Source organism: Natator depressus, chromosome 11 (assembly GCF_965152275.1).
Source record: "Natator depressus isolate rNatDep1 chromosome 11, rNatDep2.hap1, whole genome shotgun sequence".
Classification (NCBI taxonomy): domain Eukaryota; kingdom Metazoa; phylum Chordata; order Testudines; family Cheloniidae; genus Natator; species Natator depressus.
Genome location: NC_134244.1, coordinates 2691618 through 2760566, shown reverse-complemented (window position 1 = coordinate 2760566; position 68949 = coordinate 2691618). Strand labels below are relative to the sequence as shown.

The 68949-nt window shown below is 57.5% G+C and overlaps 3 protein-coding genes and 1 long non-coding RNA gene across 6 annotated transcripts in view; 1 reads left to right on the top strand and 3 right to left on the bottom strand.

Annotated features, from left to right (window-relative positions):
- Positions 1-5688, bottom strand: part of SLC11A1 (solute carrier family 11 member 1) — a 27690-nt gene extending 22002 nt beyond the window's left edge. The window contains exon 1 of one of the 2 annotated variants that reach the window (XM_074966763.1): positions 5664-5688. In XM_074966763.1, the coding sequence (XP_074822864.1) occupies positions 5664-5673 (10 nt within the window). In that variant the 5' untranslated portion in view covers positions 5674-5688. Of the gene's footprint in view, positions 1-2589; positions 2739-5663 lie in introns of those variants that run through there. The other variant, XM_074966764.1, reaches the window with a different exon arrangement.
- Positions 5689-13926: 8238 nt separating this feature from the next.
- Positions 13927-25864, bottom strand: CATIP (ciliogenesis associated TTC17 interacting protein). Of its 2 annotated transcripts, none has more exons than XM_074966762.1 (10): positions 25750-25864; positions 24750-24902; positions 20454-20654; positions 19380-19435; positions 18442-18528; positions 17563-17730; positions 16444-16568; positions 15420-15496; positions 14622-14710; positions 13927-14139 (listed from the first exon to the last, which is right to left on the bottom strand). In XM_074966762.1, the coding sequence occupies exons 2-10, from the start codon at positions 24829-24831 to the stop codon at positions 13927-13929; spliced, it is 1098 nt and encodes a 365-aa protein (XP_074822863.1). In that variant the 5' UTR covers positions 24832-24902; positions 25750-25864. The 2 variants fall into 2 exon arrangements, with proteins under 2 accessions (XP_074822863.1, XP_074822862.1); XM_074966761.1 differs by lacking the exon at positions 25750-25864 and adding an exon at positions 25307-25350.
- Positions 24090-27711, top strand: LOC141995526 (uncharacterized). The gene is made up of 3 exons (XR_012641344.1): positions 24090-24639; positions 26100-26192; positions 27112-27711. It is a non-coding gene; the product is annotated as an uncharacterized LOC141995526 (long non-coding RNA).
- A 6346-nt stretch (positions 27712-34057) lies between these two features.
- LOC141995718 (putative thioesterase PNKD) lies at positions 34058-68631 on the bottom strand. Its single transcript, XM_074967023.1, has 9 exons — positions 68537-68631; positions 52166-52281; positions 51487-51599; positions 46654-46712; positions 42769-42861; positions 42179-42342; positions 41316-41402; positions 39365-39480; positions 34058-38281 (listed from the first exon to the last, which is right to left on the bottom strand). The coding sequence occupies exons 1-9, from the start codon at positions 68569-68571 to the stop codon at positions 38108-38110; spliced, it is 957 nt and encodes a 318-aa protein (XP_074823124.1). The 5' UTR covers positions 68572-68631; the 3' UTR covers positions 34058-38107.
- Between the last annotated feature and the right edge of the window lie 318 nt (positions 68632-68949).

Below are 68949 nucleotides of genomic sequence, written 5' to 3'. Positions count from 1 at the left end.
GTCGGCAGACAGGATACTGGGCTGGATGGACCTTTGGTCTGACCCAGTCTGGCCGTTCTTATGTTCTTATGCCTTTTACAGTTAGTGCCCGTATGTGCACCGGGTATGTGCACCTGATTTGGAGCAGGGTTACTCCCTGCCACCTCTCCAGATCAGGGACACCTATCCCCAGGGCTGGCAGGGAACGAATAGGGCTGAGAACCCACCCCCGGCTCCTCCTGTGTATTCCTCCCTTTCACCCCCCTCCCCACCCAGCTAGCCCGTCTCCCACCCCTCCTCTGACTGGCAGCCCTATGGGGACCCTGATAGTGCAGAAGGGGGAGGAGCTGCCTGGCTCTGGGTTTCTCTTTAATGGAGCAGAGAGATTCCCGGGGCTACACGGAGTTTGTTAAAATCGGCTTTAAAAGGACCGAATCCATTAATCCCAGAGGAAGGGCCCAGCCGGCCCACATAGGACTTTGGGAATTGTTATTGTTTATATTCCCATAGCATTAAGAGGTCCCAGCCAGGATCACAGCCCACCGTGCTAGGCGCTGTACATGCACATGGCAAGAGACAGTCCCAGCTGAAGAGCTCACAGTAAGAGATAAGACAAAGGAAGGACCATTACTCCCATTTCACAGATGGGGAACGGGGACTCACACTGTTAAGTGATTTGGCTGCCATTACCCATATACAGATGGGCTGAGTAGAATTTTCTTTACAAGGATCTGCAAAGTTCTGGCTTTTCCCCTGCTGCATTCCCATGGGAGCGGGATCCCCTTCTCCCCACCATCGGACTGGGTCTGTTGCCAGGAAGTGGTGGTTATCTGGCAGCCCCCACCAAGATTGAAAGTGCCACCCAGTGTTTTGGGGATACCAGGACAGCGTCTGGTATTTCAAAAGATGTCAAGTTCAAAACTATTTTATTTGAGCATAAGCTTTTGTGAGCTACAGCTCACTTCATCAGATGTAGCTCACGAAAGCTTATGCTCAAATAAATTGGTTAGTCTCTAAGGTGCCACAAGTCCTCCTTTTCTTTTTGCGAATACAGACTAACACGGCTGTTACTCTGAAAAAAGTTCAAAACTGGTCAGAGGAAACAACTCTGTCCAACAAAGGGAATTAGACTGCGGAACTCATTGCCACAAGAAGCAATTGAGGTCAAGAACTTAGCAAGATTTTTTAAAGGGGCTGGATATATGTGTGGCTAACAAGAAGATCCAGAGTGATCATGCTAAGAAAAGCTCTGGGAGGGTTATTAAACCACCCTCTCCAGGTCCTGCACTGGTCTCTTCCTATTAGCCAACATCGGCTATTGCAGGCTTCTAACGCTTTCCTCTGGAGCAGCCAGGGCCGGCCGCTGCCTGAGACAGGATACCGGGCTAGTGGGACGTGGGATAGTCTGGCAACAGTCTGGCAACGTTTGCAATCCTGTGTCTGAAAATTCATCTGTGCATGTTTTAATTAGCCCATTAATCCTTTAAGGCACTCGATGAGTACCCAGATCAGGGCCCTGTGGCATTGGGTGCTGCACAGATGCAGCGTGAGAGCCAGTCTCTGCCCCAAAGAGCTAACAGTCTAAACAGACGGTCTGTCCCGGGGGTAGGAGCGGGGAAGGGACTGATCAGAGCGGTCGGCAGCAAATGGCATATTAGAGCAGCCAGCAGTTGGGCTTGTTTGATTTCCTTCGGGTTTTGTACTAGTTTTGGGTGGGGTGTTGCTGGCGGGGGATCAGGCCTGGATCCTGGAAAGTCTCGTAGAGACTCCAGCGGGGTTTGGTCCAGGCCCACAGTTAACAGAGGGTCAAAGGAAGGAGGAGGGAGCAAAGGAGGCGAGGGGGTGGGAAGCAGGGCAGCTGGAGAGAGGCTGAGGTGAAGATCTAGGGAGGGGATCGGTGCGAACAGCTGCTCAGCAGAGGGGAAGGAAGTTCACTGGTGTTTCCCTTGGAAGGGGAACTGAAGAGAGAAGTTGGTGGCATGCCCTGCCCACACTGTCTGCATCCCTGTCCCTGCAGCTGGCACCGAGCGGGGAGGAGGGATCGAAGGGGAACCGAGAGCAGCGTGCCGGGGCCCCCAGGCCGGTTGGCAGCCAGCGGGTCATGCCAGCAAAGGGAGCCCTTGGCAGGGCTTCCATTCACCCCCACGTCCGATCCCATTTGCCCCATGGCTGGTCCCTGAGCCCCATCCCCCTGGACACCACGTTTCCTGGCTGCCAGGGGCTCCTAGCGGGGGGTGCGGGGGTGATGCTCCGGGCCAGGGGAGGCGGAGAGCCTCTTCGCGGACACGGCCCATGGGTGGGAGTCCGGCCCCCAAACCCCGGGGCCCAGACTGCAGGGAAGGCCCCTGCCCTGGCCCCGAGGGGATGGGCTGCAGGGGATTTCCCCTCGGGCTCTGAAGCCCCGGAGCCCCGGCTGCGCTGGCTCTGGCCTGCCGGGGGCTCTGGGGAGACGGGGAAGCAGCCGAGGAGCGCAGCGCCCAGCCTGGAGCGGGGAGAGCTGGGGGGAAAGGGACCCCAGCGGGCCGGGGGGCAGATGGGGCCTGGAGAATGGTGGGGGGGGGGGTCCGGAGCTGTCCGGCAGGAAGAACCGATGTGGGGGGGGGCGCTCACCTGGCTCCGGGGGCGCCATGTGGGCTGGGGTCCGACGGTCCCGATCCGGGGAAAGCAGCCCCCCGCCGCCCGCCCGGCAGCTCGGCGCCCCTGGCCGGCCGGAGGAGCCGAGGAGGAAGTGCCCCAGGCTGGGAGGGAGCCGAGCTTTGTACCTCTCCCCCCGCCCCCCCCCCCCCCCCCGCCAGCGCTGAGCTCAGGGACGCATCAGCATCGGGAAGTCCGCAAGTGCCTCCCTTTCCCTGGGGGCGGGTCTGGGATCACCCCCCCCCCCCCGGCTCAAACGCGGCGAGGACTGGCCCTTGCTACCGACGAGTGGCCCCCGGACAGTGAGTCGGGGGGGGGGGTCCTCAGCCGCCCCAGCCGGTCAGGTGCCGGGATGGGTCCTAAGGCTCCGGGTTGAGCCGGGGGGAGGGGGCGGCAGGAGGGCAGCTCAGCCGGCCTGTTTAGAAAGAGGGTGGGAGACCTCAGGACTTGAACCCAGGGCCCTTCATCAGCATTAGATACACACACAGGCGCTGTGCATGGGGTGGGACATACACCTAAGAGCCGCCAGACTGGGTCAGACCCAAGGTCCGTCCAGCCCAGTGTCCTGTCTGCCGACAGTGGCCAGGGCCAGGTGCCCCAGAGGGAATGAACCGAACAGGGAATCAGCAAGTGATCCATCCCCTGTCACCATTCCCAGCTTCTGGCAAACAGAGACTCGGGACACCATCCCTGCCCATCCTGGCTAATAGCCACTGATGGACCTGTCCTCCATGAACTTATCTCATTCTTTTTTGAACCCCTGTTATGGTCCTAAAGACAAACCGATTTATCTGAGCATAAGCCTTCATGGGTAAAAACCCCACTTCTTCAGATGCCCCTGAAGAAGTGGGGTTTTTACCCACAAAAGCTTATGCTCAAATCAATCTGTCAGTCTTTAAGGTGCCACCGGACTCCTTGTTGTTTTTGTGGATACAGATTAACATGGCTACCCCCTGATACTTGTTATGGTCTTGGCCTTCACAATGTCCTCTGGCAAGGAGTTCCACAGGTTGATTGTGCGCTGTGTGAAGAAATACTTCCCTTTGTTCCTTTGAAACCTGCTGCCTATTAATTTCATTTGGTGGCCCCTAGTTCTTGTGTTATGAGAAGGATTAAGTGACACTTCCTTATTTACTTTCTCCATATCAGTCATGATTGTATAGACCTCTCTCATATCCCCTCTTAGTCGTCTCTTTTCCAAGCTGAATGTCCCAGACTTTAATCGCTCCTCATACAGAAGCTGTTCCATCCCCCTAATCATTTTGGTTGCCCTTCTCTGCACCTTTCCCAGTTTGGATGTATATCTTTTTTGAGATGGGGTGATCAGAACTGCATGCAGCATTCAGTATTCAAGGTGTGGGAGTACCAGGGATTTAGAGAGTGACATTATGATATTTTCTATTTTATTCTCTATCCCTTTGCTAATGATTCCCAACATCCTGTTCGCTGTTTTGACTGCACATTGAGCAGATGTGTTCACAGATCTAGCCACGATGACTCCAAGATCTCTGTCTTGAGTGGGAACAGCTAATTTAGACCCCATCATTTTGTATGCAGAGTTGGGATTATGCTTTCCAATGTGCATTACTTTGCATTTATCAACAGAGAATTTCATCTGCCGTTTTCTTGCCCAGTCACCCAGTTTTCCCTTTGTAACTTGTCTCAGTCAGCTTTGAACTTGTCTTGAGTAATTTTGTATCATCATAAATTTGTAAAGCTCATGCTCAAATAAATTGGTTAGTCTCTAAGGTGCCACAAGTACTCCTTTTCTTTTTGCGAATACAGACTAACACGGCTGTTACTCTGAAACCTTTGTATCATCTGCAAACTTTGTCACTGCGACCTTGCACTCCATATGATTTCATGAAAATATGCTAATGAGTGTGAATCTAATGTACTTGGAATATGCTTCATGCAGAAGGTCTCTTGTGAGGTATCATTACAAAGCTTGTCATCTACTGAGTGTGGTCATCCTATCTATATGAATGTATCATTCTTGTATCTGAAACTAGGCATATAAAATATAACTCTGAGGTCCTACTGTAGTTATGCAAAGTGTGGGCCATTAATGGTGGTTTAGAATCTTGATGGCTCCCATCAACTAGGACGATTGGCTGTAAATGGCTCTGTTTACCTGCAAGCCTTCCTGTGAGTCAGACCAGGAAGAATGAAGGCTGGGGGGTCCCACAGGACACGTGATCATGTCACCTGGTACTGGAATCCATCTTAAACCTGGTGCTTTTCCATTTAGAAGGAGGGGTGGGGACCCAGAGAGACAAAAGATTCCTGCCTTGTGGCAAAGCCATATAAGTGGGTGGAACAGAACAAAGGGGGAGGCCATCATGAGAAATCCCCTAGCTACCACCTGAGCTGGAACAAGGACTGTACCAGGGGAAAGAATTGGGCCCAGACTAGAAAGGAGTCTAGTCTGTGAAAGAAGCTTATTGGAACATCACTGAGGGTGAGATTTACCTGCATTTAGTTTCCTACTGTATTAGGCTTAGACTTGTGTGTTTTTGTTTTATTTTGCTTGGTAATTTACTTTGTTTTGTCTGTTATTACTTGGAACCACTTAAATCCTACTTTTTACATTTAATAAAATCACTTTTGCTTATTAATTAACCGAGAGTGAGTAATTAATTCCTGGGGGATCAAACAGCTGTGTATATCTCTCTATCAGTGTTATACAGGGTGAGCAATTTATGAGTTTACCCTGTATAAGCTTTATACAGAGTAAAACAGATTTATTTGGGGTTTGGATCCCATTGGGAACTGCGTATCTGGGTGCTAGTGACAGGAGCACTTCTTAAACTGTTTTCAGTTAAGTCTGCAGCCCCCAGACGTGGTTCAGACCTGTGTTTGCAGCAGGCTGGCATGTCTAGCTCACCAAGGCAGAGTTCTGAAGTCCCAGACTGGCAGGGAAAACAGGCTCAGAGGTAATCTCAGCACATCAGGTGGCAGTCCCAAGGGGGTCTCTGTGATCCAACCCATCAGTCACCTGTTAACCCCCTTTTCCAGATCATACAGGAATATGTTGGTATGCTACTTACCAATTTCCATTGTGAAAGACACACACTGAACAGGGCTCATCCGGGGCAGCAGGGAGACAGAAACACACACATGACCATTTTCATCTGTTTCAATTACAGCTCTAAATGTGCCAAAAATCACAAGATGAGACAGCAAAGGTTGAAGACATCACCTGAACTCTGCCCCCCTTGTGCATACACATCACCAAATAGTCCTTAATCACACGATCACAGGTTTCTGCCCTAGAGTTGTTAGGGGAAAGAAAGAATTATATTATCTGAGAAATAGCGTGTGATTTCCTTAGCAAGGACTGTACAGTATTGTAAAGCATATGTGACTGGGGGCAGAGTTAAGGTTATGGGTCCTTTATGTGTCTTTAATGTCCTGATTTGTGTCTGGTTTAATGCATAACAGTAATGTTACATGAACATGTTTGTAGCTTACTTTCGCCCTCCCCCACATACACACAAAATAAATATATAAAAGGGGAAGAAACCCCCAGGGCTTTTAGACTTGACCAGTTCGCAAACTGCTTGAATGTGAGCTTATGAACTCCACACCACAAATTCTCTCCTTCAGCGGAAGCTGCAGGCGCTTCAGAAACATCAAGATTTCTGCTTTGAAATTAGGCCACGTCTACACTACACTGGCACAGCTACAGTGCCGTGGCTAGGCCGGCATAACCCCATAGTGTAGACACAGCCTGCACCTCCCTGAGTGACAGCAGCGAGGTTGACAGGCCCATTCTGCCATCGACCCAGCTGTCTGCATGCCGGGGGTTAGGTCAGCAGAGCTGCGTCATGCAGTGGGGGTGGATTTTGAACACCCCTGGGTCTTGTGTTTATGTCAACCTACATTTGAACAGGAAACAGATCAACAGAGCCAGACATGTACCCAGAAGCCTCCTGCTGCGAGACAAGCCCAAGAAAGAAACCAACAGAACTCCACTGGCCCTCACATACAGTCCTCAGCTAAAACCTCTCCAATGCATCATCAGCGATCTACAACCCATCCTGGACAACGATCCCTCACTTTCACAGGCCTTGGGAGGCAGGCCAGTCCTCGCCTACGACAACCCGCCAACCTGAAGCATATTCTCACCAGCAACAACACACCGCACCATAGTAACGCTAACCCAGGAACCAATCCATGCAACAAACCTCGATGCCAACTCTGCCCACATATCTACACCAGCGAAACCATCACAGGACCTAACCAGATCAGCCACACTGTCACCGGTTCATTCACCTGCACGTCCACCAATGCGATATATGCCATCATGTGCCAGCAATGCCCCTCTGCCACGTACATCGGCCAAACTGGACAGTCCCTACGTAAGAGGATAAATGGACACAGATCAGATGTTAGGAATGGCAATATACAAAAACCTGTAGGAGAACGCTTCAACCTCCCTGGACACGATAGCAGATGTAAAGGTAGCCATCCTGCTGCAAAAAAACTTCAGGACTAGACTTCAAAGAGAAATTTGACACCATCAGCTCAGGATTAAACAGACTGTGACTGGCTCGCCAACTCCAAAAGCAGTTTCTTCTCCCTTGGTGTTCACACCTCCACTGAAAGAACAGGAGGACTTGTGGCACCTTAGAGACTAACCAATTTATTTGACCATAAGCTTTCGTTAGCTACAGCTCACTCCACTGCTAGAAGAGGGCCTCATCCTCCCTGATCGCACTAACTTCGTTATCCCGAGCCTGATTCTTGCCTGCATATTTATACCTGCCTCTGGGAATTTCCACTCCATGCATCCGACGACGTGGGTATTCACCCACGAAAGCTCATGCTCCACTACGTCTGTTAGTCTACAAGGGGCCACAGGACTCTTTGCCGCTTTTACATTTGAACCATAGACCAGGCCTGAGTTTACGGAGAAAGATTTCTGCCCTGAAAACGCCCAGCCCAGTGGGGTGCTGCCCCATGGTGGGCGAGTGTAGATGCTGCTGACAAACAAACAAAGAACAAGGGGCATCTCAGTGTCACTACAGTGGGTGTGACCCGGCGCCTGTGACAGCAGGCGGGGAGCAGGGCTTCTGCTAATTTTTTCATTCTGAAATACAAGCACGACATAGACATGCCAGGGCACGCGCTTCGATCCAACAGCACGGACGAGGCCCCAGTCCTGCGCAGGGATACCCCTGGGCAGCCCCGTCCAGGAGGGCAAAGGTCTGGCCCGGCGTTGAATTTCCCACCTGACCCTGCTCACTTCCCCGTTGATTGCAGTGTTAAAGATCTCCTCACATTTGGGGTAAGTGCTTGGGACCACAGCCTGCCCCTGCATGTTGGACCATAGGCTTGTACCGACTCGATCGCAATTTTTGCCAAGTCTCTCACTCCAGCTCCTATTCTCAGAGCTGCGTCGGGGCCTTTCTGCGGTCACTGCCTTTGATGCAAAGGGAGGTGCGGTGCCGGTCACTCTATTTGTGGCGTGAAGACGCAGAATTATTGCAGTGGAACGGAAGGTGAGGCGCTGGCCCCGGCGGAGTCCCCTGCTTTGTGGGGCCCACCGGGGTGTCTGGTGACGGAACTCGCACGCTTCGCGAGACACAGCACCTGGGCTGGGTGCACAAGGCTTTGCAGACTAACCCAAACCGGCAAGGACCAGCTCCAAAGGACGGAAGGGAGGGGCTGCACCGGTGCAGGGCAGGGTGGGGACTGGCAGTGACGGAGGTGAGGCAGCGTTGGGGGTTTGGCCAGTCAGGATTCCTCAAGCAGAAGAAATGTGAAGGTGCTGAAAGACACAAGGCTCAAGAAGGGCTTTCAAGGCCATGACCGAGGCTGGACTGGGTTGGGGGCAGCGGGTTTCAGGCCTAGTGGATGCATGGGGGAAAGCTGCAGCGAGCAGAGCGGCAGGACACCAGGGGACTGGGGTGGCATTCGGGGCGCACCGCACAGGCTGGGGAGCGGGAGGCGCCGAGGGCTGAGCCGCAGGTGCAAGCAGCCGGTGCAGAGCCTTGGAGCGGTGACAGACTGCAGCTGTGATGACTGGAAAGGGGAGCCTTTCCCGGAGCAGCTGGGTTCAGCCCAACCCTGTGATGCCCTCAGGCGCTCTAGTTCCCTGGCCCGCACTGCCCACTTCACCGGTAAAGCCTTGAATTGAGTCAACTTAAGTCGACGTACAGCCAATGTTGTCATTAAAGCAGGGGTTCGCATGCACACTCTGCTTTCTGCTGGCGGGGCGTGTCCTCACCAGGAGCATGTCCACCCACTGAAGGGGGGCCTTGCGATTATCCCTGATCTACAGGTGGGGAAACTGAGGCACGTGGCAGGGTCATCAGCTGTGAGCCCTGCACCAGGCTGACAGCTCAGGCTGTCAGCCCCAGGGCAGGGGGTGGGGGGCGCCCCAGCTGTGAGCCCCACGCTGGGCTGACAACCAACAGGCGATGTAAGTCACGGTGTCTACCGACACCGCATCGCCCGAGCCACATCGACCTAAGCGCGGCGCCTCTCACGGGGGTGGAGTTTTGAAGTCGATGTCGCGGGTGACTTAGGCTGGCAGGCGCGACGTTGCAGTGTAGACACTGACAGGGTGAGGGTGACGTCGGCTGCCTTACGTCGACCTAACTTCGTAGTGCAGACCAGGCCGAAGTGTCTCCCTGTATCTGGCCTGGGTGAGCAGTCAGGAAAGGCGCCGCAGAGTCCGTCAGCGGCTATGGGGCCTCACCCGGGGCCTGGCCCTGGCCCTGAGACGTGCCGACACCGGCGGGCACTTGGCACCCTTCCGGATCAGGTCTTTACAGCCGCTGTTGCTATTGCTCACTGGATCTAGCCGCCTGGGCCCCCCATCTGTTCCCCCGCTCCTGCCCCCAGCAGTGAAAGAGGCAGCATGACATGGGGGCGAGGGCCAGTTTCCTGCCTAACTGTGTCCCCCTTGTCAGGACTCTGAGCTGCTAATCACTGGCTCTGTGCCCCCCCCCAGCCCTTCCCTGGATTGCACCGTCCTCGGAACAAGGCAGGATTTCTGCCCAGGTGACCTGCTGCCTCTGGCTGACTCGCGGGACGTGGGGACTTATGGAGGGTATGACACACACACCGACTCACCTCACCCATCACCCTGTGCCGGGGCTGGGGCAGGGAACCCCGGCGCCAGGCCTCAGCCAAAAACACCCCCCTCCCACCCAGCCTCGAACGGCTAGAGAGCTTGGGGGCTGCAGAGATGGGAGGGGAACGGGAGGCGGGGGGAGGAGAAATGTGCTGAATTTCCCCCCCCCCCACTACCCAGCCTGCAGGAGGGATCATTCAGGATCTGCTGGGGTGGTGGGTGGGGGCTGCCTCCATGCAGGGTCACAACTGTGGGGAGGGGGGGAGGATGGACCTTCCTGCTGAGTGCGGTGCTACACCCCTCCAAAGGGGCCCCCCCCAGGCTGGCTGCCCAGTGCCAGCGTGGAGAGGCAGAGCTGCTCCTGAGCATGCTTGTCCCCCTGCAGCCGCCAGCTCCAGCGGCTGCTTCTGGTGCAGCGCCCCTCCACGCACCCCACCCGGCAGCATCTCCCAAAGCCCCAGGGTTTGCAGGGATCAGGGACACCAGGGCTGCGTTAATCCTGCTGGGGTGTTGTAAAGGCGCCCTGAGCAAGCTTGTACAGGGCAGGGGGGGTGTCTTCTGCTGGGAATCACCAGCCCAGCTTCCCCCCAGATGCGCAGGCTCTGTGGGGAAGTCTGTGATTGCAACATTTTGCAGTAACCAGGAGCTGCTCGCCCTGGGGGAGCTGGGTTCCTGTCTGGCACTGGTGAATCACCCTCCAGGCATGGAAAGCCAAGGCCAAACAGGGAGAGCGGGCTGGACCCAGCCCATTGCTCTGTCCTCCCTGTACACAGAGAGGAGGTCTGTCCTCTGCTCCAGCCCATGAGAGCCCCACTGGCATTGCAACAGCAGCACGGTCCAGAGGTTAGAGCAGAGGAGCGGGACTCTCAGCTCCAGGGGGGGAGGGATGTGATTCAGGGTCTGGGCTGGGAGTCAGGAGGCCTGGGTTCTATTGCACCCTCTGCCACAGACTTGCAGGGTGACGCAGGACAGGTCAGAATCGTTCTGTGCCTCAGTTTTCCCCCACCCCATGGGAGAATACAACTTACCTTTGTTCCAGTGGCTTGAGAGCTGGGCTGGAAGGGACGGGTATTATGAGACGGGCTCTTGGCCTCCCTCAGGTTATCCAGGCCATGGTGACGGTGCGGGCAGGGGAAGGGGGACACTTACAAAGGCCCGCCGCCCCCTTATCCTCACCCTGTCTCAGACCCTGGGAAGGGGGAGGGGGATTGAGGACCAAAAGGGGCCTGGCCTCGGTAGACTTCTGCACCTGCAATTCTGTGTCCTGCAAAACAGGTAGTGATCAATGGCTCCATGTCTAGTTGGCAGCCGGTGTCAAGTGGAGTGCCCCAGGGGTCGGTCCTGGGGCCGGTTTTGTTCAATATCTTCATAAATGATCTGGAGGACGGTGTGGATTGCACTCTCAGCAAATTTGCGGATGATACTAAACTGGGAGGAGTGGTAGATACTCTGGAGGGCAGAGATAGGATACAGAGGGACCTAGACAAATTGGAGGATTGGGCCAAAAGAAACCTGATGAGGTTCAATAAGGATAAGTGCAGGGTCCTGCACTTAGGACGGAAGAACCCAATGCACCGCTACAGACTAGGGACCGAATGGCTAGGCAGCAGTTCTGCGGAAAAGGACCTAGGGGTTACAGTGGACGAGAAGCTGGATATGAGTCAGCAGTGTGCCCTTGTTGCCAGGAAGGCCAATGGCATTTTGGGATGTATAAGTAGGGGCATTGCCAGCAGATCGAGGGACGTGATCGTTCCCCTCTATTCAACATTGGTGAGGCCTCATCTGGAGTACTGTGTCCAGTTTTGGGCCCCACACTACAAGAAGGATGTGGATAAATTGGAGAGAGTCCAGCGAAGGGCAACAAAAATGATTAGGGGTCTGGAACACATGACTTATGAGGAGAGGCTGAGGGAACTGGGATTGTTTAGTCTGCGGAAGAGAAGAATGAGGGGGGATTTGATAGCTGCTTTCAACTACCTGAGAGGTGGTTCCAGAGAGGATGGTTCTAGACTATTCTCAGAGGTAGAAGATGACAGGACAAGGAGTAATGGTCTCAAGTTGCAGTGGGGGAGGTTTAGGTTGGATATTAGGAAAAACTTTTTCACTAGGAGGGTGGTGAAACACTGGAATGCGTTACCTAGGGAGGTGGTAGAATCTCCTTCCTTGGAAGTTTTTAAGGTCAGGCTTGACAAAGCCCTGGCTGGGATGATTTAATTGGGGATTGGTCCTGCTTTGAGCAGGGGGTTGGACTAGATGACCTCCTGAGGTCCCTTCCAACCCTGATATTCTATGATTCTAAAACCCTGCAGGGGCAGAAGTTTGGGCAGCCCAAGCTCGTGTCAAAGGCAGCAGCCGTCCTTGCATTACAAGAGGAAAGGTCAATTTCCTGATCTTTCTGGGCTGAGTCAACACCAGGCTCCTAACCCGCCCACGCAGCTGGAGTCACAGACCTCTGGCTCCCATCTCCACCTGACTCCCGCAGGCTGGGGGCCAGTCAAGAGAAAGGACCCAGCTGCCCCTGCCTAAAATTGCACAGCACTGCTGACCTGTGGTTTCCCGCCCAGCCTGGCCGTGTGTCATAAAGCCGGGGCGAGGGGACAGGCCAGCCTGCTGATCTCAGGGCCTGTCTCATTCCAATGGATGAATACCGGGCGTTTAATTTCATCTGTTCTTTTACATGTTACCAAACTCCCCTCATGTATCCAGCTCACCTCTGTAAACAGCCTGGGGCGCGGCCCCGCTGGGGAGCACTGCACCCACCAACCCCTGCTTTGGGGGCCTGGCGGACGGCTACCCGCGCTGCACCGGTGCTGCAATGACCAGAAGCAGTGCTGGATGTGGATACGCTCAACGGGCTCCCGTTAGCCAAGGGGCCAGGCCGTAGCAGCGCTGTTGCAAGTTCTCCCCATCACGGCAGCTTAGTCCGAACATGGCAGACCGTGTGTCACGTTATTGACTTGAACTGGGACCGTATAGAACATTGTTGCAACCAAGGTTCTGTAGTGGCACCAAATCTTGTATAAAGGGGGTCAAATGAGGTGTCTCAGACGAGGTTATGGTTGGCTGGTCTGGATGATGCTGTCTATCTGCGTGTATCATTTTTGTAGTTGAAGTTATGAATATTGGCTCTGTACTGTCTGTAGTTCAAACTTGTGCTCTGCTTCTGGGGGACACCCCAGACAAGCTGGTGTCAGCTCTGCCTAGCCTGCTGGGTGGCCCATTAAGGACCATCAGTGACACAACTGACCCATTGAGAGAAGGCAGATACGCCTGGGGATTCAGCCAGGTGTGCAGGGACCTGCCTATGGACAGGACTCTGAGGTGTTTCCAGGCCACGGGATGGGCGGCTTGTCTTTGGGACAAAGAAAGCAGAGACCACACGGCAAGAGACTATACAAAGCTGCTGCAGCTCCTCCATCTTGTCTTCAGTCCTGCTTCTGACCTCTGGAGGGACTTGGCTACACTGAAGCTCTGAACCAAGGACTGAAGGACCCATCCCAGCTGGGGATGTTCTCCAGAGACTGGATTTGAACCTGCCGTTTATTCCATCCCTGCTGCAAGCCTGAACCAAGAACTTGGCCATCACTGGATGTCATTGATTCCATTTCACCCATTCTAGCTCCCGTCTGTATCTTTTCCTTTTATGAATAAACCTTTAGATTTTAGATGCTAAAGGATTGGCAACAGCGTGATTTGTGGGTAAGATCTGACTTGTACATTGACCTGGGTCTGGGGCTTGGTCCTTTGGGATCGAGAGAACCTTTGTTCTTTTACTGGGGTATTGATTTTCATAACCATCTGTCCCCATACCGAGTGGCCCTGGTGGGGATACTGGGAAACCGGAGTGTCTAAGGGAATTGCTTGTGTGACTTGTGGTTAGCCCGGGGGGTAAAACCAAAGTCTTCTCTGTCTGGCTGGTTTGGTTTGCCTTGGTGGGCACAGAAACCCCAGCCCTGGGCTGTGACTGCCCAGCTTGAAGCAGTTTGTCCTGACTTGGCGCTCTCCCTTGGGTCCTGCCAGAACCAGCCTCGTGACACCGTGGTCCAAGGCCGGAGGGTCTGGGGGTTACGCCCCTCCCACGTAATCGACCGGAGGACGTCCTAGACCCATTGGCAGTGACTCCCCCAGCCCCACACTGACTCCTTTTCTGCCCCGGGTTTAATGAACAGAGCTCAACGCTTGGAAGCTGCTACCCGCCGGTTTAATGCCCAGAGGCAGCCGGCCCTTCACACGCGGCCGCGGAAGGGGCTGGGCTTGTCAGAGGCCTGGAAGGCGCTGCCCGGCGGGCGCTGGGTGGCGAACGGGGCGAAGAACTCGGCGGCGAAGGTGAGGACGTCGTCGGGCTTGCGCAGCAGCAGGAGCTGCAGGAAGTCGGCCAGCAGGGCGCGCAGCTCCGGGTGGCGCCGGGCGTAGGAGGCGTGGCCGGCCTGCAGCTCCTCCTGCCAGGGGAAAGAGGCCCCGCCTCCATCAGCCTCGCGCCGGCGGCTTCGGGGTAACGCGCGGGGGGCGGGGGGGCAGGGAGGGAAGCCACAATCTCCAGGCAGACCGGCGATCAGGCAGGCCTGGAGTCCTGCGCCCGGCTCCAGAACTGGCAGGCAGCCGCCCACACAGTGAGCCGACAGTAGGGCCGGGAGACGAGACGCGCAATCCAGCCTCCGGCCGCCCCTCCAAAGCTCCCGGTGCTGGGGCAAACCCTCCGCGGCACCCTCACCCAGCCTGGTTCTGCTTTGACCCCTGCTTCCCCCCACTGTCCCCCGCTCTTCCCTCTCCCCTGCTGCAGCACTCTCAGGTCCCGCCGTTCAAGCATCTCCATTGCAGGGTGGACCAGAGACATCCCCTCGGCCTCCCCCCCCATGCCGGGAGCTGCAGCCTGGGGGCGGCTGGTCCGACCTCAGAACAGCCCCGCGCTCCCCCAACTCACCTTCCTGTCCAGGAACTGGGAATAAAGCTGCACGTCTTCCTCCCAGTCCAGGGACTTCTTCTCGAAGACGGGCCGGGGCTCCGCTTCATCTGGGGAGAGCGGGGAGAGCGGGCAGGTCTCACGACACGGGATTCAGAAAACGGGTTTAGGGCGGGAGCCCAGTGTGTCTCTTGTGCCCAGCAGCACCCGGAGGGGCTAACCCGGCTCTGTCCGTTGTACCAATCCCATGGGCCACCCTAGCTTCGCCGTTATTCCGCACATCCCGCGCCATCTCACGATAGCAGCAGGAAGAGAGCTCAGGCTCAGATCCCCATTGAAATCAGTGGGCGTAAGCAGCCTATCTACCTTTGAGGGTCTGGGCCCCAGAGCCTCCTGCTCCAAGATGTGAGCTCAAGGAGTCCCCATTAGCTGTCAGCAGTATGGGGCCTCTGACACACAGCAGGGTGGTTCCAATTCAACGCCACAGAGGGCAGCAGGGACGCATGCTGGCCAGCTCTCTTAGTGCTGCCACAAGGCCGTTCCTCTGGTGCCTGGGTCAGCGACGGCAGAAGAGGATGACGGTCTGCAATTCCCAACACCATGGGGACATGCCTGTGTCCAACCCTCCGTGACCCCCCGCACGCCCAGTCTGACAGCGCGTCCGCAGCCTGGGGAGGGACTAGCCGCTCCTGGAACCGGATCAGAAGGAGTCTGGTTTAGAGAGCTCCGGCACAGATCCGGGTATCCTTCGTACCATAGGACCCCCTTCCCCAGCCCATGACGCTATCCCCACCTCCGGACCCCCTCTCGGCTCCTTACCTACATCGATGAGAACGGGCAGCTGCTGGAGCAGCATGGTGGCCGGGGACCCAACCTGGACACGACGGGCCAAATGTCTGGGTGATGGAGAGGAGCGGGTGAAGGACCTGGCCATACACTGTTACCTTCCACCTCCCCAGGCCTGGGAGCCCCCGCGCCTGGCGCAGAGACGGGTGCCGTGGATTCGTTATTCCCTCGTACGTGCATGGGCGTGGGCGGGCGCCACCGCTCCGGGGGCAGCTGGAGTTGTGCGGCCAGACGTTTCTCTGCCGTGGGGTCGCCTCCCCGGCCAAGGGGCTGAGTGTGGCTGGCTCCCGGCTGTGCCGACGGACGGGGAGGAAGCGCCAGGACGCATTGCACAGCACGGGGTGCCCTCCGGCTCAGCAGCATGGCAGGGGTGCTCTCCTGGCGTGACCCTTCCCGGGCCATCAGAGCAGGCAAGGGAGGGATGGGCTCGCGCTGCCCTCTAGTGGACAGGCTCCCACGGCCGATGGCAGCCCCATAGCGCACGGAGCTTCCCCTCCTGCTGCGGGGCGACAAGGTCCCGGCTTTGATTGTCATCTGCACAGGCCCGGCAAGGCTGCAGGGGAGCTGGCAGCTGGAGTGGGGCGAGAGGCCCAGGGAACTGCACTGCCCCTAGTGTGGATCCAGGGATGTTTAATAACCAATGTCCTTTGAGAAACAAAGCGGGTGACTGGCTCAGGGGCTGGAGGACAGGATCTGGAACCCCCCACCCGCCCCCATAGACTAAATCTGACCCCATTGCCCTGGGAGATAAGTGGCAGGAAGCAATCCCAACCTCTGGAAACCCCTGGAGCAAGGTTCCCGCCGCCGAGCCCCTGGGAAGGAGGTGCCAGGGTGGCCCAGCATTTGAGGGACACAGGCAGGCTGTTCCCAGGCCCCAGGGAGGGCAGAGGCGGACGGGCCAGGTACTGCCAGCACAGAGCGAGAGCTAAGGAGCGGCCCCGGGAGCGGGAGAGCCGAGCAGGGCTTGGGCGGGTGACGGGCCGCTGGGTTCTCCTACCCGTCGGAGAGGAAGTAGAACTGCCAGGTCATGGGGATGCCCTCGTCCGGGCACACGGCCCTCTCAATCCCAAACACCTCCACCTCCGTCATGCCCACCAGCTGCTTCTGGAAGCCCATGGCAGTCTGCAGAGGGAAAGATGGGTGAGAGAAGCAGGGAGCAGGACAAGCCCTTTTAGCCTTCAGGCTGGATAGTGGCCCCCCCAGCCACCCCACCCCTCAGCTGCTACAGGCCAGGAGATATGGGGGAGGGCATGGAGGGAGGTCACAGATTCATAGATTCCAAGACCAGCTCCTCTGGCTGCGGGGGGCACAGAAAGTGCCCCTCCAAAAGCAGCCAAGTCTTTATTCCTGGGCAGGCCCCTCTTGATTCAGAAATTGTCGGTGACGGATTATCCACCACGATGGCTGGGAAATTGCTCCAGTGGTGAATTCCTCTCACTGCTACAAACGGAGGCCTCATTACCAGTCTGAACGTGTCTGGCGTCAACTTCCTGCCATTGGATCGTCTTGACCTGGCTCTGCCAGCCCGAAGTGCCCATTATAAAATACGGGTTCCCCACGTACATACTTACAGACTGCGCTCATGTCACCCCTTATCCTTCTCTTCCTTAAGCTAAACGGCTGGGGCTCCTTCAGTCCGTCACCACGAGGCGGGTTCTCTAACCCTTTCATCCTTCTTGTGGGTCTTCTCTGCCCCTCTCCAATTTATCCCCAGCCTGCCTGAACGGTGGCCACCAGAACTGGACACAGGATTCCAGCAGCGGCCGCACCAGAGCCCAGTCCAGAGGTGAGAGAACGTCTCTGCTCCTCCTCAGGACTCCTGTTTCTACGGCCCAGGATCGCATTAGCCCTTTAGGCCACAGGGTCATACTGGGAGCTTGTCTTCTGCTGATTACCCACCATGACCCCCAATTCTCCTCCCACTGTCCCCAGGCCCCCTCCCCAGTGGATCTCCCTAAACCCTCCCAGCCTGCACCGCACTGTCTAGGAGCCCCTTCCCCATCAGGGTACAGGATCCCCTAGTCCCTGCCCTCAGGGTGGGGCAACCGCCCGCCCTGGGGCAGACCCTTTCGGGTGCAGCCGTGCCCGGGCGGAGGGCAGCTTCAGCAGCACTCACGTAGGCGGAGGTGCAGACGTGGGCCTCGGTGTCGAAGGCCAGGAAGGTGTCCTGGGGCACAGCCCTGCGCTTGGCCAGCACCCGCAGCACCAGCAAGTTGGCAGCTTCCGAGACGAGGCCTTGCAGGGAGGCGCAGTTGTAGGAGAAGCTCTGGGTCTGGACCTCATGCTGCAGAGAAATGGGGGGGAGGGGACTGACGGGGACCCAGCCTGGCACGTGGGATCCCCAGGACCCAGCATCCCAGGCTGGCTCTGCAACGGGCCTGCACCCCCAGCCGCCGGAACAAGAGGGAGGAAGAAATTCACTGGCAACCACGGGGCCGCAGGGAGGGGGCAGCTCAGCTCCCGAGACCCCAGGCTGGCCCTGCTCGTGACACACGCTGAGCTGCTGCTGGGAGGTGGGGCCCCCTCCTGCTAAGGAACCCCAGGCAGGGAGCCCTAGGATGATCGGGGCCCTGTGCTTTGGGGTTTGCCCCCTATTTCTCCCCACAGAAACCTGCGCCCCTAGTGAGACTTGCCAGCCACACTCCGAGGCTGGGGGCCATGAACCCCCCCCGACTGCTGACTCAGAGCACCCGGGGCAAGACCCTGAGGCTGCCCTGTTAGTGCAGCCAGACCTGCCCCCCACCTCTGCCCCCCATCTCCGCCAGCACCAGCAGCGGGAGCCACGGACGGGCGCAGGCGACGGCGCCCCCTGCTGTTTGGCCATGGGACAGCCGCAGCCCGTGGAACAGGCTTAGCAGGGCTGAGAGCATTTTTCAGGACAAACGGGTGTGTGGGATGGGGAGGGAAGCCCTATATGGAGCTCCCCACCCCAGCGCTCTGCAGGGGGCCAGCCAGGCTTTCAAATCCCTGCAGACACAATCCCCCCCCCCCTCACCTCTCCTTCCTCAATGATTTTCGTGACGACCAGCCTGCCTCCGCGCTTCACTACGTGGGTCTTTCTGTCCAGGGGGTGGTCTCTGAACTGCAAGAGGGAGCAAATACAGCAAAGCGAGGCATGCAGGGCAGGGGTGCAGGACCTGGCAGGGTGTAGGCTGCTATGGCCAGGGGTGTTGGGGACATATCCCCTCTGGGGACAATCCGGCCTCCTGGGGTCTCATCTCATTGTTTCAATAAAGCCTGGATCCAGAGTGGCTCATCTGCTTGTTCCCCACTCAGACACCCAGTGAGAAGGGGACCAACCCTCATGCTTCAGTGCTGCAGGGATCAGGAAGGATGTTTCCATGGGCAGCACTGTATGACTGGCCCGGTGCATCATGGCAGGTTCCACCTTCTGAAGACACAGGTATTGGCCATTGTCCAAGGCATGGTGCCAGGCCATGGAGACCAATGGTTTGATCCAGGAGGGGTGCTGGCAGAGAAGCCGGGGCGATGGCCAAATCCAGGGTGTCTGGGGGCAGGATGGACCGGCGATCTGACCCAGAACAGCAGCGGCCCAGCTGTCTCTCCTGCCAATCATCCGCAGCGCAGGAACCACTGTGAACGCTGCGATTCTGCCCTGAGACAGGACGCTTGCCGCAGGGGCCAGTGACTCCTGGAGGGGCACGGAGCCACCTACCCCATAAAGAAGAGGGAGAGAGAAACACCCCCCGCCGGTGGGTGGAGCACCGGGGCGAGAAGCAGGCAGGATCCAGGTTCTAATTCCAGCTGAACCCCGACTCGCTGGGTAAGTCCCAAGACAGTGCTTCCAGCCCAGAGAGGACAGCTGAGGGGGCCAGGGACCTCTCCGGAGATCTACCTCGGGGAAGGCAAGGCTGCGAAGGAGCCAGATAACAGCGGGTTTATCTTGCCCTCTGCCGGCGACCGGGCAGTTACCTTCACGTATTCATGCTGATGCTGCTCCAGGGTTTCCAGCCGCTTTGATATATAAGCTGATGGAGAGGAAACAAAAACTACGCTCAGCCCAGATCAGCTCCATTCGCCAGAGTTCCCCGCCATCCCGCCCGCTGGCCCAGCCTGGTCCCTCCGGCCTTGACTGCAGGCGCCTTGGAAATGTACCGGGAGCCCAGGGCTTGCCCAGTATTTCAGGGAGTCCCAGCGCCCCGTCTGCCTTCCGCTGCCCAGCCCCTGCCCACGGCTGCCCCCGGGCGGATCCCAGCGGAGAGATGTCCCTATGAGAACAACAGGACCACCAGGGTGGGACTATTTGTCCACGTGCTCCAGCTGGCCGTGGACCTGTTTGCGCCGTTGCCTCTCGGCACCTTCAGCAGCACTCGTGGGAGCCAGTTACATTCAGGCCCAGAACCGCGTGTCCGGATCTCCATGCCACGGACCGGCCCATTTTCACTTCTGGGGACAGTGGAAAAATCCTTGTCGTTCCTTCTTGGCGGCCAATGGAGGGAGTTTCCTGGGATGTCCTAATGGTTGCATGCGCCGTGCTGGAGGGGGCAAGGGCGGGGTCCCCCAGTCCCCTGGCCACAGGCGGGCAGGGGCTGGGAGCGCTGGCAGGTGCAAGACCTCGTCTCGCTCATGAGCGACGCCCGTCGCCTGGTGATCTGCGGGGCGCCAGCCGCGGGTGCAGGGCCCCAGGCCGCAGCGCTGGAAGGAGGTGTGGGCCAGCTGGCGAGGGTCAGGCCTGGAGGTGCCGAGGCTGACAGCGATCCCCAGGAGCGACCCCCCTCTCCTGCCCCCCGCGGGCGCTTACGGCCACTCCTGCCTCTTGCCGGAGCCAGATCGCAGGCACCAATGGGCCAAGGCTGGGCAGCACTTGCATCTCGTCTCGGCACGTGGGGCTGAGAGGATTGGGATGAGGGACCTCACCAGAGCAAGAGGGGCTGGGGAGGAAGGGAGAGAAATCAGGGCCCATCTGGCATCTCGTAAGCCGGTGTCTCCCTGCCCCAGCCCGCTCCCCCTTGCAGACACTGGCTCAGCAGCGCCTCCTAGGCCTACCCGTGATGGAGGAGCCGCAGGGCACTTCGTTGATGGTGCTCTGGCTGGCGGCGCGGACCAGAAAGCAGTCCTCTTCCTGCCCGCCCTGCTCCTCATAGCAGGCCGGCTGCACCGAAACCGAGAACTGCCCGAGCGGCTGGCCGCTCTCCGAGACCATGACCAGCGACTCCGCGAAGAGACAGGGGCTCAACTCCTCCGCGCCTGGGAGACAGGACACGACGCCAGGTCACTGCCACACCCAGACCTCCAGGGGCTCCATCCATTCCTCCCAAAGCCCCCAGTATGGCTAGATGCCCCCTCCCCCCCGACAAAAAGTCAACCCTACTCCTCCCTCCTTCTGCCTGACCAAGGGTCTCAAACATCCATTAGTAAAGCCTCAGAGACCCACAAGGCAGGGTCAGTGTTACGGTGCTATGTAACACATGGGGAAACTGAGGCACAGCAGGAGCCAGGAACTTGCCCTAAAGTCACACAGGAAGGCTGCGGTAGAGCAGAGGGTCTGAATCCCAGTGCCTGCTCTGACCACTAGACCCTGCTCCTCTCAAGAGCCAGGAAGAGAACCCAGGAGTCCTGATTCTCAGTCCTGTCTGTTAGTCACAAGACCACCCATCTCCTAAGCACGCCATGGAGATGGAAGTCTTTCCGGTGCACCCACATTGACAAAGGTGTGTTTGTTGTGGGGTCCTCAGTAAACACATGAAAGGGAGTTCAGAAAAGAGTGAGAGGGGCTGATCAGCGATCTGGAGGGATCAAGCCAGGGGGAGAGATTTAACAAGCTCTGTCTCACTTGGCCAAGGGGTTGTGGGGAAGGGATGGCAAATATCTCAAGGAGTGAGATGGATTCTCTGACATACTCCAAGGGGAAGGCAGTACTGCAGTCAGAATGATCACAGAATCACAGAAATGTAGGACTGGACTGGACGGGCCCTCAAGAGGTCTAGTCCAGTCCCCGGCAATCATGGCAGGACTATCCCTGACAGGTGTGTGTCTAACCTGTTCTTAAAATCCTACAGTGACAGAGATTCCACAACCTCCCTGGGCAATTTGTTCCAGTGCTGCACTCCCCTGACAGTTGGGAAGTTTTTCCTTCAACCGAAACCGCCCTGGCTGCAATTTAAGCCCATTGCTTCTTGTCCTGTCCTCAGAGGTTAAGGAGAACAAGTTTTCTCTACTTTTGATGTACTTGAAAACTCTTCTGTCCCCTCTCAGTCTTCTCTTCTCCAGACTAAACAAACCCAATGTTTTCAATCTTCCTTCATAGCTCATGTTTTCTAGACCAGTGGTCTCCAAACTTGTTGGCTCACGCATCCTCAGGGTGAAGAACGGAAGACTTACCGCAGGCGGGCCGCCGGAGGGGAACACCAGCCGTGGATGTGCAGAGCTGCCGCCGAAGGGAAAAAAACGGTGGAGTGCCATCCGGCGGTGCTCCTGATGCCACGCACCCCCTGGGATCATCTCGTGCACCCCAGTTTGGAGCCCACTGTTCTAGATCTTTTTCTTCTTCTCTGGACTTTCTCCAATTTGTCCACATCTTTCCTGAATGTGGCGCCCAGAACTGGACACACTACTCCAGTTGAGGCCTAATCAGCACGGAGTAGAGCGGAAGAATTACTGCTTGTGTCTTGCTGACAACACTCCTGCTAATACAGCCCAGAACGATGTTTGCTTTTTTTGCAGCAGTTTGACACTGTTGACTCATGTTTAGCTTGTGATCCACCAGGACCCCCAGATCCCTAGGCAGTCATTTCCCATTTTGTATGCGTGCAACTCCTTGTTCCTTCCTGAATGGAGGACTTTGCATTTTTCCTTATTGAATATCATCCTATTGACTTCAGACCGTTTCTCCAGTTTGTCCAGATCATTTTGAATTTTAATCCTATCCTCCAAAGCACTTGCAACCCCTCCCAGCTTGGTATGGTCCGCAAACTATCCAAGTGTACTCTCTGTGCCATTAGCTAAATCATTTATGAAGATGTTGAACAGAATTGGACCCAGAACTGATCCCTGCGGGACCCCACTCGTTATGCCCTTCCAGCTTGACTGTGAACCACTGATAACTACTCTCTGGGAACAGTTTTCCAACCAGTTATGCACCTACCTTAAAGTAGCTCCATCTAGGTTGTATTTCCCTAGTTTGTTTATGAGAAGGTCAGCCTTGCTAAAGTCGAGATATACCACGTGTACCGCTTCCCCCCCATCCACAAGGCTTGTTACCCTGTCAACGAAAGCTATCAGGTTGGTTTGATGCGATTTGTTCTTGACAAATCCATGCTATTACTTATCACCTTATTATCTTCACGGTGATTGTCAATCGATTGGGATGGGGCAGAGCAAAGGGACAGGTAGGCTAGCAGGAAACATTTGCTAACACAGATTTCTGTGAAGGACAACCCTGCCTTGACCCCTGGGGATGGTCCCAACCCAGCCTTCCCCTATCTTTGACATCTACAAAACACGCAGGTGCGAGTGGGCATCCCTCGCTGCAACCGGAGGGAAGTTGGCATTTAGCGAAAGCCACAACAAATGCACCATTGTAATCGAAACCACAGCAACCTCAAGAGATGGGGTATCAGCCACAGCAGCATCTCAGGCAGAAGTGAAACCAGAAGAATACACAGTGGGATGCTGACAACGTGATCAACTCCAGCACCTGCGGCAACTGGAGGAGGGGTCGGGAGTCACGACTCCTGGGTTCCGTTTCTGACTCTTGCTGGGGAGTGTGATGTTGAGGCAAGAGAGGGGGCTCGGAGAACTAGGAGTCCTGGGATCTGTTCTTAGTTCTATCACTGTCTTGCCACCTGACCTCTCTCTCTGCCTCAGTTTACCTCGCCATAAAATTAGATGGCAGTATTCCCCTAACAGAATAGTAATAAAATAATAATCATCTGAGTTTACACAGCAAACTGGAAATAGCTGAGTTTCACAACTAGGGCAAGTTGAAAATTCTTCATGGAAACTGAAAATTCAGCTTTTCACGGAAAGTGCCTGCCTTCCACCTTTTGATTCTTTATCAAAAAACTGAATTCCTGAAAACTGAAATAGTTCCTTTCCTGAGGTGCCTCCTGGGAGTTGTAGTTTGGGAGACTCACGCTCCTATTCTCCTTGATGCACCCCTCCCTGAGAGGGGAGACCATGGGGAACCATGGGAGATGTAGTTTGACCAGAGAGCCCAGACAATAGAGGGGAATAGGAGCGGGACGCATCGGAACTACAATACCCAAGAGACACTGCAGCAGCAGTTCGGATTCCAATTTTTCACCAAAAACTTGACAGATATTTTCCATAGGGAGGGGGAAAAAAACATTTTGTGACCAACCCTCCTCACAATCCCTCGGTGCCAGGGAGAAGTCTCATTACTCCCATTTCACAGATGGGGGAAACCGAGGCACAGCAGGGGGGCGTGATTTGCCCAAGATCACCCAGTAAGTCTCTGGGGCTGGGAACAGAATCCAAGTCTCCTGCCTCCCAAACCCCTCACTCATAGGGCTGTTGAGGGTTAATTATTGCTGGGAAGGGCTCTGCGATCCTCCAACATAAGTACAAAGTACTGTTATTATTCTGCAGAGCACAGTGAGAGGAGCAGCGGGGACTGGGGCGGTGCGGGGGAGTAAAGGCAGGCTGGGGAGCCCAGTAAAGATCCCTTACAGATGGGAGGCCAGATAGGAGACTGACTCTTCAGTGCGTCACCTAATGATCTTTAAAAGAAACGCAGTAACAGTTTCGCTTGTCAGACGGTGACACTCTGGTGCAGCCTGGGACGGTGCGCGCCACAGACAGGCCGCTACCCTTCGTGCCATGGAGTAGCTGCGTTAGCTGTAAATCAGAGGCTGTTCCAGTCCCTGGGCCCAGCCACGAGAGAACGACACGGTCTCACACACACGCTAAGCGCACTGCATGCACCAGACTCCCACGTCACCCCAGAATCACTGACACGGGTGCCAGTAAACAGGCCGGGGCCCGAGACCCCTGGCGCACCAGCACCGGGCAGGTTCTGCCGTCAGATGTTCACGGCCAGACACGGCTCTGCCGGCAAAGTCACACGTCCACATACCCGGCCCCGAGGACGAGCGCCGCGGTGCTCGAAAGCGTGTCTCTTTCACCAACAGCAGCTGGTCCAGCAAACGATACCACCTCCCGCACCCAGCCAGCAGCATACATGGCTCTGCACGGGGCCACAGGGGGCCAGGTGAGCGGCTGGAAACGTGTTCACAGGCTCCCCTCCATCACGGGGGGCGACCGCGGCTGAGCAGCGAACCCCTCACCCCGCCGGATAACGGCGACCCGAGCAGCACCCACCGATGAGCGAGAGGAATTCAGTGGCCCCCTCGCTGGCTGCTAGGACCCTCTGCACCCGCGCTGGCGAGTCGGCGTCACCCATCCCTTGGCGAAGAGCCAGGCGACGCTTTCAAAGTCAGAGGAGTCAGCTCAAAACCCCCACGGCTGGAGGCCCTGTGCGGGAGAACCAGTGAGACCCCTGTGCATGGCCGCAGGGGAATCGCCCCTACCCCTCTGCGCACGGCACCGGGGAGGGACCCCCATCCAGGCCTCCACCCCCTGAGCCCTCCATGCAAGCCCCAGATGGAACCCTCCCCACAACCACCCAGCCCCCCGAGGGAGCACCCCCCCGCCCCATGCGCATGACCCCAGGGGACCCCCTTTTTCATGCAAGCCCCAGATCGGGCCCTTCCCCCAGCCCCACCCCAGGGGAGTGCCCCTAACCCTTCATTCAGGGCTCACAAGGAGCCCGCCCCCAGGGCCACACGCAGAGCCCGGAGTGACCCCGAAACCCCTGGCCAGGGGGAAACCCCACGTGGCTTTGGGAACCTCCCCACCCCCCCACGCGTGGCGCTCGCCTGCAATGTATCCAACGGTCTCCGCAGCAACCGGGCCCGCCCCGCCTCTTAAAGGGACAGGACAGCCAGGAGTGGGTCACGGTCCCGTGGGGGAGGCGGCCCTCCACTCGTGTTCTCGGGGTGGGGTTTGGAGGGGACCCCGCAGTGGGGAGAGGTGCGGTTCGCAGGGCAGGGGGGCTGGGCATGGGCTGCCCCACCCCTGGGGGCTGCGAGCGGGGCTGGCCCAGAGCCTAAGGCAGGGGGCAGCTGGAGAGGGGCTGAGGCTGCGGTGAGGGGCGCTGCAGAGAGCCCTGGGATGGATTTCACAGCTCCCCCGGCAGCCCCCCTCTGTGCCTCGCTGGGGACCCTCTGGGGCGTGCAGTGGGGCAGGGTGTGCACCGTTGATCGGGCCCCCCACCCCCGCCCCCAGCAGCAGCAGCTGCCCCCTCCCTCAGGCATCTCACCTCAGGGGAGTCACCCAGGTCAGACAGGCACAAAACACCCCTCCGCAGCCTCCTGGTTTTCGCTGGGCTCCCATGGCTTACGGAGCCCCCCTCTTCTGTTCACAGGGCGGATCTGGCCGGATTCCCAGCCCGCCTGCGACCTCCGGCCTGGCTTGTGCGTGACACAGTCCTCTGTTAGTGACTGGGATCGCTTTGCATAAACTAATGGGTGTGACATGTGCGTGGTGTGTTCCCTACCCTGTGCTAGTGGGTATCAGAACTGGTCAACTGTGTGTCATATGCCCCCTACTGCTGGCAGCTAAGGGAGATTCTCTTTCAGCTCAGCTGACAGGGGCCTCCTGTGCTTTTAGGGCAGGAGCTCTGTCCTGTGGACACCCACGAAGCTCTGACAGTCCCTGCTGTTCAGAAGAGAACCAGGCAGGCCCAGATACTCACAGACTGAGGTAGCTCAGCAAGGCTCAGCCCCTGCTATCCAGGTGCTATGTCTGGCAGAGCGGGTGGCTAGCCCCAGGGACAGCCCAGCTCTCACCCCAGTAGCCAGGGGCTACTCGATCGTAGGAGACCACCTGGCCATTCCCTCCCTTGTCCCTCGGGTTAGGAGCCCCCTTGTGCTTGCTCAGCAATCCCACTGCATTCCCTGGCGCCCTGCTATTGCGCCCTCCCTGCCACGAGCTCCAGTTCAGCTCACCAGGGATGAGACCTGGGCTCTCCGTGACGGGGGGGGGGGGGCAACCTTCCACCTTGCCGGGCCCCCAGGAACCTCGGGGCTGCCCCCACAACAGAACAGGTCATAGCCACCCTCCCTTCGAATTCTGAGCAGGGAGACCCTGGAGCCTATGGCTCCCAGCAGGCTGTTCCCCCCACTCCCCTGAATCTGCGGCAACAGATACTGGATCTAGCTCAGATGCAGACTGAGCGATCTAAGAGGCTTTTCCCATCATTACCACATAGGATCCCAGGAGGAGGAAGATGAGGTGTCATGCATACAGGGTGAGGTCTCCCCTCTAAGTGCCTCCATGGTTCATTAACCACTCCATGGTGGCCTGTTCTGTTCATTCGCACTGGGCACCAGCCACTGTCGGAAGACAGGATAGGTTGGATGGACCATTAGTCTGCCCCACTATGGTCGTTCTTATGCCAACTCTGCATAGCACCCCGCAGCCCCCCAGATCAGCCCACAGTTCCTTGGTGAATACCCCGTGCCCCTCGGCTTCCCTGACCCATAAACTAGCAGCCAGTCCTAAAATGAGGAACGTGGGAGAACAGCTGGGCTGGGGGGGGGGGGTGAGAAGGGAGATTAAGATGCAGAAGGTTAAATTTCTCCCTCCCTTTATACTGTATTTGGTTGCATTTATTTCACAGGCCCAGAGTGCTCCACTCCTTCCCAGCGCAGATGTCGGCAGAATCGGAGGAGATAACTCAGGGTGTGTTTGCAAAAACTAAGACCTCACTTTGCTCAGGGCTGATGTTGAAGCAGGAGTTGATGTCAATAAAATGATGGGGTCTAAATGAGCTGTTACCACTCGAGAGAGAGATCTTGGAGCCATTGTGGATAGTTCCCTGGAAACATCCACTCCATGTGCAGCAGCCGTCAAAAAAGTGAACAATGTTAGGAATCATTAAAGGGATAGATAAGACCGAAAATATTGTTGCCTCTATATAAATCCATGGTACGCCCACATCTTGAATACTGCGTGCAGGTGTGGTCGCCCCATCTCAAAAAAGAGATATTGGAGTTGGAAAAGGTTCAAAAAAGGGCAACAAAAATGATTAGGGGTATAGAACGACTGCCGTATGAGGAGAGATGAATAAGACTGGGACTTTTCAGCTTGGAATGGAGACGACTAAGGGGAGATATGAAATAGGTCTAAAATCATGACTGGGGTAGAGAAAGTAAATCAGGAAGTGTTATTCACTCCTTCTCATAACACAAGAACTAGGGATCACCAAATGAAATTAATGGGCAGCAGGTCTAAAACAAACAAAAGGAAGTATTTCTTCACACAACGCACAGTCAACCTGTGGAACTCCTTGCCAGAGGATGTTGTTGTCACGGAGTCCCTGTGCGATGCTCTGGAACTGCTCCCCATGAAGCCAGTCAGGACTCTGGGGCAGTCTCCTTTCTGTGAGCAGCCTGTCTGCAGGACACACAGCTCACCCGGCTTCCACCTTCCTGGGTCTGACCTCGGAGCATTCAGCATCCTCTGCCCCTCCGTGCCCTTCCCACAGGGAGTCCGCTCAGGCGGGTCTCCTGGGGAAGCCAGAGGGTCCTGCCCCCCACCTCCGCAGTCAGATGTGACTCTCAGCCAGCCAGTAAAACAGAGGTTTATTAGACGACAGGAACATGGTCTAACACAGAGCTTGTAGGTGCAGAGAACAGGACCCCTCAGCTGGGTCCATTTTGGGGCCAGTGAGCCAGACAACCACGTTTGCACTTCACTCCATGTCCCAGACAGCCCCAAACTGAAACTCCCTCCAGCCCCTCCTCCTCTGGGCTTTCGCCTTTCCCGGGCCAGGAGGGCACCTGATTCCTTTGTTCTCCAACCCTTTAGCTCTCACCTTGCAGGGGGGAAGGGCCCAGGCCATCAGTTGCCAGGAAACAGGGTGTCGGCCATTCTCTGTGTCCAGACCCCTGCACACACCTGCCCTCTAGGGCTCTGCAACGATCATACCCCCTTATCCCACCCCCTAGATACTTAAGAACTGCCTAGGGGAAACTGAGGCACCCCCACACTATTCAGAGGAACCATTAAGAACAGTCCCGCTTCGTCACAGTTGTGAAGGCCAAGACTATAACAGGCTTCAAAAAAGAACTAGATAAGTTCCTGGAGGCTTGATCCATCAATGGCTATTAGCCAGGATGGGCAGGGATGGTGTCCCTAGCCTCTGTTTGCCAGAAGCTGGGAATGGGCGACAGGGGATGGATCACTTGATGATTCCCTGTTCTGTTCACTCCCTCTGGGGCACCTGGCACTGGCCACTGTCGGAAGACAGGATATGGGGCTAGATGGACCATTGGTCTGACCCAGTCTATCCGTTCTTATATTTCTTAGGCCCAGTTATTTGTGGTTCCCAATTCCTTATTCAAAGGCCAAAATCTTTTTAAAAAATTCCAATAAGGCCCTCGGCTTTGACTGGCTCTGTGTGACGAAGCACTTCCAGGGGCTCCTGACTGACACGTCCCTGCCTCCACGACACCATTATCCAGAGACAAGGACCTGCCCCTCCCAACACTGAAGCTTTCATTTCTGGCCCAAACTCCGCTGAGTCTCATACCCCCATTTCTACTGGGCATTTTCTTTGTTAGTAACCCTACAATAGACATGGATAAAGCACCAGGCAGCCAATGTGTTGCCTTGCCATGGCCCAGCTACTTTAAAACAGCCTAATGGTGGCAGAGATGTGTCGGGGGTGGGAACCTGAAAAATATTTTGTCACTTATACTCCACCTCTTTATTCAGCTAGTTAATTAACAAATAATTACTAATTTGATTGAATTTTATAACAATCATGTTCATTTTGGTGAAATTACTACAAATTTAATCTTACATGGAGGACATGAAAAAATAAAAAAGGATTGTTGGCCTCTGAATAAAGAACGGGGACCTGTGGATAAAGCACTGGGACCAGCTTCAGCCCATGGGACACACCAGGGAGACAGAGAGCTGCCTCAGTCATCCTGGCAGAGCCGGTGCTAAAGAGGCTGCAGGGAGAGGGAAGCGTCACAAGGGGGAAGCCGCTCCCCATGAATTGTAGGGAGGGACCCACACAACAGATTCAGAGATTCCAGGCCAGCAGGAATCGTTGGGATCCTCTCGTCTGATCTCCTGCATAGCACAGGCTAGAGACCTGTCCCCAGATCATTCCTTCAGAACTAGGGCATGTTTGAAAAAACATCCCATCTTGATTTTAAAACTGCCAGTGATGGAGAATCTGCCATGCCCCTTAGTGAATTGTTGCGATGGTTAATTACGCTCACTGTTAAAAATTTACACCTTATTTTCAGTCTGAATTTGTCTAGCTTCAACTTCCAGCCATTGGATCGTGTTAGCCAGTGGTTCTTAACCTTTACTGCAGCCTGCACCCCTTTGGTTCTCAAAATATGTTCTCGCCCCCCTTATCAAAAATCGTTGGAAGTAGGCCAGTTCTTTAAACCTAGATATATTTTTTGTTTGTATATTCCAGGAATCATGTATCATGTTAATAAAGACATAGGTCTGATGAACCAAAATAGTTGTACTTACGTGCCTGTACTTAATTTGTTTCAGAGTAACAGCCGTGTTAGTCTGTATTTGCAAAAAGAAAAGGAGGACTTGTGGCACCTTAGAGACTAACCAATTTATTTGAGCATAAGCTTTCGTGAGCTACAGCATCCGATGAAGTGAGCTGTAGCTCACGAAAGCTTATGCTCAAATAAATTGGTTAGTCTCTAAGGTGCCACAAGTCCTCCTTTTCTTTTTACTTAATTTGTGTTTTCAATGATTTACCTTCTAAAAAAATCTGGCCTGTCTCGCACCCCCAGAAAGGGCATCTCACACCCGCAGGGAGTGCGTGCACCCCAGGTTAAGAACCACTGTGTTAGACCTTCCTCTGCTAAATGGGAGAGCCCACTGTCAAATATTTGTTCCCCCTATAGGTACTTTTAGACTGTGATCAAGGCACCCCTTAACCTTCCCTTTGTTCAGCTACACAGATTGGTCCCTTGGAGTCTCTCACTCTAAGGCAGGTTTTCCAGTCCTTTAAATCTATTTCCCCATGTTAAGTATCCTCACACCTTCTTGTCAACTGTCTAAATGGGCCATCTTGATTATCACTACAAAAGTTTTTTTTCTCCTGCTGATAATAGCTCATCTTAATTAATTAGCCTCTTACAGTTTGTATGGCAACTTCCACCTTCTCTGTATGTATATATATATCTTCTTACTATATGTTCCATTCAATGCATCCAATGAAGTGGGCTGTAGCCCACAAAAGCTTATGCTCTAATAAATTTGTTAGTCTCTAATGTGCCAGAAGTCCTCCTGTTCTTTTTGCGGATACAGACTAACACGGCTGCTACTCTGAAACTAGTCCTTTAAATGATTCTCGTGGCTCTTCTCTGACCCCTCTCATATTTATCTACATCCTTCTTGAACTGCGGACCCCAGAATTGGACACAGGATTCCAGCAGCAGTCGCACCAGCGCCAAATCCAGAGGTAAAATTAACTTTTCTCCTACTCGCGCTTCCCAGTTATCCATCCCAGGCTCGCGTTCGGCCTCTTGGCAACAGCATTGCATTGGGAGCTCGTGTTCAGCTGATGATCCACCATGACACCCCCACCCCCCCCAAGTCCTCTTCAGTCTCTGCTTCCCAGGATCGAGCCGCCATCCTGTAGGTCTGGCTGCATCCTTTGTTCCTCAATGGATACGTTGCATCAACCCCGCCCACCAGCCACCTTTCTTCCACTGCACAGTGCTCTAGATCCTTTCAGCCCCCTTACGCCAAGCATGCTCTAGCCCCCTGCAAGGGCCTTACCCTTAGGGAGAATCCACTGGGAGACCTAGACTCCTTCCCCAGCTCGCAGGGCAATGACTCCCCTTTGCAAGAGAGAGAGCCAGTCAGGCGGGGAGCTTAACAGAGGGGAGTTGCTTCTTCAGCACCATTAAAAACAAAACCACATTTCCATGATGCCGCAGCGACGCTGTAAACAGCTGCCCAGAGACGTGAGGGCGACGCTAGAGAGGCCTGGGCTGATCAGTACTGGGATGGGAGACTCCCAGGGGAAATCCCACGGTACATGGCAGCGAATGAGACCTGTGAGTCAGCAGAGGGCGCTCTCCTCCCCACGTCCGTGCCGATTCTAATACCCCAGCCTGGTACCGGGGGGGGAGGGGGGGGATGTGTGGGGCTGAGCAGTGTGCAGACCCCAAGCAGGGCGCTAGGGGGCGCTGTGCTGATGGACATATGCCACTTTTGGCGGAGACGAGCCCAACGCCTCCTCCCCCAAAGGCGCGGCCGGCGGCCAAGTCGATGGTTCGAAGTTTACCCCAGCTGGGGTGATGCCCGGCAGAGCCAATTTGGAGGCCTCTGCCTCCGCTCTTCCCCGAGATCCCCACCTCGCCCAGAGCTCAGGAACAACAGCCTTGCGACTTCCGAGAACCCCCGACACCGGGGAATAGGTGGGTCGGCTGCTGCACCCTCGGCCCCACCCTCACCCCCAAATCCATGCGAGACGCTGCTGTCGAGATCCCCTTTCTCGCTGCTCCCCCTTCTCCATCGCATCAGCGACAACTTGCTGCCTCTCCGAGGCCCTGCCTGACGGTCCCCTGCCGCACCCCTCAGCTACATTACCCTTGTGCTTCTGCTGTGCCAGCCATGCCAGCCTCGAGTGCCCCCTTGTCCTCTTCTCCCATGAGCTCTCCCAAGTGGCCCCTTGTCCACGGCACGAACTCCATCCCCCAAGTCAGACAGCCGCAGCCTTCTCCGCCAAAGCCCCCGAGCCTCACGGTGGCCATGACGCCCCCAGAGCCTTGGCAGCTGGTCCTGGCGAGGCAGGTGATCTCCGCTGTCCAGTCTACGCACCCCTAGTCCCATCCCTCCCATTTCCTCCTTTGCATCATCCCCGTTGTCTGGTCACTACCGAGGCCTGGGCAGGCACATGCTCACATTCGGGCAGGTCTCTACCTGCCGGCGTTTAAACAACAACACAACAAAGGTTGTGCCAAAGGCTGGGTCCCCGACACCGGGTTAACCGGGAGAGGCAGCTCTGTGGGGTCAGATCCGCCGGTTTGGTGGGGATAGGGCCCCCAGACACACTTGGGATTGACGATACGCGCTCCGCAGCTCTGTGCGGGCGGCTAGAGACGGACCCCTGGGAGTGGAGGCAGGAACAGCTAACCCCGTATCTCTAGCCCCCCTGGTTCCTGGCAGGGAGTTGTCTGGACAGGAACCAGGGGCCATTTACCTGGCCAAGTTTCCCTGCTGATGGAATTTCATGCTAGTTAAAGGGGCTGGAAGGCGAAGGTCGCGGGTCCACAGCACAGATCCAGCAAGGCCGGCAGTGGGGACAGTTTCTCTCAGCCCCCGGGGGAGGCCAGTCTGCCTGGCTCAGTCATGGCCCTGGCTCTCTCCACTGAGCAGAGCACTAGCTGCCCACCCCCCAAGTCCCATTGATGCTAACAGGTGCTGCAGGTGCTCACCCCGCCAGAACACAGGCCAAAGGGGCCAGCTGGAGCCCACCCCCCCTTCCAGCCTGGGGGACCAAGGGGCACTGGATGCCACCAAGAATCACCAGCCCAACACAACCATCTCCCTCCCCCCGCCCCCACCCTGTTGCTGGCTGCCCCCAGGGCTTGTGTAGCCGCCTCACCGTCCTGCACAAATCTGCCCTGGCCTGTGGCTCACCTCGGGGCGTTGTGCCCCTCCGCTCCACCCCCGCTGTGATCTGCCAGCTGGAGATCCCTCCCACCTCTCCTCATCCCCTCCCACCCTGCACCCTCAGTCCCTGGGGGTCTGCCCCCCTTACCCTGACATTCCGCCCCGCCCCGCACCAGGGGGAGAGAGAATGCTGAAGACCCCATGCTAACCCCTGCCCTGCAGCCCAGCTGGCTTGGTTAGCTCAGGAAGAAGCCCATCTATTGAGAACATCAATGACAGGCACCGGGAAGGAGTTTTCCCACCGGGCATTGGCAGGGGGCTGCGGGGGTGAAGGATCCCCTTCCCCTGAATATCGGCTCCCTGTAGAGAGACAGCCCATTTCACACACACACACCTGCCTCAGAAAACGAGCCTGGCTTATCCCCAGGGACAGGCCAGAGGCCAGTCAAGGCTAGTGAAGTTGCATGAAGGTTGGGAAGAGCGAGCAGGACATTGCACTACCGACCCCAAGCTGGAAGATGCAGCAACCTGTTGGTTACAGGATCGGAGGGGCAGGGGCCTCGTTAAAGGACCCTGGAGAATGGGCTTTGCCCGTGTTTCTCCTATTTCTCATTCCATCAACGAATGCAGCTTCTGGGGCAGAGGGAGGGAAGCGGGGAGCGGAGTGTAAAGGCTTAACCTCACCTTTTCTCTGTGGAACCCAGGGATCGGCCCCTGCTGCAGGTCACCAGTGAAGCGAATTTGCTGGCCTCAGACTGGGCACACAGGAAAACCAGATGGGATTTGATGGGGATGAAGCCCAGAGGGGTCTAGAAGATACTCTGCATCCCATAGCCTAGCCCAGAGCATGGCTTGAGCCACTCTACAGAATTCGAGAGCGTGGGCTGGAATTCTCTGCTCAGTTCCGAGGCTGGTTCAGTAACCTAGAAAGTGGCTCTTCCTCTGTTCAACTTGATGGGATCATCCCAACAGGGAGTCTGTCCATATGACACCCCCCCCACACACAAACACACACTCCACTTCAGCATGACTGGCAGCCTCACGTCGGGAGGGGCAGATGAGAGTAACGGGGATGCCCCAGGACTGAGTGGGTCTGCGGCCCAGGAGCAAGGCTGTGACCCTAATAGCAGGCGCAGGCTGGGGGCTGGCACTGAGACGCATTGGCACAGCGGTGCTGGGGCGTGTCCCAGGCCGTGCCTGCCTTACGCCAGCGCTATTACTCCCTCGCTGTCATGAGCACAAAGTTCCCTGTGTCTTGACAGGCCAATCGCACTAAACAACAGAAAAACTGAAGGGTTGCTTTACTGGCATTTTTACAATCCACAGCGAACACTGAACACTGAATACAAGAGGCGTCACAATCCCAGCCCATCTCCGAGCGCCGGGAGCAAAGGGGGTCAGCTGAAACCTGCCTCCTGACCTACTCCACACCCGCTGTCTCCAGTGCTGCCTGGCTCAGCTAAGCCTCACAGTTTGGAATCGTTAGTGGCGATCTATTTCCAAGGGTAAGAGAAAGGGAGGGGGGAAAAAAACAGACTGAATAAATCCTGACCTAGTGTATCGTCTCTAACACTGTGCTTCTGCAGCACTGCCCAGCCAACAGGGAGCCCCACAACCACTGTCAGGAGGTAGTTGCCCTATTTCACGGATGGGGAAACTGAGGCACAAAGTGCTGCGACCTGTCCAAGGTCACCCAGCAAGACCTGGGAAAGGAACCCCGCTGTCCTGTCCTCTGGCCACTAGACCACGTTTCCCTCCCCAATGTGGCTGCATTTTTATCAAGAGAGTGTCGATAACAATATAAACCCCAAGAGCAAAGGTAGAGTCACCAGAACGCAATGGAGAAACCCACATCCTGACCCAGCTCCGCTTAGTGCTTACAGAGTGTAGGGCTTTTACGTCTCCAAAACCCTTCACACGGAGTCACGGACTCGTGACTTCCCTGGGAGACTGGGAAGTAGGATCGTGATTTCAGCGGTGGGGAAAACTGAGGTACCGAAGTGGGAAGTGATTAGCCCTACAGGGAATCAATGGTAAAGCCAGGAATAGAACCCAGGAGTCCTGACTCCCAGTCCCCCAACCCCCTCCTCTAACTACTAGACCCCACTCTGCTCCCAGAGCCAGGAATAGAACCCAGAGAATGGGTTGGAAGGGACCTCAGGAGGTCATCCAGTCCAACCTCCTGCTCAAGGATTAAACTCACAACCCTGGGTTTAGCAGGCCAATGCTCGAACCACTGAGCTATCCCTCCTAGCTCTCTGTCCTCCACTCACCTGACTTAGCTCCTCCCCACTTGCAGACAGGGAGAGTGAGCTATTGGTAACATCTGACATTAACGAGAACCTCCAAGCCCCGAAACGTCCTGTCCCCTCACCTGCTGGCGTTGCCCCTCCAGCCCCTACGGTGCGGCTTTTCAAAGTAACCAGGTCAGTTCAATGCACTAAATCCACCTTAAACTCCCCTTTTCCAGCCCCTCTCCAGAGAAACACGCCCTGCAAACAACCAACCTCCATCATGCGCTGCACACTTCAAAGTATGTGTCTGCAAACATTTATCCCCCACTGCAGCCTCCATGGGGACAAAGTTGTTTATAACTAGGCCCTGGGCCTGTCTATCCAAATGCTAAGCGGGGGGTGCTCTTGTGTTCCCTGGATGACGGGTGAATTCACCCCCACTTGTTGAACACCTCTCTCCTAATACAAAACCCTTGTGCATCCTCTTATACATTGTGTTCATTGAAAGTGAAGGGCAGCAAATGTAACCCGGTGCATTTTGCGAAAAAGTATTTCCTTTGATCTATGTAGCCAGTGGAACTCACTGCCACAAGACAGCATCGAGACCAAGAGCTTTACAGGATTCAATACAGGGTCAGACATTTATACGGATAAGAACATCGCAGGTTAGATTCCCTTGGTTCTTTTCTGGCCCTTCCCCTCTGAAGACGTTTGGTTTACTAGATGGATCCCTTTTTGAGGTCCATCATAAACAAGGGGACCATGGAGGCCTGGCCCCACTGAAGCCAATGATAATAGATTCCAACGGGCCCACAATTGCACACTAAGCAAGCATCCACACTAGTTTCCACTCTGGTTGCCCAAGCCCGGTATCCTGTCTCTAACAGTCACCAGGACCAGCTGCTTCAGAACAAGGAAGAACCCCCCCAGTGGACAATTTGGGGACAATGTGCGCTTGAAGGAAGTTTCCCCTAACCCCGGCAGCTTGAGGTTGGCTCATGGCCTGAGAGACCCAGCATTATGCCCCACCCCGTGTAATTGTGGCTGTTCTCAGCCCCAGGAATGGCTGACTCTTGGCCATCCACCCTGCTAAGCTCTTGGTTTCACGGTGATCTCCTGGCAGCAAATTTCACAGGTTAGTTTCCTTACAGGGGTTTTAAAATTCGCTGCCTCTGCAATGGGGCTGGACACCCCTGCATTCTCGTCTTCCGAGAAGGGCAAAGGGGCGCAGTCAGGGGGAGGAAGCAGGCCGGGTCTCATGGCCCTAAATGGATTCACCATCACAAGTTCGATCAAAATGCAAAACCCTCAACGGGCGAGGGTTTGAAGTTTCCCAGGGAACGTTTCACACCCGGCCCTGGTTTAAAGCCACTGGGGCCTGCAGGCTGGGTTCGAATGCAAGGCAGGTCTCTTGCTCCCTCAGCTGGGGCTGCTAAGGAGGCAGGCTGCTCTGCTCCAGGGGTTCGGCGTGGCTCTGAAGGGGCCCTCGTGGGCTCTGAAGGGAGGGGTGTGTTTCTCCCAGTCCCCAACGACCTCCAGAGCAAAGGGGGCAGGCGTAGAACCATCATCAGGCTGGCGAGCTGTGCTATAAACTCACAGGATCCTTGTGCTTGGACTGGGGACCAGAAAATCCTTTACGACGTAACCCCCAAAACACAGACACACTCCACCCCCCTTCCACACACACACACACACACACTCCCCACACCCCAGTTGCATGGAGCAGGTCTTGCTTCAATCGGGGAACAACCGCCACCACCACCAAAGGTAACACACAGACCTGAAGGGAAGCCACCAGCCGGCCGGGGGTGCAGGCCAATGGCACAGCTTCATCCTTGATCCCTGCAAGCACGGCCGCGCCCGTCCCCGTGCTGCAGGGAGAAGGTGGCTGCCAGGAACGTTCAGCGCCGGGGGGGGTGGTTTCCGTCCAGTATCAGAGCTGGAGTCCGTGCAGTGGCGCCCCCGGCTGGTGCTTTTGTCGTGGTTCATCCTGGTCTCTCCCAGCCAGCGGGCGGGGGCGGGCGTGTGCTCACGGAGGAGTCAGCGGGGCCCCAAAAACGGGGCCGGCTGGGACAGGACGCAGAGGAAATAACCGACAGACCAGTCGCGGTGCTGTCCCCGATGCCGCCTTGGGCAGCACTGCTCCCCACACGCTGGGCTGCCCAGCTTGGCTCGGGACTGGGCATTGCGTAAGGGATCTGCATTTCCAACAGGCTGCGAGCCTGCACTGAAGAGACCACGTGCACTTCGCGGGCTAACCCCTGGGCCTGCACTTCCACCAGCCAAAGTCCGGTCCCCCAGAGAAACAAAGTCACAGCCCTGCTCCCTGGAAAAGCTTTCCCAGGCACCCTTGCCAACGCCCCACTCCCGCCCCCTAGCTATTCATCCCCAGCACCCAGCGGCAATCAGAGGTCAGCAGCACGCTGGCACCATGTGGAGTCAGACGCCTCCTGGGGGTGGGTTGGGGACGGGGGTGTCATCCTGGATTTTACCACCTGCCCCCCATTCTTCTGTCCACCGGCAAGGATCCACTTTGTCTGGAGACAAGCCCTCTTGAGACAGCAGGGCGGGGCAGGGTGGGGGGGATGCCAGCTGAACCCGCCTGTATCCACAGGGAGGAGGCGTTCCTGGCTCACGAACCCACCCCATCGCCATGAGGGGGTGAGACCCTTTCCCAGCCAGACACTCCCCACCCCAACAGGGAAGGTCACCCGCCTTCGGGAGGCTGCTCATGGGGCAGAGCCCTCCCGTCGCCCTGCCAGGGGGCTAGTTGGCCTTGTAGACGTCCTTGCGGCACCGCACCTCCTTCAGCACCCGCGCCCGGAAGCTGTCCCAGTCCTCGCCACTCAGCCGCTGCAGCCCCAGGGCCCGGTGCAGCTCCCGGCAGTGGGTCCGCAGGAACGGGTTGTATTCCTTCTCCTCGCCGATGGTGGAGGGGCACTGGGGCGGGGAGAGACGGGGACAGGTCAGCACGCGTACAGCAGACCGCGGCCACCGACGCGCCCCGCGCAGAGCTGCAGCCCGTTGAGACTCCAGATCCCAGCATGAAAGAGGCAACGCACACTGCATGGCATAGTCCCCAGAAGGGGCACCGAGCCTGCAGCCTGTTTGCATCCAAAATCCATAACTTCTCCAGCTCCTTTTACCTAGAGACCGGCTCCTATAAACCAGTTTCAAAGCTATTTCCCTTTACTATTTGGATGGTGGTAACCCCAGCACTCCATTGTGCCAGAGGCTGTATAAACACAAGAGATTACTCAAATGCGGCTGCCTCTGGGGTGGGGTGTGGCAGCCGTATATAACAGCAGCAGCAGCAGCAAGCTCCAGCAGGGTTAGGATGGGAAGCCAAGACAGACCCCAAGTGCAGATGAAACCCTGCGAGGGGAATTTAGGAAGGTGGAATGGAATTACTCGGGGGCCCAGTGCAGAGACTATCTGCCCTTAACGGTGGCCCCAATAGGGCAGGGTCAAGACACATTAATGGGGTACAGGGAGGGTGTTTAGGGGTGCAGAGGGAGTGGACACTGCTGTGGCCTGTGCCCTACGGGTTATGGCTATCCAGCGAGCTGCAGCTGCATGGGGAGCAGCTTGCAGGTGGGGGGCCTTCAGTGAATGAGGCAGGGACCCATGGGGGCAAAGGGACCTGGCCCCTGCTTGCCAAGCATAACCCTTCGAATGCTGGATTTTCCAGGCTGCCGGCCGCATGGTGACAGATTAATATAGTGCAACATACAGCCAACCCCAGACAGCCATTCTCCTGGCCTTGCCCCAGCACCCGATTCCCTTTGGGTTCCTGCGGGGCGGGTGTGAATTCAAACCAGCCTGTGCCCCCTGCCGCCAGGCTAGGAAGCAGCTGGATCCGAGCAGCAGGGGAAGCGGCACCAGCTTCCGGCCAGGTGTTTCCCAGCCCCGGCGCAGGGAGGGGGGGGGGGGGGAAGAGCCAGGAAAGCAGAACCGGGCCCCGCGCGAGGGGCACCTGCACCGGATGCCAAGGCCCGGGCGCACTCCCCCCCCGGCACTCACTGTGCTCCTCTTCTCCAGCCGCTGCTGATTCACCCACTGCAGCTTCTGCTCCAGCACGGGGTTCTCCAGCTCCAGCAGGCTGGCAAACATCAGGCAGTCCAGGGCATATTCGTGTCCTTGGGGAGCAGAGAGGGCAGTGAACGGGGGGGAGGGGGCTGGCCCGGGCTGGGGCTCCGGTTAAGAGCACGGACTGGCGAGCCAAGCACCCAGGAGGGAGCCAGGCAGCCTGGGTTCTAGTCCCGTCTGTGCCGGCCCCTCGCCAGGCTTCTGCCATATGGGACCATCACCTGCTGCCCTCCAGGGGGGCTGGGAGGGGCAGGCAAGGGGCCAGCAGATCGGCTAGAGACGGGTGAGGTGCACGGAGCCAAGGAAACCAGAGCTCTGGACAGAGCAGGAAGGTCAGAAGCAGCTGCGATGCCCCTCAACCCAAGTTCCCTCTATGCTGTGTGGCCGGGCATCTGCCTATTAAGCCCCGCGCAGGGGCTCAGGTCAGCGACAGGGAGAGGCGCCTCTCCCCACCGGCCCCGCCATGGTCCTGCCCCGGACTTGCCACGACCAGGAGAGAGGAGCCCCACCCTGGGCTCGGGCCAGGCCTGCTGGAGCTGGCGTGCCCAGGGGGAGGCACCCCTCCCCCAGCCCCAAGCTGCTGCTGCAAGAGAGAGGGCTGGGGGGAGTCTTCTCTCCCCACCGCAGCCCAGGGCAGCCTGCACCCCACACCCGTCATCCCTGGCCCCACCCCAGAGCCCGCACCCCGGCCTTGAGCCCCCACCCGCACCCCAAACCCCCATCCCAGAGCCTTCACCCTGAGCTGGAGCCCTCACCCCGCGCACCCCAACCCTCTGTCCCAGCCCTGAGCCCCCTCCCACACCCCAAACCCCTCATCCCCAGTCCCACCCCAGAGCCCGCATCCCCCCCCGCACCCCCTCTGTCCCTGCCCTGAGCTCCCTCCCACACCCCAAACCCCTCATCCCCAGGCCCACCTCAGAGCCCGCATCCCCCCCCACACCCCAACCCTCTGCCCCAGCCCTGAGCCCCCTCCCACACCCCAAACCCTTCATCCCCAGTCTCACCCCAGAGCCCGCATCCCCCCTGCAGCCCAACCCTCTGCCCCAGCCCTGAGCCCCCTCCCACACCGCAAACCCCTCATCCCCAGGCCCACCCCAGAGCCCGCATCCCCCCCCTTCACCCCAACCCTCTGCCCCTGCCCTGAGCCCCCTCCCACACCCCAAACCCCTCATCCCCAGTCCCACCCCAGAGCCTGCATCCCAACCCTCTGCCCCAGCCCTGAGCCCCCTCCCACACCCCAAACCCCTCATCCCCAGGCCCACCCCAGAGCCCGCATCTCCCCCGCACCCCAACCCTCTGCCCCTGCCCTGAGCCCCCTCCCACACCCCAAACCCCTCATCCCCAGGCCCACCCCAGAGCCCACATCCCACCCCCACCCTATGCCTTTTGTTATGTGCACTGATACGGAGGTGATGTGTCACATTCACTCCGCACATGGACGTAAGAAACGCGCGGGAACGCTGCCCTCAATCCCACCCAGCAGCAACCCGCCCGGTTCTGCCCCAGCCTCGCCCCCAACCTGCCCCTCGGCCGTGGACGGATACCAGGCTCACGGATGAGACCGCGGCCGTGCTTTGGCGCCAAGTGGGCCCAGGCCCAGGAGCGGGGACTCCTTCCCCTCCTTGCAGGTCTAGGTCAGCGCCGCAGGCGGCCTTGCGCCCCCCTCCCCAGCGCTTTGCTGACGCAGCCGAGCGGGGACCCTCCCCTGGTGTAGCGACCCCTCACCCTCGTCTCCCACAGCGGCCAGGCTGCGCTCCTGCCCCTGCAGCGCGGCCCCTGTGCAGCGGGACACGGAGATCGGGGGATTTCCCCGGCCTCTGCTCCCCCCCTTTCCCTGCCCCACAAACCCCACCCTCGAGCCTGCTGCCTGGCAGGGGGCGCTCACCTGGCCAGAGCAGCGTGTCCTCTGCCAGGTCCGCAGCTGTGTCCAGAGAGGTCAGCATGGTTTCCGGCGTCCCCTCGAATATCCGCCCTGCAAGACCGGGGGGGGGGGGGGGGGGGGACGACCACATGTTACCGGGGAGGGGATCGCGGTCCCCACACACCAGGAGCCCCACGCTCCGCAGGGCTCCGTTCCCTATGGGCGCCGGCCTCCCTGGGTCGCAGGCAAAGGGCCAACCCCCTCCCCCCATGAGGAGCTGTTTCACTTGCCCCTCTCTCACGTGGGGTGTTTACAACCCATGCCCCATGGCAGGGTCTTGCAGCCCCCACCCACCACCATGCCAGCAGTGCCCGAACTGCCACAGGCCGCCCCACCCCCTCTCACACCTTGCTCCGCAAAGCATCTGTGAGCGGCCCCAGCCCCCAGAGGATAATGGACTCACTACTGCTGCTGCGGAGGGGGAGCGCCCCCCGAGATCCAGGGGCAGAGACAGGAGCTTCTAGAGCCAGAGGACCTGAGTTTTGCCCCCGATACTGCCAACGGGGCGCAGACCCCACTGTCCCCAGAGTGACGTGGGGCAGAGGGAGGTCGGGGGAAGGAACCAAAGAGCAACTGAGGGCTGGTTAGTGGGGCTGTTAGTCCCTGACAAAAAACAATGCCCCAGCCCCTCCTTTCCCCCAACACTAAAATGCAGCCCCCTCTGGGGAGGAACAGGGCAGCTTAGGGAAGCCCGACCTCGTGTCAGCCACATCTTGTTCATCATGAAGAGTGAAGGGAGGAAGCAGGTGGGCCCAACCCCCCTCAATGAGCTGTGCCTCCCCCCGCGGGGCAGATACCATAGACAGAACCAAAGGAGCCCAGCTCACCGCAGCCCGAGAGGAAGAGGAGGTCTCCAGAGAAGAGGCAGGCCGGCCCCTCGAAGGGCTTCCCGTCCAGCACGTAGACCATGTGCCCCACGGTGTGCCCCGGGGTGAAGAGAGCCTTGAAGCGCAGCTGTCCCACGGTGACGGTCTCCTTATCCGAGAGGGGGCTGCATGGGGGCAGGACAGGAGGCTGTTAGGGCCCTGGGAGGATGCTCTGCCAGGGAGTGGGAGCCAGATGGATTGCTCTGGACTCTGGGGCCAGGCTGATCCCCTGACTGGGGGATGCCCCCCAGCCCGCCCTGTGGACAGGCCTCAGCCGCGAAGGCTAGGCCAGCAGTGACCATCCATGCACTGGCCGCAGATCGGCCCACACATGACATGAGTTTGGCAGGGCTCAGCCCAGCTCCCAGGGGACGCGTGGCCCTGTCACCATCCTGAGGGGCAGACGCAGGAGAGAAGGCGGTGACGGAGCAGGGCTATGAAGACCGTGCTGCCCGCTCGCCCCGGAGGGTAGGGGAGACCTGGGTTGGAGTCCCAGACCCTGTGGGCGTGCGCCCCCTCCAGTCCCCGGCCAGGGACCCAGCACCGCTTACTTGGTGAGCTCCGGGATGGCATCGCAGGCACTGCCATACACCCTGCAGGAGCCGTAACGCCGTCTCAGCGCCATGTTCCCCCCGCTGTGATCCCTGCACGAGAGAGACTGTCAGCTCCCCCCGCCAGGCGAGCCCCCCACCCCCCCGTGATCCCTGCACGAGAGACTGTCAGCTCCCCCCGCCAGCTGAGCCCCCCGCCCCGCCGTGATCCCTGCACGAGAGACTGTCAGCTCCCCCCACCAGCCGAGCCCCTCCCGTGATCCCTGCACAAGAGACTGTCAGCTCCCCCCACCAGCCGAGTCCCCCCGCCCCCCCTGCATGAGAGACTGTCAGCTCCCCCACCAGCCGAGCCCCCCCGTGATCCCTGCACGAGAGACTGTCAGCTCCCCCGCCAGCCGAGCCCCCCCGCACCCCCATGATCCCCGCACGAGAGACTGTCAGCTCCCCCCGCCAGCCAAGCCCCTTGCCCCCCCCACTGTGATCCCTGCACGAGAGAGACTGTCAGCTCCCCCCGCCAGCCGAGCCCCCCCGCCCCCCCTGCACAAGAGATTGTCAGCTCCCCCACCAGCCGAGCCCCCCCGTGATCCCTGCACGAGAGACTGTCAGCTCCCCCCGCCAGCCGAGCCCCCCGCCCCCCCCCGTGATCCCTGCACGAGAGACTGTCAGCTCCCCCGCCAGCTGAGCCCCCCCACACCCCCATGATCCCCGCACGAGAGACTGTCAGCTCCCCCCGCCAGCCAAGCCCCTTGCCCCCCCCACTGTGATCCCTGCACGAGAGAGACTGTCAGCTCCCCCCGCCAGCCGAGCCCCCCGCCCTTCCCACTGTGATCCCTGCACGAGAGAGACTGTCAGCTCCCCCCGCCAGCCGCCCCCGCCAGCCGAGCCCCCCCCGCCCCCCCCACTGTGATCCCTGCACGAGAGACTGTCAGCTCCCCTGCCAGCCGAGCCCCCCCGCGCCCCCATGATCCCCGCACGAGAGACTGTCAGCTCCCCCCGCCAGCCGAGCCCCCCACCCCCCCCACTGTGATCCCCGCACGAGAGACTGTCAGCTCCCCCCGCCAGTTGAGCCCCCCCGCCCCCCCGTGATCCCTGCACGAGAGACTGTCAGCTCCCCCGCCAGCCGAGCTCCCCCGCGCCCCCATGATCCCTGCACGAGAGACTGTCAGCTCCCCCCGCCAGCCGAGCCCCCCGCCCTTCCCACTGTGATCCCTGCACGAGAGACTGTCAGCTCCCCCCGCCAGCCGAGCCCCCCGCCCTTCCCACTGTGATCCCTGCACGAGAGACTGTCTGCTCCCCCCGCCAGGTGCCCCTCCCCTCAGCCTAGCCCCCACCCCGCTGTGATCCCTGCACGAGAGACACTGTCAGCTCCCCCCACCACCCTGCCTGGAGTCCCCTCCCACACTCTGAACCCCTCATTTCTGGCCCCATCCCAGAACCCGCACCTCCAGCCCAGAGCTTGTACCTCCTCCTACACCCCAATCCCCTGCCCCAGCCTGGAGCCCCCTCCCATACTCCAAACCCCTCAGCTCCACCCCCCAGCCCAGAGCTTCCTCCTGCACCCCTAGCCCCTCATCCCTGGCCCCACCCCAGAGCCCGCACCCCTCTCGCACCCCAACCCACTGCCTCAGCCTGGAGCCCCCTCCTGCAGCCCAAACCCCTCATCCCCCGCCCCACCCCAGATGCTGCACCACCAGCCAGAGCCCTCACTCCCCCGCACCCCAGCCCAGAGCCCCCTCCCACACTCGGAACCCCTCAGCCCCAGCACAGAGCCCCCTCCTGCACCCCAAATCCCTCATCCCTGCCCCCACCCCAGAGCCCTCACCCCACCCGCACCCCAGCCCCCTCATCCAGCCCGGTGGGAAGAGTGAGCAACAGAGAAAGGGGGGGATGGAGTGAATGGCGGCAGGGCCTCGGAGGAGGGGCGGGGCAAGGGGGGTAGTTTTTGTGCCTTCCCTTCCCCTCCCCCACCAGATGCTAAAACCCTCCCTGGCTTCCACTGGCACCCCAACTTTCTCCCACTGCTGACCAACCCCCCCATCCGTGCTACCTGGGGTGCAGACATCTACTCAGGGCCCCCCCACCAGGCACAGGGCCCTGCCCCCCTCCTTTAACAGCCCATCCCTGCTCCAGCATTTCCCCAAGGGGCCGCGGGGAGCCCTTAGTGTCTATCCCCTCCACGTTTCGTATCCCTGCCCCCTCACCGTCACTATCCTGCTGCCCCCCTCCATGCATGCAGAGGGAGCAAAAAATTGGGAGGCGGGGGGGGGGTCAGCAGCCCCAATTCCCAAGAGAACAGGGTGCTCCATGCTTTGGGGGGACGGGGGGGACACCTCCCCACCCCCAGACAATCCCTGCTCGCTCCACTCTGTGCAGCTTCTCATTCGGAGGCCAGACTCCAGACATCCCCAGCAGGGACTCGCCCTGGCATGTGGGTGGGCGGGGTGGAGGGCCGCTGGGGGTGGGGTGGGGAGACGTGAGGGCAGAAGGGCGGGCCTGTTGGGGCCCATCCAGCCCCCTCTGCCAGGGCACGATCATTCCCTGCAGGGCACCCCTTCCAGGCTCCCCTGCGCCCATCTGCAACCGCCCCAACCTCGGGGGGCCGTCCCCCTGGGCGATCACGCTCTCCTCTGCACACACATACCCGCTTTGTCCGGGCTGCTCTGGCTCGTGGCCACCCCCTCGCATCCCCCATCCCCCCACATTCCCGGCCCCCGCCCCTTATCCGGCCCAGCCACATGTGCCGGGGAGAGATAAGGCAGGGCACAGCCCACGCTAAACCGCTGCCTTTCAGGAAGTGAACGTGGCTTTTGCTACAGCCCCCCGCCCCGCCCCCCCCCCGAGATCAAAGCCACCACAGTCCCTGGGGACAGCACCGGGGGCGGGGGCTAGGTCAGGGCCAACCCGGATCAGAGCCGAGTTCACGGAGGTGGCAGGGGGGTGAGAGGAGGGGCTGGGGGGTGCCCTGGTGGTGGCGGGGACAAGGGGAGCAGGTGGTTGAAATGAACTGGCCAGCGAGGACGGAAGCGGGGAGGGGAGTTCCAGGGTCCCTGGCCTAGGCTGGGTTAACCCAGCTGCACGGCTCACCCACCTGGGGGAGCCTGGAAGGGGGCAGGGAAAGGGGCCGGTGTTGGGAGGGGGCAAAAGGAAGGAAAGAAGCAGCTGGTGAGAGACCCGTCTTCCCCCAGGGCTGGCGCGGGGGCAGGATCGGCCAGGCCAGAGCCGATACTGCAGCCAAGCTACACGGTTCGGGGACCACGTCTCTTTAGCCCTCGTGCCAGCTCCTGCCCCCGGGCCACAGACCGACCGGGGAGCCCCAACCTTGGCCTCTTGAGTGTGGTTAACGACGGGGCTGGCTGTGGGGTTCAGAAATGCACCATTGTCCCCTGGGAACTGGCCGGAGACCTACCAAACCCACGGTCCAGGGAGGCCCCCCAACAGCGGCCAGGACTGGGGGGCAGATTTTAAGGGCACCACCGGCCCCGGGAGCCCCCTCCCCAGCTGCAGGCAGCAGTCCAAGGCCAGGAAAGGAAGGGGCTCCCCGGGGGGCTGGGCCAGGGAAGACGGGAGCCCGAAGGCCAGAGCAAGCCCCGGATTCCCTCCTCCCCCTGCTAACAAGGGACTTTCAGGATGGGCTCCCCTCAGCTCCACCGACCCCCCAGCCCCTCCCCCTGTTCCGGCACTGCCCATCACTTCCACATGGCAGCCGGACATGCCAGGGCAGGGCCCTTCCTCTCAATCCCACCCGTAGCCGCAGCCCTGGGCTCCCCACATCCTTTGCCTCCCTCCCAGCACAGCCCCACCCCCGAAGGGCAATGACCTGCCCTAGGCAGGAAGTTGGCCCCCACCCCCGTCCCACACCCCTGTCCCCCAGAGCAGCCCCCTTACCAGTGTTTGTGGGTGCACAGGATGGCCTCCAGCGTCACCCCCTCCTTCTCGATGGCTGCCTGGAAGAAGAGAGAGCGTGAGCAGCAGCGCCAGCCTGACCACAGGCTCTGCCCCCAGCCCACCCCAGGGGCTAAAGAAACAGGGAGCTGTCTGGTGGGGTGGGCTGCACCAATCAACTGGGGGACAGACATGGGAGAGGAGGTGACCAGCCAGCCAGCACCTCCCCCAATCTGGCAGCCATGTGATTTGATTCAGGCCTAGAATTGGCGAGGAAGCTGTTGATATTGGGGGGCCCGGGCTCCCCACTGCTGCAGCCTCCAGTCGCTCTGACCTATCCCCGCCCCGCGCTGCTCCACGGTGCGAAGGAACTGCCCCCAGATCCCACAGCTGCCCTCCGCAATGATGGGTGAGACTCGAACCCGGGACTGCCCGAGGGCTAAGTATCCCATGCCCGGCCAGCCGGGCAGGCAGGGGGCAGGATGCAAACCCAGGGCTCCTCACGGCAGCACAGATCCCTCCCAGCCCCTGGCAGGGATCAGGACCCCAATTCTCCAGCACACACGGCCTGCCCCAGTAATCCCCAGGGACGCGCTGGCTCAACAACATCAGCGTGGCCGTACTGGGGCAGAGCAATGGTCCATCTAACCCAGGATCCCCTCTCTGACCACTGCCGGTGCCAGGTGCTCCAGAGGGAGTGACCAGACCAGGCAATCATAGAGTGAGCCATCCCGTCCTCCACGCCCAGCCTTTGACAGTCAGAGGCTTAGGGACACCTAGAGCAGAGGGTTGCGTCCATGGGCGCCGATTCCATGGGTGCTCCGGGGCTGGAGCACCCAGGGGGAAAAATTAGTGAGTGCTGTGCACCCACCGGCAGCCAAGCTCCCCTCACCCCCCGCCCCACCCCCTCCCCTGAGCGCGCCGCGTCCCCGCTCCTCCGCCTACCTCCCAGCACTTGCCGCCACCAAACAGCTGAGCCAGCTCCGGAAGGGAGTCGGGAATGCGGTGCGCTCGGGGGAGAAGGTGGGGGCGGGGCGGGGATTTGGGGAAGGAGTCGGAATAGGGGCAGGGAGGGGGCGGAGACTTTGGGGAAGGGGTTGGAATGGGGGCAGGAGGGGGCAGGGTGGAGTCAGGGCAGGGTGAGGCGAGGGGGTGGGGGGGGGGTCGAGCACCCACCGGTGCCAGGCGAAGTTGGGGCCTATGGTTGCGTCCTTGACCATCTTGGCTAATAGCCACTGCTGGACCTGTCCTCCAGGAACTTATCTAGTTCTTTTTTTAACCCAGTTATAGCCTTGGCCTTCACAACATCCCCCGGCAAGGAGTTCCACGGGCTGACTGGGTGTTGTGCGAAAGCACTTCCTTACGTTTGTTTTAAACCTGCTGCCGGCTAATTTCATTGGGTGACCCTTGGTTCTCGTGTTCTGCGAAGGGGTAAATAACACTGTCCTGGTCACTTTCTCCGCACCCGCCATGATTTTATAGACCTCCCTCATCTCCCCCCTTCGTTGTCTTTTTCCTAAACTGAACAGTGGCAGACTTTGTACTCCCTCCTGGTATGGAAGCCGTTCCACCCCCCTACTCGTGTCTGTGGCCCCCCCGGACCTATTCCCAATTCCAGTGTATCCTTTTCAAGATCAGGCGACCAGATCCACACGCAGTCTTCAAGGTAAAAAGAAAAGGAGTACTTATGGCACCTTAGAGACTAACCAATTTATTTGAGCATGAGCTTTCGTGAGCTACAGCTCACTTCATCAGATGCATACGGTGGAAAATATAGAAGATCTTTTTATACACACAAAGCATGAAAAAAAATGAGTGTTTACCACTACAAAAGGTTTTCTCTCCCCCCACCCCACTCTCCTGCTGGCAATAGCTTATCTAAAGAGATCACTCTCCTTACAATGTGTATGATAATCATTTCCAGCACAAATCCAGGGTTTAACAAGAACGTCGGGGGGGGGGGGGGGTAGGAAAAAACAAGGGGAAATAGGTTACCTTGCATAATGACTTAGCCCTTGTTTTTTCCTACCCCCCCAGACATTCTTGTTAAACCCTGGATTTGTGCTTGAAATGGCCCACCTTGATTATCATACACATTGTAAGGAGAGTGATCACTTTAGATAAGCTATTACCAGCAGGAGTGTGGAGTGGGGGGAGAGAAAACCTTCTGTAGTGGTAAACACCCATTTTTTCATGCTTTGTGTGTATAAAAAGATCTTCATTACTTTCCACAGTATGCATCTGATGAAGTGAGCTGTAGCTCACGAAAGCTTATGCTCAAATAAATTGGTTAGTCTCTAAGGTGCCACAAGTACTCCTTTTCTTTTTGCGAATACAGACTAACACGGCTGTTACTCTGAAAAGTATTCAAGGTGTGGGCGTCCCGTGGATTTATACAGAGGCAACATGATATTTTCTGTCATCTCATCTATCCCCTTTCCTAATGGTTCCTAACATTGCTTGCTTTTGTGACGGCCGCTGCACATGGAGTGGGTGTTCTCAGAGAGCTCTCCGCACTGACCCCCCTCCCCGATCTCTTTCTTGAGCAGTAGCAGCTACTTTAGACCCATCATTTTGTCCGGCTAGCTGGGATTCTGCTTTCCAATGTGCACGACTTTGCCTTCTGCAACGCTGAATTTCATCTGCCACTGCCTCCCCCAGTTTGGGGAGATCCCTTTGGAACGCCGCCCTGGCAGGCTGCTCTGGGCTTCACGATCTTGAATAGTTTTGTATTGTCTGTAAATTTGGCCCCCTCGCTTTCATCTTTAGCTCAGCGGAGCCATTTCCTGCCCCAGGAGGTTTTACTACGCACACAGTTTCACAAGCAGGGAGGGGCAGGCACTCTTTTTACTCTGTGTGTGTGTGTTGGGGGGGGGGTGTTGCAGGGAAGCGGAGCGGCTCATGCACTGGCTGCTTCCCCAGCTGGGCAGGTGGGGAGGGCTCCACTAGAGTCAGTCCTGTCCTGCTGGTGGCCCATGCGCAGCTGGGAAATTCTGGGAAGGCTCCCCCATGCCCAGCACAGGCCCCACACTGGGAGAAGCAGTTATTTCCATGCAGCAGCTGCTCTTCCTCTGTCTCTGCTGCGTTTCCCCTCCTCCCCCCCGCTGCTTCCTGCCAGCCCCCAGGGCAGGCCTCCCCTCCAAGTTCATTCCCCGGCCTGGGATCCATTGTCCATTGCTCTTGCCGCTAAGTGAGCTCCAGGCACCGAGGGGTTAAAAAGAACCCAGGCCAATGTAGTAGCGATCTGCATGCATGGTGGCTGATCTCCTCCCACACGCTGGGGGGGAAAGGGGGGGCAGGCAGCGGCTTAGGCTCTGCAAGTTTGAACAAGATTCCAAAGAAGCCCCCTCCGCCCCGCCTCCCCAGGAGGTTCCCCGCCCCCCCGAGTGACTCAGCCCTGCTCCCAGGCGTAACAGGTTTGGAGCCTGGCATGTCCTGGCAGCGTGCACAGGGGGCAGCTGCTCTCAGGGAGGGCACGGCAGGCACCTCTGGTGGGCGCAGAGCCAACCGGCCGGGCACACCAGAGTGGAGCCAGCAGTTGGTTTGTATTGACCACCCTGGGTGCCATCTCGATGCCCATCGGGCAAAGCGTCCCCTATGCCAGAGACGGGGCCACCGAGAGGCTGACGCACCAGCTGCTGCGATCTCCTGTCGCTAGGACTGGCCAAGATGAGGCCTTAAAAGGGGAAGCCAAGTTCTCTGTAAAGCAGGTCGTAATGAGACGGTGCACGCACCGCTGCCCTCTGCTGACTGGATTCAGAACTGCTCACCTGTGTCATGGGCCCTATAGCGCTATGATCTTAAGGGGATTCTCCTTCGCTCTTTGCAGCTGGGGGAGAAGCGTTCCGCCCCACTTGCGAAGTCCTGCGTGGCCACAGCGTGGGGCTTGGAGACAGGCATGGAGCCTTGGTCCTACCCCAGCCCTGTGGTCCTATGCTCCCTGCCTCCCCACTGCAACTTGGGGGGAGGGTGGGAGGGGGGCAACGCCCGAGCACAGGAGAGTGACAGGGTGCGGCTGGATTCGCACACAGTCACTGAGGGCAGTTCCATTGGTGGAGGGGTATTTTAGGAGCTGGGATTCCCCCCCACCACCACCACCAAACAAGGGACTGCTGCATTTCCTTTCTGTGGCCTCCCCCCGTGCTGCATATCTCCCTGTTTGTTCTCTCTTCCTCTCCTCCCCCCTCTACCAGCCACACACACGCAGCTCCTGCTCTCTCTCAGCGGTTTAGCCTTTCACGCATCACCATGGTATCTGGCACCACCTTCCCTGCAAAATCAATAGCAACAGCCAAGTGCCTAGCGGGCTCCCTGGAGTCTCTGGCACCCCCCAGCTGCGGAACAAACAGGCAACAAAGGGCTGGCAGCTTCGGGCAGCAGGAAGGAGGGGGCTGGGCCCTTGGCCGCGGGGGCCTTTGAAGAGCAGGGCAGCAGGGGGGCCAGGGCTGGTTTGCCCCTTGCAGCGAAGCTGGGTGCCTGATCTTCTTTGTCCGACGCCCACCCCCCAACTGCTGCCCCCCGACACCAGGAAGGGTGGGACAGGCAGCCCAGCAGGGAAAGGTCGGTGCTGCTGGCAAAAATCCGGCAGATCCGCAGGATACAGGGACGAGAGTGGGGAGTGGGGGGTGGGCAGGAAGAGGGGGCACCGAGGGAGGCTCAGGCACTAGCCCCCTTCCCTCCCCCGTGGCCACGGGATGGTGAAAGGGGGCGGGTCCCCTCTCCCCGCCCCTCAGCGTCAGGGACACCCTGCGCGTCTCAGTGGATCAATCCCCTGGTCAGTTTCACAGCCCGGAGGGCGGGGCGCTGGCCCCGCCGGGGCGGAGGAGGAGTTCTCACCTGCACGGCCAGGGGGTCTGAGGGGTCGATGGCGGCAGCAGCGTTGGAGCGGGTGTCGATGACCAGGTAGCTATAGTTGTTGGATAGCACGGGGATCGGCAGGATCTTTACCCCTGGGGTAACAGGGCAGACAGACAAGCAGCTGAGAAAGGGGATCTGAGCCACAGCCCCAAACCCCAGGCAGCCCCGAGGGTCCGGGGACCACCCAGCTCAGACTCTGACCCCTCAACGTTTGTCCTGATCCGGCCCACGGGCCAAGGGCAGCGGAATTGGAGAGTTTTGATCAGACGAGGCCCAAGTTACTGCTGGAGCGGCTCACGGGATTCAGGGGCTGTCAGCTCCTCGTGCCCAGTTAGACCCCCAGACCCTGGCCCAACCCGAACCTGGATCCACATGTTAGCGTAATTACCCCTCATTCCCCCTGCAAGGGAACCCGGCACCTTCAGCACTAAAATCACGAGGCTCTGCCGCCTGAGCTAAAGGAGGAACTCCACTGGCTGGCGGCTGTAGTAGACTGTTACCCTCTTGTGCATCAGCTGCTAGAGGGGGTTAGAGACCCACCCTCTCACAGGGTGTGCTACCCTGGCACCCCAGCCTGGGCCCCGGGCTTGTGGGATGAGTGAGAACGGGCTCCAGAAGAGGGGAAAGGGAGGGAGCCCCAGAAGCAGCTAGGACTCACCGCTGAACATCACAGGCTGGGGAATCGAGTGGCCATGTGGATACCGCTCCCGGGCTTTCTTCATCTGCCGTCTGTAGAACAGGTAGCCCAGCCGGGTGCGGGCGTACAGGCTGTACCTGGGGGGGGACAGGGAGAGGGACAGAGTGAGACGCAGAGACGGGTCTCCCTCCCACTCCCACCGGGGCCCAGCAACTCAGCTGCTCTCCCTGCCCTCTTTGGGTCGGGGGCAGACGTGCTGCAGAGCAACCTAGGATGCCATTAGGTAGCATCCCCCCCGAGAAAGGGGGGAGAGACAGGAAAGCATCTGGGTCTGGATTTCCCCCCTTTCCAAGAGGGGCAGCAAAAGCTTTTAGACTAAACTCTTCCTACTGTCACAGGCAGCCCGTGGGGAGGTGGCCAGACTGCCGGCTTTGTCTGCAGAGCGGTGGCCAGACGAGAGATGGGGACGGGAGCCCAGGGACCGGGAAGCCAGGACACGCGGGTTACATCACAGCTCTGACGCAGGCCAGGTCGGACGCTAGAAACTGCTGCCAGCGGCAAGACGTCAGTTAGGGAGGGGATTTTTAAGACCTTCCTAGCCCAGCTAAAGCCCCAACGCAGAGACAGTGATACTGCCCTACAACGCTTCTGCCGGCAGAGTTCGTCCGCCGAACCAGCGCAGAATACGCCGGCAAAACCAGCACGAGCCGTGTCTCCGCACGGCGGGTTCCCTGCTACAGCGATCCCTGCAGTCACAGTGCAGGCCAGCATAGCTGTCCCTGTCCATCCCCCAAGGGCGACCCTCTCCTGCCGTACACCGGGGCAGATTCCCTCCGCAGCCCTGGGCCAAACTCCCGACAGCCAGACCATCAATAGCAGCTGCGGGCGCCTTGAGAATCAGGGGGTCAGCTCCTGGGAGGGCATAAATCAGCGTAATCTCCTTGACGTCAATGGAGCTCTGACCATTTGCGCCAGCTGGGGACCCTGGCCCCAGGCTGTTAACCTCAGTTTCCCACTCTGCAAAATGGGGCTAATGCAGCTTCACCCACCCTTGCCTCTCTGCCCACGCCTGCTAAGCACGGCTTTGACCGCCAGCGCTGCCAGCGCCCTGGGATTGGCGCAGACCCAGCCCGTCCACCTGGCTCCCACGATCACACCAGCTCTTGGTGGGGGGGGAAGGTAGCCGCTGCAGCAGGGGCATCAACAAGAAGCCCCCCTCCTACCCCTTTCCCGAAGCCAAACTAGCCAAAACCCTTCGCCTGACTCCGCCGGTGCACGGCCAGACACCCATGGGGCTGTGCCTTTCAGCGTCCAAGCTCCACACAGAGATGATCTCACCAGTGGGGCCAGTTTCCCCAGAGAAGGAGGACTTGTGGCACCTTAGAGACTAACCAATTTATTTGAGCATAAGCTTTCGTGAGCTACAGCTCACTTCATCGGATGCATTCAGTTTTCACGAAAGCTTATGCTCAAATAAATTGGTTAGTCTCTAAGGTGCCACAAGTCCTCCTTTTCTTTTTGCGAATACAGACTAACATGGCTGCTCCTCTGAAACCTTTCCCCAGAGAGGCGCTCGGGGCAGGGGCAGGGGCAGGGGCACCACTTACAGAAGGATTTCCAAGTCAATGGAACAGCATGAACTAAGCAAACAGGGAACCAAGACACCTCCAGGTGGCTCCACAGGGGTTGCTCCCAAGTGGGGGCAGATGGTCCTGTTACTGGGGGACAGTTCAGGGGGACAGGCTGCATAGGAGCCAGGAGAGGAGGGGGGAGCTGAATCTCCCTGCATGTCGCTGGAGAGGCGCATGGCAGGGCTGACGGGAAGGGATGGGGGGGGGGGGCGCTGATCTGCGTTACTGAGAACGCCCCGGGATGACGAATGCCAATCTGGCTTTCAGGTACCCCTTGCAACGTGGCAGAGGGGGCTGGGGGCAGGAGTGAGGGGAACTGGCAAAGCCAGGCGTGGAGAAGTCAGAACAGTGCCCAGCTGCCCCAAGCTGGCTCTCCCCCACCCCTGAAGGCACCGCGCCAGATGTGAGACAAGGCCGGGAATCCTTGGTACGCCGGCCACGTTTCTGAGAAAGGAGCTCTGCCCTTCCCGCACCATCCACAATAAGCCTCCAGCTTATCAGGGAGATCTGGAATTCCCCTGATCCCCCGGGGCATCAAAGTCCCAGCCGCTGGAGCGCTGACCTGCCCCGCCCCGGAGGAAGGGCAGAGCTGTGCCCTGGGTTCTGAGCTACGCACCCAGGGCACCCCGGAGAGCTGCTGTCAATGGGCTTCCCAAGCAGGGGTGGGGAGCTGGCACATGTGGTCTGCCCAGGACACAGCGTGCATGGTCAGATTCAGGAAGTGAGCTCAGCGCTGGGGGGGGCGGGTTAAAGTTGGGGAGACCATGCTCCCCCAGCAAGCAGGGTGAACTCACGGGCTCGGATTTCACGGCACGCAAGCCCTCAGCATCTGGAAAACTGGCCTGCAAGGAAGCTTCAGTGGGCAGCTGCTGGTTAATGGCCCTGGAGGGGCCTGGAGAAGGAATGGGGCGCGTGTATGGGAAGTGGGGTTGCTTTCACTGCTCTTGGACTCACCCAACCAGGCATTTCCATTGGTTTCTCTCGAAAGATACAAGAGCCAGCAAATATCCTGGCAGCGTGGGGGGAAGGAGTTGAATGTAGTGGGCCACAGCAGGGACTGGTTCTATTCCCCGTTCTGGGCAGGGAGTGGGGGCTAGTGAGTGAGTGGGTGGGGGTCTGGGAATCAGGACTCCTGGGTTCTATTCCCAGGTCCAGGAGGGGAGTGGGGTCTGGGAGCCAGGACTCCTGGGTTCTATCCCTCACTCTCCTAATCTTTGACCTTAAGCAAGCCCCACACCGTCCCCGCCATCACCCCTTTCGCTCGGGGGGCTGCGGTCAGCTATGCTGGTAGAAGTGCAGCGTTGCCGATGGTGCACTGCCGGTACAACGGCCGACACGGCCACCGCCTCCCTGGGGTAGATCTGGCCTCAGGGTCCCGTCTGTACAACTGGGATCCCTCCAAGCCGCATCACAGGGTGGATGCGCCAGGCGCGGGTCGCTCGCGGCCGCAGAGCACTTCGAGACACGCCAGCGGGGGGCGCTGGCGCGTCAGTCATTCGAGCAGCGACCTGCCTGGTCCATGGCATTGAGCGTGGCTCAGCCGAACCCCGGCACACCTCTGGCAGAGAGACAAGGCCTGCGAGCAGGGGAAGCAGGCCCAGGCCCCATCACCACGCTGCCAGCAGTGGCAACCGCTGAAACCGGGCTTTCCGGGTGGCAAAACCGCCAGCCGGGGGGTGGGCACCGGGGCAGGGGATGGAGATCAGTGGGCTATGGGCTTTGAGGGCTTCAGCATGGGAGCTTTCAGCTGCTCCTAGATGAGTGCCGGCAGAGCAGCCCCCCACAGAGCTGTCTGAGGGAGGGGAAGAGGAGGAAGCTGTCAGAGCATTTACCAGGGCTGCAGGTAATTTTCCAGCCTGCTCCCCACCCCCAGTCAGGCTTCTGTGCTGGTTTCTCTCCACCAATTGCACCAGCCATCCTAGTGATCATGAAACCTCCTGTTCCCTCTGCCAGGCCCCCAGCCCTGTGGTTTTAAAAGAGGAAACTTGGCTGGAGTAGCATTAACCCGTTCAGGCACACAGGCAAGGGCTGGTGGCTTTTTTGTTTTTGTTTTTTTTGTCTTTAACTTATATATTGGCCTTGCTATACTGTGTGTATATGTGTGGGAGGGGGCAGGGGCGGCAGTGGGGAAGGGTAACAATTTGTGTGATGCAGAGGGGTGCTTTGACAACCTGCCAGGAGCCCAGAGGCAGCACCTAATTTGCACACATTACAACAACAAGAGTTTACATTTCTCTAGTACCTTCCCTAGCTGCGGTTCTGGAGGCATTTGGGGAAACTGAGGCACAGGGCAGGGAAGTGACACTCAGGGTTGCATATGGAATGTGCACAGCCGGGGGGGTCCTGACTCAGGCCCCTCTGCTCTAACCACTAGTCACCCCCACTCCCCCTAAAGGAGACCCAGGGCAGCAACTTCCCTGCCTCCACATCCCTGAGCCATGTGGCCTCCACATCAGCTCCTAGCAAGGAGCTCAAAGGAGCCCCACAGTAGTGTTGGTACTTGGGGGAGAAGGGGAGGTGACAAACCAGAACCCCCCCCCAGCACGCTGCCCCTCAGGCGACACCCCCAGGGGATTCCCAGCTCAGCAAGGGAGTATTCGGGGCCAGCTGGATTCTCCAAGCAGCTACAAGCCCCTCCCCTTTGCCCCACTGCGGAGCCGGGTCTACAGGGAAAGAGACCTTGCAGATGTGGCAGGGGAGGCAGGAGTCCTGCGTTCCATCCCTTTGCTGTGAGAAGGAGAGCCTTTAGAGCAGGGACTAGAATCAGGACTCCTGGGTTCCATCCCCAGCTCTACCACTGGACTTTGGGCAAATCCCTCTTGGTGATTCCCTGTGCCCCCCCCACCCCCAGCAGGGTGGGCGGGCAGCTTCTGGGAGCCTCACGCCAGAGATGGAACCCTACTGGGCCTCGGGGTGGGATCACATGAGGCTGGACAGACGAGAAACCCCAGAAGATGCTGGGCCTGGGGAGGAGCAGACTGTGGGGAACCCCACTGGCCACACACCCCACCTTCAAAGGAGATAATGAAACCCCACCAGAGCCCTTCAATTAAAGTTGGGCCCATGCCAGGCCCCCTGCTCCCACCCCCCACGGGGTGCATGTGGGCGCACAGCGCCTCTCGGGGAGGAAGGGGGCGGAGAACGGCCACAATGAAACAAACAGCAGCAGTGGCCGAGGCTGGAGTGAACTCTGAGCCCATTCTCCCCCGCTGACCCCATGACTCTAGGGCGGGCTCTGATCCAGACAGCCCCAGCTGACGCGTACATGGCTGTCACGTGGACACTGCTGGGCAGTGGGGCGAGCATGTGGGGTGTGGGTGTGTGGACAGTTACAACATCTCTGCCGGCAGCCATCAGCTCAGAGCCCGGGTCCCGCGAGCTCGGTGTCTTGTCCCCGGGATCAGCCTGTGCAAAACATTCCATAGGAAGCAGCTAAAATCACCGCCATGGACAATCATGGAGTAACCTTAATAGAAGCATCTGCTGAGGCCTGGGGCAGTTATGGGCTGGCCCTGGCGGCAAAGCACAGAAGATTTTATCCTGCCTAACAGCGGATGTTCTGATGATCCGGAGAAAGGGCAATTCCAAGAAGGATTGGACTTAAGCCCTTGATCTCCGCAGCAGTTATGAGGGTTCGCTATGCAGCCTTTAACAAAATAAAACACGTTTTTTGTTAGGTTGAAGTTTTCCCCAACGTGGGTATTTTTCCAGCAACAACAAACAGCTGCCACAGCAGGGAAAAAGCTGCAGAAGAACAACAAATAAAAGCTTACTTTGAGGTTTAAAACTTGCTTACAACCCCCCACCCTCTTCCCCTCCCCATGCCAGCTAGAGGCAGATACTAGAGGGAACAGCTGCTTCTCAAACAAACAAAGATGCTTCCATAAACAACCCAAACACCATGGCCCTGAGAACAAGGAAATGAAACCGACCCCACGGGTTACCACTGGCCAAGCCAGCAATCAGTAAGACAGCCAAAAACCAGCAGGGGTCAAGAAACGGGCTTTAAAAAAAAACCAACCCACCCTCTGGCTCTAATTACGTATGGTGTCGATCAGGTAAGTCAGGAGGTTGGTTTCCAGTACAGTTACATTCACAGTGTTTCACTCCAACAGCCCCTCACTGCGAGATCCGAGTGGGGAAAAGCATCAAAATGGAGAATGGCTGGATTATGGGTAAATGGGACGGTCGCTAACTACTTAAAAGATAGTTTCATGCAGGCTCCACACTTACCCGAATCCCCATGCAATGTTAGCAGCTGCAGAATGTGTTCCTGTCTTTTTAAAAAACGTTTCTCCCTCCCTTCCCCCACCCCATTGCTGTCTGAAAGACCCACAGAAAAGTGGTAAGAAAAGTAAGATTATACAGCCAGATACGCATACACAAAGTAAACAAACTGCCAGGACAGGGGAATGTAAAAACTTGACCGTAGAATTATCAGCCCAGCCTCCACCCGTAGCCAGTACAGAAGCGTGGGAGGAAGCGTGACAAAACCCCCATAACTGACAGTTATGAAATATTTGCTAGGCCAAGTCAGACTAGAAATGAGACATTTTTAGCAGGGAGGATCATTAAGCGTTGGAACAATTTACCAAGGGTCGTGGTGCATTCGCATCCAGCATCACTGGAAATGTTTCAATTAGGTCTGTTGATTAAATAGCAGTTAACTCACGCAATTAACTCAAATTAATCGCTATTAATCACACTCTTAAACAATAGAATCCCAATTTAAATATTTTGGATATTTTTCTACATTTCTATTGCAACACAGAATACAAAGTGTACAGGGATCACTTAATATTTTTATTACAAATTTGCACTGTAAAAATGATATAGTATTTTTCTATGCACCTCATACAAGCTCTGTAGTGCAACCTCTATTATGAAAGTGTAACTTACAAATGTAGATTTTTTTTGTTACATAAAACTTCAGAGCCTATAAGTCCACTCAGTCCTACTTCTTGTTCAGCCAATCGCTCTGACAAACAAGTGTGTTTACATTTACGGGAGATAATGCTGCCTGCTTCTTGTTTACCATGTCACCTGAAAGTGAGAACAGGCGTTCGCATGGCACTTTTATGGCCAGCATTGCAAGATATTTACATGTCAGACATGCTAAACATTCATATGCCCCTTCATGCTTCGGCCACCATTCCAGAGGACTTGCTTCCATGGTGAGGATGCTCATTAAAAAAGTAAGACATTAAATTTGTGAGTGAACTCCTTGGGAGAGAATAGTACGTCTCCTGCTCTGTTTTACCCGCATTCTGCCATATATCTCACATTCTAGCGGTCTCGGGTGATGACCCAGCACACGTTGTTTGTTTTAAGGACACTTTCACTGCAGATCTGACAAAACGCAAAGAAGGTACCGATGTGAGATTTCTAAAGATCGCTACAGCACTCGACCCAAGGTTTAAGAATCTGAAGTGCCTTCCAAAATCTGAGAGGGACGAGGTGTGGAGCATGCTCTCAGAAGTCTTAAAAGAGCAACACTCCGATGTGGAAACTACAGAACCCGAACCACCAAAAAAGAAAAAAAAACCCAACCTTCAGCTGGTGGCATCGGACTCAGATGATGAAAATGAACATGCGTTGGTCCCCTCTGCTTTGGATCGTTATCGAGCAGAACCTGTCATCCGCATGGACGCATGGCCTCTGGAACGGTGTTTGGAGCATGAAGGGTCATTGAATCTTTAGCGCATCTGGCATGTAAATATCTTGCGATGCCGGCTACAACAGTGCCATGCGAACACCTGTTCTCACTTTCGGGTGATACTGTAAACAAGAAGCGGGCAGCATTATCATCTGCCAGTGGAAACAAACTTGTTTGTCTGAGCGATTGGCTGAAGTAGGACCGAGTGCACTTGCAGGCTCTAAAGTTGGACACGGTTTTATTTTTGAATGCAGTGATTTTTTGTACATAATTCTACATCTCTAAGTTCAACTTTCACGATAAAGAGGTTGCACGACAGTACTTGTATGAGGTGAATTGAAAAATACGATTTCTTTTGTGTTTTACAGTGCAAATATTTGTAATAAACACATCAATATAAAGTGAGCGCTCTACACTTTCTATTCTGTGTTCTAATTGAAATAAATATATTTGAAAATGTAGAAAACACCCCAAAATATTTAAATAAATGGTATTCTATTATTTTGTTTAACAGCACAATTAATTGGGATTAATTTTTTTTTTTTTTTTAATCGCTTGACAGCCCTAGTTTTAATCAAGACTGGGCGTTTCTCTACAAGATCTCCTCTAGTTCAAACAGGAGCTAATTCAGGGACATCCCACGGCCTGTGGTCTACAGGAGGTTAGGGTGAACAATCACAGTGGTCCCTTCTGGCTTTACCTGTGAATTTCATCCAAATTTCTGCCTATATCCTGCCTATTTGTGGTTGGCTTATGGGCTGCAGCACAAGAGTAAATATCCCCTTAGAAATAATGCTCCGGCCTATCTAATGGAACTCAGGATGGTCTCATCCACACATGAATCCTTTTCTGAAACCGATTCTATTCTTCTTCTCATGAAAACTCATGGCGATCAGGGGAGGTCCCGGACGACTGGAAAAAGGCTAATGTAGCGCCCATCTTTAAAAAAGGGAAGAAGCAGGATCCGGGGAACTACAGGCCAGTCAGCCTCACCTCAGTCCCCGGAAAAATCATGGAGCAGGTCCTCAAGGAATCAATTCTGAAGCACTTAGAGGAGAGGAAAGTGATCAGGAACAGTCAGCATGGATTCACCAAGGGCAAGTCATGCCTGACTAATCTAATTGCTTTCTACGACGAGATAACTGGTTCTGTGGATGAGGGGAAAGCAGTGGACGTGTAGTTCCTTGCCTTTAGCAAAGCTTTTGACACAGTCTCCCACAGTATTCTTGCCAGCAAGTTAAAGAAGTATTGGCTGGATGAATGGACTATAAGGTGGATAGAAAGTTGGCTAAATTGTCGGGCTCAACGGGTAGTGATCAATGGCTCCGTGTCTAGTTGGCAGCCGGTATCAAGTGGAGTGCCCCAAGGGTCGGTCCTCGGGCCGGTTTTGTTCAATATCTTCATAAATGATCTGGAGGATGGTGTGGATTGCACCCTCAGCAAGTTTGCAGATGACACTAAACTGGGAGGAGAGGTAGATACGCTGGAGGGTAGGGATAGAATACAGAGGGGCCTAGACAAATTAGAGGATTGGGCCAAAAGAAATCTGATGAGGTTCAACAAGGACAAGTGCAGAGTCCTGCACTTAGGACAGAAGAATCCCGTACACCGCTACAGACTAGGGACCGAGTGGCTAGGCAGCAGTTCTGCAGAAAAGGACCTCGGGGTTACAGTGGACAAGAAGCTGGATATGAGTCAACAGTGTGCCCTTGTTGCCAAGAAGGCCAATGGCATTTTGGGATGTATAAGTAGGGGCATAGCGAGCAGATCGAGGGACGCGATCGTTCCCCTCTATTCGACATTGGTGAGGCCTCATCTGGAGTACTGTGTCCAGTTTTGGGCCTCACGCTACAAGAAGGATGTGGAAAAATTGGAAAGAGTCCAGTGAAGGGCAACAAAAATGATTAGGGGTCTGGAACACATGACTTATGAGGAGAGGCTGAGGGAACTGGGATTGTTTAGTCTGCGGAAGAGAAGAATGAGGGGGGATTTGATAGCTGCTTTCAACTACCTGAAATGGGGGTTCCAAATAGGATGGATCTAGACTGTTCTCAGTGGTAGCGGATGACAGAACAAGGAGTAATGGTCTCAAGTTGCAGTGGGGGAGATTTAGGTTGGATATTAGGAAAAACTTTTTCACTAGGAGGGTGGTGAAACACTGGAATGCGTTACCTAGGGAGGTGGTGGAATCTCCTTCCTTAGAAGTTTTCAAGGTCAGGCTTGACAAAGCCCTGGCTGGGATGATTTAGTTGGGGTTGGTCCTGCTTTGAGCAGGGGGTTGGACTAGATACCTCCTGAGGTCCCTTCCAACCCTGAGATTCTCTGATTCTAGGATTCTATACTCCAGTGCCTTGTGGGAGAGAGTCCCACAGCCCTCTGTCACGGAGTCCCCGGGCGATGCTCTGGAACGGCTCACCGTGAAGCCAGTCAGGACTCTGGGGAAGTCTCCTCTCGGGGAGCAGCCTGTCTGCAGGACACACAGCTCACCCGGCTTCCACCTTCCTGGGTCTGACCTCAGAGCATTCAGCCTCCTCTGCCCCTCCGTGCGCTTCCCACAGCAAGTCCGCTCAAGCGGGGTCCTGGGGAAGCCAGAGGGTCCTGCCCCCCACCTCCGCAGTCAGACGGGACTCTCAGCCAGCCAGTAACACAGAAGGTTTATTAGACGACAGGAACATGGTCTAACACAGAGCTTGTAGGTGCAGAGAACAGGACCCCTCAGCGGGGTCCATTTTGGGGGGCAGTGAGCCAGACAACTGCGTCTGCCCTTCACTCCATGTCCCAGCCAGACCCCAACTGAAAAACTCTCTCCAGCCCCCACTCCTCTGGGCTTTGTCCCTTTCCCAGGCCAGGAGGTCACCTGATTCCTTTGTTCTCCAACCCTTTAGCTCTCACCTTGCAGGGGGGAAGGGCCAGGCCATCCGTTGCCAGGAAACAGGGTGTCGGCCATTCTCTGTGTCCAGACCCCTGCACACACCTGCCCTCTAGGGCTCTGCAACGATCATACACCCTTACCCCACCCCCTAGATACTTAAGAACTGCCTAGGGGAAACTGAGGCACCCCCACACTATTCAGAGGAAAAATTAAGAACAGTCCCACTTCGTCACAGCCCCTTTAGTTATAGCAATTGCAGAACAGCAGTAAAGTCTTTCCAGACAGACGTGCGAGTTCAGCTGACACTGTCCTACAGCATGATCCTTCACACAGGCAGCAGGAAGGATATTAAGTTACCTTCCCCTGGAGCTTCTGGGGAAGCGCTTTGCCTTTCAACCACGCCTCCCCGAGCACCTCACAGTATTTCATGCTGAGAGACGTACACTGCATAGCCATTCCCCGTGGCTCAGAACACGCGTGAATTCTACGCGGTAAACGCAGCATTAACTCCGGAGGTTGGTCGCCTGGGAAAGAACTAAAGGCATTTCTTTAGAGGATCACCTCTTCCTTAAGGAGTCCACTGTGGGACAGGGATTGTATGTAACTCTGGGGGGCAGGCGGCTGCCACAGCTGCGCCAGGAACCAGGCGTGTGTGTGTGCGAGAGAGAGATTAAGGGAAAGCACCCAGGTTGTACCAACTCCAGAGAGGTATCAGCCCCCCAGGGAGGTTTGCCCATGCTGGTTCAAACGGGATCTTCCAGCCATCAACCAAGAAAGGGCTTCTGGCATAGAACGGCTGCATTTAAACTGCCTCAGGGCCTTCTTTCTGACCCAGCGACTGGACGGGCCCTTCTGTCCCAGGGCCCCAAATCTCATGGAAGGGGCCCATGAGACTGAGGGGGATCTTGACTAAGCTTTTAGCATGTATAGAGGAACTTCTTCCTTGTTTCTATACGTTGTCCCGGTGACGCTTTCACACTAGGAGTAAAAGGTGGTGGCTTAGCAAGAGCAGTGCGCTGACTTGTACCTGCTGGCTGCACGCTGGCTGTGGCCATCGGAGAGAAGGCAAAGCACTGGGGTGGGCAGGCAGGGGTTATCACAGTGGAGAAGCACTGGGGCAGGTGGGCGGGCGGACAGGCTGGCTTGCAGGGGTTATCACAGTGGAGCAGCACGGGGGCGGGCGGGTGGGCGGGCAGGCAGGCTGGCTTGCAGGGGTTATCACAGTGGAGAAGCACTGGGGCGGGCAGGCAGGCTGGCTTGCAGGGGATATCACAGTGGAGAAGCACTGGGGCGGGCGGGCGGGCAGGCAGGCAGGCTGGCTTGCAGGGGATATCACAGTGGAGAAGCACTGGGGCAGGCGGGCGGACAGGCTGGCTTGCAGGGGATATCACAGTGGAGAAGCACTGGGGCAGGCGGGCGGACAGGCTGGCTTACAGGGGATATCACAGTGGACTATGAAGCCTTCAAACTCCAGTCGGGAGGGGGAGAGACGCGCATCTCCACCCAAGAGAGGTAACGACTGGAAGCCCAAGACCTGACGTGGGTGCCCCCGATGGACCACGGGGTGGGGACGCAGGTGCAGTGACCCTGAAAAGGGAATATTTGGCTCAGTGCTGCCTGCCAAAGCCCAACACTTTACTGCTGGTGAGTGACACACACAATGCAGTGCAAGAGATCAAAGTGACAAAGCCTGTCCCATCTTTCGAGAACACTGCTCACAAACTCCAGTTGGAAGAGAATTGGCTCAGGGCACTGCAGGTTAATTATTACACCCAGGCAATAATCCACATTGTGCTTTAGTGAAAGGGAAGATTTTAAAGTCTCATTACCATTCAGATCTGGTAAAGTTTCCAAACACTTCTACAAGCAGCCCGTCAAGTTCGGAAAAGTTAACATAACACTTGACATTCGCCCAGTCATTCACATCTCCAAAGCATTGTCCAAACACCAAGCTGCCGATTGAGGACTTGATTCCTTCTCCGGGGACGGGATCAGAGGGAATAAAGCAATTCCCTCTGTTAATCCCAGACTCCATTAAGATGCAAGCGACACAGAATTCTGCCATGCTAGTTATTTGTCCAGCAGCTAGGCGATGGAGCCCTGATCATTTGCAGTGATACCTCGGATTCTTTCCGTCTTGCATCGCAGGGGAAGGCTGCCGGACTGAACTAGAACTCCGTCAGTTCCCCGCTGTGCCACGGATACCTTCGGTGTATGGTTAACTCGCCTCATCTCTCTGCACCACAGGTCCCTCTCTGAGAAATGCAGGCAATGATGCCTCCCCTTTATCTTGGATGTTTAGACGGTAAGCGCCTTACTCTGAGCTACACAGCGTACACACAGAATGGGGCCCCAACTGAGGTAGATGCTACTCCGATAACTAAGGCGGCATACAGTTAAAAGAACCACTGCTTTCCTCAAGCTGTCCTCAAGCTGTGTAAAGGGACTGCAGACTCTAAAATTCCTCTTTGTTTTTAATACTCTACGACCAGCTTAGCAGACAGATCTATACAAAAGACAGAGGAAGATTTGCTGTTCCTTTTACTATTGCACCTCTCTTAGCTCAGCTGAAGAAAACAGTTTCACTATTTATTTCTAGCCGGTTTCCACCTTTCTTGCACTAGACACTGGTGCGGCTGCTGATTTGGGGTTAACAGAAAGATCTGCTCAAACATTTCCGATTGGTGGGTTTTATAAAACGCCTTTGGAAGCAAAAGTTAAGGCTTGACTCTAAACCTAGGTGACAACAGCTCTTTAAATCGCTGAGTAACTACCACCACCTCCTCGGTGACCCATTTTCCCCAAAAGTGAGCTCCCAAGACGCGACACAACCATGTCATACTCCCTTTTCAACGTGCCTCAGCCTTTGATGGCTGACGTTCTGCCTGCCAGAGCATTAGAGCTCTGCAAATATGAAACAAAATCCAGTTTAATACACACAGGCCATGTCTACACTAATGAAAGGTAACGAAGCGTGCAAGTTAACGTGTTCGAATCCGAGCGCGGGCAGGACAGTTGTAGACTGGCTAATGCATGCCAAAACGAGGCAAACCCACAGCTCCCCTGTCACATTCTCCTTCACCAGTTAACACGAGTTAGAACTACAACTTGCCCTGTCTACACAAGGATTAAACACTTTAGGTAACACACACACACCGACCTTTTTTCTGAGGAAGACAAGGTCACAGGGCTAGACAATCCACACAGCTAACAGGGCTCTCTCTTAATATGCCCCGCACGCTGCACAGAGACAGATGCTACCACAACGCAAGTGCCCTGGCAATGAATCCCATCAGCGTCTCCGGAATCAAAGCTGTCCATTTGGTAAATCAACCTCCTAGCCCCGACAGCTGTGCCAAGAACTGTCCTGAAAGTAAACGGGTACAATCTCACCTCGCTGAGCCAGCCACAGCACCCTGCCCTACCCTTCCACAGCCGCTTCAGAGCTTCCCCACGCTGCAGAATGATTGCATTGAGTGAGCGTGGCCTGTTTTAAAGACACTGTTCAGAATGCTGTGAGTTGTCGCGAAACTGTCGAGCATTATGTCAAAAAGAAAAGGAGGACTTGTGGCACCTTAGAGACTAACAAATTTATTTGAGCATAAGCTTCCGTGAGCTACAGCTCACTTCGTCGGATGCATTCAGTGGAAAATACAGTGAGGAGATTTATATACACAGAGAACATGAAACAATGGGTGTGACCATACACGCTGTAACCAGAGTGATCACTTAAGGTGAGCTATTACCAGCAGGAAGGGGGAGGGGGGGAACCTTTTGTAGTGATAATCAAGGTGGGCCATTCCCAGCAGTTGACAAGAACGTCTGAGGAACAGTGGGGGGTGAGGGAAGGGGGGGATAAACATGGGGAAATAGTTTTACTTTGTGTAATGACCCATCCACTCCCGGTCTCTATTCAAGCCTAAGTTAATTGTATCCGGTTTGCAAATTAATTCCAATTCAGCAGTCTCTCCTTGAAGTCTGTTTTTGAAGTCTTTTTGTTGAAAAAAACCCACTATTTTCCACTGAATGCATCCGACAAAGTGAGCTGTAGCTCACGAAAGCTTATGCTCAAATAAATTTGTTAGTGGCACCTTAGAGACAAGTCCTCCTTTTCTTTTTGCGACTACAGACTGACCCGGCTGCTCCTCTGAAACCGAGCATAATGTCAGTTTCACACTTCCAGGCAAAGCTCCTGGCAGCATACGCTGGAGTAATTCACCAGGCAGGAGGACCCCCAGAGACCGAAGCTAGGGGAGAAGAAAAGCAGACAACCCGGTCCCCAGCTCCCTGATTGCAGCCTGAGGTCTCAGGAGGGATCACAGATGACAGTAGCTGGGAGAGGCTGGAACTTGGGATTTACCTGACACATACCAGCCAGAGGCGGACGTGAAAGAAACCCTTCACAGCCCAGCAGCCATGACACATCGGGCATGTCACGGAACCCGTTGTACGCCCCAGTGCCTGCCCCGAGGCGGCCCAAGGCAGTTTCAGGCATGACAACAAGGGAGGGATGGGGCGAGGAATGATCAAGGCTCAACAAACAAGATCAGACAGCTGCTCGGCTCAAGCTCGTGCACCCCTGGACAGCTCACAGGACTGTCACAGTTCTTGATGACTGGATTGCAGCAGGCATCCCGGGAGAGGCGTATGAGCAGAGGGAGCTGGGCCTGTTTCCAGGGGTCTGCCCTAGTCCTTGCGGGCAGATGCCCCTTTCCTTCATTGCTACCAAGTGACCCCCTAGCTACAAGGCACCCAGCAAGTGTTCCAAGCCCCAAATACACAGCGTATCACATACACACACACCAGCCACACCGGCTGGGCTATGCTAGGATCCTTTGCACTGCGGATCCCACTGTAAGAGAGGGGACAAGGAGGGGAATCTACCCTCTGCCTGAGCCTTCTCCATCGCTCCGAGCCGCCTTCCTGCCTCTCTGCAGCATCAGTACGATGCAAAACTGGGCCACTGCCTCCCCTCTCCCCCGTTACTCTGGCTCTCCTCCCTCCTCCACGATGGACCGATTCTCGTCTATTCTCCATAGTGCAAACCCCGCACCGCTGCTTCTGGTAACTGACGCCTGCCCTCTATTACCCAGAGCTCTAAAGGCTTTCGGGAGGCAGCGTGCGTGGAAGACGCTCCGCAAGCTAGAGTCAGAGCGTTCAGCTGGGGCCCAAGGAGCAGATGCTGAATGGAAGCTGCGGCACCCCTGGGTCTGGGGATCTGGGTCACGTGGGCAAATCCTGGCAGGGATGGATAATGCCAAGCTTTGTGTGGGATCTGAAAGCAGCGTTTTCTCCCTCTAACCCCTAACACAGTCTAACCCAGGCAGCTGGAGCTTTCCAGAGAAGCCTGCGTATGTGTTAGCAGTGCTGCACCAAGCCCAGGGCAGCAAAGGACACATGGCTCCCCAGCGCATCGCGGAGAGCACCGGCCAAGCCCTTCTGTGGCTGCTGTGCGGGGGGGGGGGGGGGGGGGGGCTGTGCACGGCACCTACCCCAGAGGGTGGCACAAGCATCCCCCCACCCAAAGTGATTTGGGCACCAATCAGTGCGGTGCAAACCCTTTGGGGTCCCCAGGAGCACCCTATGGGGGAGAGGGGGGCAGCTTGTGGGACTGCCAGTGCAGCCAGGAAAGAGACCTCCTTCAAACCCTGCACAGCCCCCTCAGCTCAGCCACCAGCCCGCCCCTTAGTGCCCCAGTGAGACTCCCCCTCAACCCAGCCAGCCTTCCTGGATGCATGCATGCAGACCTCTGGCCACAGATCCCCATAACCCACACAGCCCCCCTGCATCCTCCCGACCCAGCCTAGCTCTCCCAGCTCCCCCCCCCAGCCCTGCACAGTCCAGCCCCAGCCAAAGCCCCCCACCTCCCCCCCCCCAGCCCTGCCCAGTCCAGCCCCAGCCAAAGCCCAGCCCCAGCCAAAGCCCCCACCCTCAGCCTAATCCCCCCAGCTCCCCGGCAGCCCCCCAAGCCCTGCACAGTCCAGCCCCAGCCAAACCCCCCAGCCTAACTTCCCCTCCAGCCCCCTTGCCCCAGCCTCATCCCCCCCATCTCCCCCTCCAGCCCCCCCCCAACCCCAGCCAACCCGCCCCCAGCAGCCCCAGCCCCCCCGGAGGCCCCTGCCCACCCCCCTGCATGTCCCCCACCGGCAGCCGACTCCTCCCCCCGGCCCCACGAAGCCCCCGCCGGCGGCGGCGGGAGAGAGCCCGGAGAGGGTCCGAGCGGCCGCACTCACCCGATGCGGAAGACCAGGGGCCCGGCCAGGGCCATGAGCAGCTTGGCGAGGCAGCGGCGGAGGCGGCGCGCCGGCCGGCAGCGGGCGAGGGAGGCGGCCCCCAGCCCGCAGCAGGCGGCCAGGGCGGCCGCCAGCAGCTGGAGCCGGGACAGGCAGCCCGACCGCGCCATGCTGCGGGCCGGCCCCGCCCCCCGGCCGCCCCCGCCCCCGCCGCCGCCGCCGCCGCCCGGGCGACCGGCGAACGCCGCCGGCCCCAGCCTTCGAGCCACGCCCCCTTCGAACGCCCTGTGGCCAGCGCCCGACACTGCGGCGCCCCCTGGTGGGCGTTGGCTGTCACCGCCCGAGGGAAAGGGGGCCCCGGGCTCCCCGAGCTGGGGACGGCTGCGGGGCTGAGCCTGGGCTGGGCTCGGCCT

What these genes read in the sequence shown, in the direction of transcription:
- CATIP (XM_074966762.1), bottom strand. Translation starts at nt 24,831, where the DNA reads ATGGGTGACGCCGACTCGCCAGCGCGGGTGCAGAGGGTCCTAGCAGCC. An exon ending in ATCAGCATGAATACGTGAAG is followed by an intron (nt 18,529 to 19,379) that starts GTAACTGCCCGG and finishes TCCCTCTTGCAG; the next exon opens with TTCAGAGACCACCCCCTGGA. An exon ending in AAATCATTGAGGAAGGAGAG is followed by an intron (nt 17,731 to 18,441) that starts GTGAGGGGGGGG and finishes ATTTCTCTGCAG; the next exon opens with CATGAGGTCCAGACCCAGAG.
- LOC141995718 (XM_074967023.1), bottom strand. Translation starts at nt 68,571, where the DNA reads ATGGCCCTGGCCGGGCCCCTGGTCTTCCGCATCGG. An exon ending in CCAGCCTGTGATGTTCAGCG is followed by an intron (nt 51,600 to 52,165) that starts GTGAGTCCTAGC and finishes CTGTTACCCCAG; the next exon opens with GGGTAAAGATCCTGCCGATC. An exon ending in CAGACCCCCTGGCCGTGCAG is followed by an intron (nt 46,713 to 51,486) that starts GTGAGAACTCCT and finishes CTCTTCTTCCAG; the next exon opens with GCAGCCATCGAGAAGGAGGG.